The 72,089-nt window shown below is 41.6% G+C and overlaps 1 protein-coding gene across 2 annotated transcripts; it reads left to right on the top strand.

Moving 5' to 3' along the window:
* The first annotated feature begins 17,843 nt into the window (after positions 1–17,843).
* LPL (lipoprotein lipase) lies at positions 17,844–54,148 on the top strand. 2 transcript variants are annotated; one of them, XM_077274203.1, is made up of 11 exons: positions 17,844–17,913; positions 19,046–19,160; positions 30,349–30,527; positions 43,063–43,242; positions 44,190–44,301; positions 45,111–45,353; positions 46,255–46,497; positions 46,709–46,829; positions 47,360–47,542; positions 48,243–48,350; positions 50,698–54,148. In XM_077274203.1, coding segments are annotated over exons 2-11 (1,467 nt in total). In that variant the 5' UTR covers positions 17,844–17,913; positions 19,046–19,063; the 3' UTR covers positions 50,699–54,148. The 2 variants fall into 2 exon arrangements, with proteins under 2 accessions (XP_077130318.1, XP_077130311.1); XM_077274196.1 differs by lacking the exon at positions 17,844–17,913 and having other exon boundaries at positions 18,900–19,160.
* The last annotated feature ends 17,941 nt before the right edge of the window (positions 54,149–72,089 follow it).

Raw genomic sequence — 72,089 nt, 5'->3', positions numbered from 1 at the left:
TCTACTCCTATCGCCAACACTAGAAGTAGCCGGGGATCATTCCTACGTTGATTCTAGATGACACGCGCCAGCCGGAGAATCTAGCTACCCCTAGTAGAGGAAAACAAAGACCTTTCTTGCCTCCAGAGAAGGGGACCCCAAAGCTGGATAGAAGCCCCCCACAAATAATGACGGTGAGGTAAGAGGAAATGACAAACACAGAAATGAACCAGGTTTAGCACAGAGAGGCCCGCTTACTGATAGCAGAATAAAGAAAGGTAACTTATATGGTCAACAAAAACCCTATCAAAATCCACACTGGAAATTCAAGAACCCCCGAACCGTCTAACGGTCCGGGGGGAGAACACCAGCCCCCTAGAGCTTCCAGCAAAGGTCAGGATATAGATTTGGAACAAGCTGGACAAAAATACAAAACCAAAACAAATAGCAAAAAGCAAAAGGCAGACTTAGCTGATATAACTGGAACCAGGATCAGTAGACAAGAGCACAGCAGACTAGCTCTGATAACTACGTTGCCAGGCATTGAACTGAAGGTCCAGGGAGCTTATATAGCAACACCCCTAACTAACGACCCAGGTGCGGATAAAAGGAATGACAGAAAAACCAGAGTCAAAAAACTAGTAACCACTAGAGGGAGCAAAAAGCAAATTCACAACAGTTGTGATTCTGCACTGGAGCATTACAATGAAACCCTGCAAAGTGCCCTGGATGAAATTGCACCTTCTATACATAGGACAACTCGGCACAGATGGTGACAACCATGGCACACGCTGCAAACATGTTTCCTGCAGCAGTGCTCCAGGTGCGCCGAACGTCTGTGGAGAAAATCTAATCTACCCGAAGATTTCATCCATTATAAGTTCATGCTTGAATCATACAACCTGCCCTTCACCTCTCCAAACAAACCTATTTTAACACCCTCATCACCTCACTGTCCAATAACCCTAAACAGCTCTTTGACACTTTCCAGTTCCTTCTCAACCCAAGAGTGCAGGCCCCAACCACAGATCTCCGCGCTGACGATCTGGCCAATTACTTCAAAGAAAAAATTTACCACATTCGACAGGAAATTATCTCCCAATCCCTTCATACCATGCACTGTCCTCCCTCCCCCACTGCATCTAGTTCACTCTCTGACTTTGAACCAGTCACAGAAGAAGAAGTAATCAGGCTTCTTGCATCTTCTCGCCTGACCACTTGCACCAGTGACCCTATTCCGTCACATCTCCTCCAGTCCCTTTCCCCGGCTGTCACCTCTCACCTAACAAAAATATTCAACCTTTCTCTCTCTTCCGGTATTTTTCCCTCCTCATTTAAGCATGCCATCATACATCCATTACTTAAAAAAACATCCCTCGATCAAAACTGTGCCGCTAATTATAGACCTGTCTCTAATCTTCCCTTCATCTCTAAAGTCCTCGAACACCTGGTCCACTCCCGTCTTATCCGCTATCTCTCAGATAACTCTCTTCTCGACCCTCTTCAATCTGGTTTCCGCTCTTTACACTCTACTGAAACTGCCCTAACTAAAGTCTCTAATGACCTACTATCAGCTAAATCTAATGGTCACTACTCCATGCTAATTCTCTTGGATCTCTCCGCAGCATTCGATACTGTGGATCATCAGCTCCTCCTCACTATGCTCTGCTCCATCGGCCTTAAGCACACCGTTCTCTCCTGGTTCTCCTCCTATCTCTCTGACCGTTCCTTCACTGGTTACCCATCCACTCCAGAATAAAGTACAAAACTATTACCCTCATCCACAAAGCACTCCATGACTCAGCACCACCTTACATCTCCTCCCTGGTCTCAGTCTACCATCCTACCCGTGCTCTTCATTCTGCTAATGACCTGAGGTTAGCATCGTCAATAATCAGAACCTCCCACTCCCGTCTCCAAGACTTTTCACTTGCTTCACCAATTCTTTGGAATGCACTACCCAGGTTAATACGATTAATCCCCAATCCCCACAGTTTTAAGCATGGCCTAAAAGCACATTTGTTCAGACTGGCCTACCGCCTCAACGCATTAACCTAACTATCCCTGTGTGGCACATTAAAAAAAAAAAAAAAAAACATAATCAGATTACTCACATCATGTTCTCATACACTTCATGCAGTTAATAGCCCTCTGTGTCTATATTGTTACATATAGGCTGTTAAAGGGTTCATGCAGCTTTACATGAACACCCGATCCTTACACTATGGCTGGTCCAAACAAAGAAAGCAATTATTATCATCCACCTCTTGTGTCTCCCTTTTTCCTATAGATTGTAAGCTTGCGAGCAGGGCCCTCACTCCACTTGGTATCTAATTTGAACTGTGATTTTGTTACGCTGTAATGTCTATTGTCTGTAAATTATCTCCTCTATAATTTGTAAAGCGCTGCGGAATATGTTGGCGCTATATAAATAAAATTATTATTATTATATACAGAGACACACTGTTTATTGCATATGCTGCATATTGCACATATACTTATATATACCTGCTTGCTAGGTCCTGCTTCACTTGTGCTAATTCCAAGACAATCATGGAGTGGTCAGCCATGATGATGAGCATAGATATGACTGCAAGCTGCTTTCTGTTTTGTTTGCATACTGCTGTGCTGTTTTCCCCACAACTTCTGTCCCGACATTGCTGGGAGAGAAACAGCCATGCCGGCTGAGACTATAGAGGATGTACAGCATTATGCACAGCAAATAATGCTGTACATCCTTTGTGTACTTGGAGGGGCTGCAAAAGCAACAGACTCCCTTTGGGGATGAGGGCCCTGGGCAATTGCCCAGTTTTTCTAGTTGTGGATACTAGTGATATGACTTTGGGATTGTCTTTCCTCAGTTTGGCACCCACCTGGGCCGTTAGTCCAGGGGTGTTGCTATATAAACTTCCTGGATCCTTAGTCCAGTGCCTGGCATCGTTGTAATCAGATCCTTTCTGTTTGCTCCTGTCTGCTGGTCCTGGTTCGTGCAAAATTAAGCTAAGTCTTGCTTCTTTGTTTTTTGGTTATTTGCTTTGCTCTTATTTTTGTCCAGCTTGTACTAAATGTGATTCCTGACTTTGCTGTAAGCTCTAGGGGGCTGGTGTTCTCCCCCCGGGCCGTTAGACGGTTCGGGGGTTCTTGAATATCCAGCGTGGATATTTTGATAGGGTTTTTGCTGACCATATAAGTCATCTTACTATATTCTGCTATTAGCTAGTGGGCCTCTCTTTGCTAAATACCTAGCTCATTCTTACGTTTGTCTTTCCCTCTTACCTCACCGTTATTATTTGTTGGGGGCTTGTATCCAACTTTTTGGGGTCTTTTCTCTGGAGGCAAGAAAGGTCTTTCTTTTCCCTTCTAGGGTTAGTTAGTTCTCCGGCTGGCGCGAGACGTCTAGAACCAACGTAGGCACGTTCCCCGGCTGCTGCTATTTGTGGTGCTAGGATTAGATATATGGTCAGCTCAGTTACCACTGCCCTATGAGCTGTTTTTTTGTGTTTGCAGACTTAGTAATTATTTCTGAGACCCTCTGCCATTGGGGTCATAACAGTATGCCAGGCCTAAATTGAATGTTTAATGCATTGCAGAAGTGGGATAATAAGAAAGGAAATTCTGAGTTTTTTTTTTTTTTTTCCTCTCTTCCTCCCCTTTACCTCTGAGTGGCTTGTGCTTGCTGCAGACATGAATGTCCAGACCTTGATTACAAGTGTAGACCAGCTTGCTGCGCGTGTGCAGGGCATACAAGATTTTGTTACCAGTAGTCCAATGTCTGAACCTAAAATACCTATTCCTGAACTGTTTTCTGGAGACCGATTTAAGTTTAGGAATTTCAGGAATAATTGTAAATAGTTTCTATCTCTGAGACCCCGTTCATCTGGAGATTCAGCTCAGCAAGTTAAAATTGTTATCTCTTTTTTACGGGGCGACCCTCAGGATTGGGCTTTCTCGCTAGCGCCAGGAGATCCGGCATTGGCAAATATTGATGCGTTTTTTCTGGCGCTCGGATTGCTTTACGAGGAACCCAATCTTGAAGTTCAGGCAGAAAAAGCCTTGCTGGCTATTTCTCAGGGCCAGGATGAAGCTGAAGTGTATTGCCAAAAATTTCGGAAATGGTCCGTGCTTACTCAGTGGAATGAGTGTGCTCTGGCCGCAAATTTCAGAAATGGCCTTTCTGAAGCCATTAAGAATGTGATGGTGGGTGTCCCCATTCCTACAAGTCTGAATGATTCCATGGCGCTGGCTATTCAAATTGACCGGCGTTTGCGGGAGCGCAAAACCGCTAATCCTCTGGTGGTGTTGTCTGAACAAACACCTGATTTAATGCAATGTGATAGAATTCAGACTAGAAATGAGCGGAAAAATCATAGACGTCAGAATGGGTTGTGTTTTTACTGTGGTGATTCTACACATGTTATGTCAGCATGCTCTAAACGCCTAACAAGGGTTGTTAGTCCTGTCGCCATTGGTAATTTGCAACCTAAATTTATTTTGTCTGTGACTTTAATTTGCTCATTGTCTTCTTACCCTGTTATGGCGTTTGTGGATTCAGGTGCTGCCCTGAGTCTTATGGATCTGTCATTTGCCAAGCACTGTGGTTTTGTTCTTGAACCATTGGTAAATCCTATTCCTCTTAGAGGTATTGATGCTACGCAATTGGCGGAAAATAAACCGCAGTTTTGGACGCAGGTAACCATGTGCATGACTCCTGAACATCGGGAGGTGATTCGTTTTCTTGTTCTGCATAAAATGCATGATTTGGTCATTTTGGGTCTGCCATGGTTACAGACCCACAATCCAGTCTTGGATTGGAAGGCAATGTCTGTGTCAAGTTGGGGCTGTCAGGGAATTCATGCTGATTTCCCGCCGGTGTCTATTGCTTCCTCTACTCCTTCGGAAGTTCCTGAGTATTTGTTTGATTATCAGGATGTATTCAGCGAGTCCAGGTCCAGTGCTCTGCCTCCTCATAGGGACTGTGACTGCGCCATAGATTTGATTCCAGGTAGTAAATTTCCTAAGGGAAGACTATTTAATCTGTCTGTACCTGAGCATGCCGCAATGCGTTCGTATATCAAGGAGTCTCTGGAGAAGGGACATATCCGTCCATCCTCTTCCCCTCTTGGTGCGGGATTCTTTTTTGTGGCCAAGAAGGACGGATCTTTGAGACCTTGTATTGACTATCGGCTTCTGAATAAAATCACTGTTAAATTTCAGTATCCTTTGCCTCTGTTGTCGGACTTGTTTGCCCGGATTAAGGGTGCCAAGTGGTTCACCAAGATAGATCTTCGTGGTGCGTACAACCTTGTGCGCATTAAGCAAGGAGATGAATGGAAGACAGCATTTAATACGCCTGAAGGTCATTTTGAGTACTTGGTGATGCCTTTTGGGCTCTCTAATGCTCCCTCAGTGTTTCAGTCCTTTATGCATGACATTTTCCGGAAGTATCTGGATAAATTTATGATTGTTTATCTGGATGATATTCTGGTTTTCTCTGAAGATTGGGACTCACATGTGGAGCAGGTCAGGATGGTGTTTCAGGTTTTGCGTGAGAATGCTTTGTTTGTTAAGGGCTCAAAGTGTCTCTTTGGAGTACAGAAGGTTCCCTTTTTGGGGTTTATTTTTTCCCCTTCTGCTGTGGAGATGGACCCAGTCAAGGTCCGAGCTATTCATGATTGGACTCAACCCACGTCAGTTAAGAGTCTTCAGAAGTTCTTGGGTTTTGCTAACTTCTACCGTAGTTTTATCGCTAACTTTTCTAGCGTTGTTAAACCTTTGACGGATATGACCAAGAAAGGTTCTGATGTTGCTAACTGGGCTCCTGCAGCCGTGGAGGCATTCCAAGAGTTGAAGCGCCGGTTTACTTCGGCGCCTGTTTTGTGCCAGCCTGATGTCTCACTTCCCTTTCAGGTCAAAGTGGATGCTTCTGAGATTGGGGCAGGGGCCGTTTTGTCGCAGAGAGGCCCTGGTTGCTCGGTAATGAGACCATGTGCTTTCTTCTCTAGGAAGTTTTTGCCTTCTGAGCGGAATTATGATGTTGGCAATCGGGAGTTGCTGGCCATGAAGTGGGCATTTGAGGAGTGGCGTCATTGGCTCGAGGGTGCTAAGCATCGTGTGGTGGTCTTGACTGATCACAAAAATTTGATGTATCTCGAGTCTGCTAAACGCCTGAATCCTAGACAGGCCCGCTGGTCATTTTTTTCTCCCGTTTTGACTTTGTGGTCTCGTATTTACCAGGTTCAAAGAATGTGAAGGCTGATGCTCTTTCAAGGAGCTTTGTGCCTGACTCTCCTGGAGTCGCAGAACCAGTTGGTATTCTTAAAGAGGGAGTTATCTTGTCGGCCATTTCTCCTGATTTGCGACGTGTGTTGCAGAGATTTCAGGCTGGTAGACCTGACTCTTGTCCACCTGACAGACTGTTTGTTCCTGATAAGTGGACCAGCAGAGTCATTTCCGAGGTTCATTCCTCGGTGTTGGCAGGGCATCCGGGAATTTTTGGCACCAGAGATCTGGTGGCTAGGTCCTTTTGGTGGCCTTCCTTGTCACGGGATGTGCGGTCATTTGTGCAGTCTTGTGGGACTTGTGCTCGAGCTAAGCCTTGCTGTTCTCGTGCCAGCGGGTTGCTCTTGCCCTTGCCTGTCCCGAAGAGGCCTTGGACACACATTTCCATGGATTTCATTTCAGATCTCCCGGTGTCTCAGGGCATGTCTGTCATCTGGGTGGTATGTGATCGCTTTTCTAAAATGGTCCATTTGGTGCCTTTGCCTAAGCTGCCTTCCTCTTCCGATCTGGTTCCTGTGTTCTTTCAGAATGTGGTTCGTTTACACGGCATTCCTGAGAATATTGTGTCTGACAGAGGATCCCAGTTTGTTTCCAGGTTCTGGCGATCCTTTTGTGCTAGGATGGGCATTGATTTGTCGTTTTCGTCTGCCTTTCATCCTCAGACTAATGGACAAACGGAGCGAACTAATCAGACTCTGGAGGCTTATTTGAGGTGTTTTGTTTCGGCAGATCAGGATGATTGGGTGACCTTCTTGCCGTTGGCTGAGTTTGCCCTTAATAATCGGGCTAGTTCCGCTACTTTGGTTTCGCCATTTTTCTGCAACTCTGGTTTCCATCCTCGTTTTTCCTGGGGACATGTGGAGCCTTCTGACTGTCCTGGGGTAGATTCTGTGGTGGATAGGTTGCAGCAGATCTGGAATCATGTGGTGGACAACTTAAAGTTGTCACAGGAGAAGGCTCAGCGTTTTGCCAACCGCCGCCGCGGTGTGGGTCCCCGACTTCGTGTTGGGGATTTGGTATGGCTGTCTTCTCGATTTGTTCCTATGAAGGTCTCCTCTCCTAAATTTAAGCCTCGCTTCATCGGTCCTTACAAGATATTGGAAATCCTTAATCCTGTGTCCTTTCGCTTGGATCTTCCGGTGTCGTTTGCCATTCACAACGTGTTCCATAGGTCTTTGTTGCGGCGGTACATTGTACCTGTGGTTCCTTCTGTTGAGCCTCCTGCTCCGGTGTTGGTTGAGGGCGAGTTGGAGTACGTGGTGGAGAAGATCTTGGATTCTCGTCTCTCCAGACGGAGGCTTCAGTATCTGGTCAAGTGGAAGGGCTATGGTCAGGAGGATAATTCCTGGGTGGTTGCTTCTGATGTGCATGCGGCCGATTTAGTTCGTGCCTTTCACACTGCTCATCCTGATCGCCCTGGTGGTCTTGGTGAGGGTTCGGTGACACCTCCTTAAGGGGGGGTACTGTTGTGAATTAGACTTTTTGGCTCCCTCTTGTGGTTACTAGTGATATGACTCTGGGATTGTCTTTCCTCAGTTTGGCACCCACCTGGGCCCTTAGTCCAGGGGTGTTGCTATATAAACTTCCTGGATCCTTAGTCCAGTGCCTGGCATCGTTGTAATCAGATCCTTTCTGTTTGCTCCTGTCTGCTGGTCCTGGTTCGTGCAAAATTAAGCTAAGTCTTGCTTCTTTGTTTTTTGGTTATTTGCTTTGCTCTTATTTTTGTCCAGCTTGTACTAAATGTGATTCCTGACTTTGCTGTAAGCTCTAGGGGGCTGGTGTTCTCCCCCCGGGCCGTTAGACGGTTCGGGGGTTCTTGAATATCCAGCGTGGATATTTTGATAGGGTTTTTGCTGACCATATAAGTCATCTTACTATATTCTGCTATTAGCTAGTGGGCCTCTCTTTGCTAAATACCTAGCTCATTCTTACGTTTGTCTTTCCCTCTTACCTCACCGTTATTATTTGTTGGGGGCTTGTATCCAACTTTTTGGGGTCTTTTCTCTGGAGGCAAGAAAGGTCTTTCTTTTCCCTTCTAGGGTTAGTTAGTTCTCCGGCTGGCGCGAGACGTCTAGAACCAACGTAGGCACGTTCCCCGGCTGCTGCTATTTGTGGTGCTAGGATTAGATATATGGTCAGCTCAGTTACCACTGCCCTATGAGCTGTTTTTTTGTGTTTGCAGACTTAGTAATTATTTCTGAGACCCTCTGCCATTGGGGTCATAACAGTTCTGTTCCTTGGTACTTGTCAGCGAAGACCTCTTCTGTTTCCTTAATTGATCCACGTCACACATTGCCTTCCACAAGGGAAAGATATATCTCCACAGAGATCCAAGCTTCAGAGACTGGTAGCTCTGTAGAAAGTGGATAAGAATACAGGGAGAGAAGAATAGAAAGGACACTATCAACAGACTGAAGATACGAATGAACACTTTTTACATCAGATATCTCTGTTCTCAAAAAGTACAACATAGTGATCATGGAAGATTTTTACTATCCAGATATTTGTTGGGAATTTCTCTCAGGCAAATGTAATGGGTCCATAAAATTCTTATCTTCTCTTGCTGACAACTTTATCTTTCAAAAGGTAAAATAATCCACAATATCTATAAACAGAGAAATGGTGAATGAACACAGCTAATTTAAATGAATTTTAATCTCCTGTTCCTTATGAGTTACAGTGCCTACAAGTAGTATTCAACCCCCTGCAGATTTAGCAGGTTTACACATTTGGAATTAACTTGGCATTGTGACATTTGGACTGTAGATCAGCCTGGAAGTGTGAAATGCACTGCAGCAAAAAAGAATGTTATTTCTTTGTTTATTTTTTTTTTAAATTGTGAAAAGTTTTTTCAGAGGGTCAATTATTATTCAACCCCTCAACCCCCCAGAATTCTGTTTGGTTCCCCTAAAGTATTAAGAAGTAGTTCAGGCACAAAGAACAATGAGCTTCACATGTTTGGATTAATTATCTCTTTTTCCAGCCTTTTCTGACTATTTAAGACTCTCCCCAAACTTGTGAACAGCACTCATACATGGTCAACATGGGGCAGACAAAGGAGCATTCCAAGGCCATCAGAGACAAGATCGTGGAGGGTCACAAGGCTGGCAAGGGGTACAAAACCCTTTCCAAGGAGTTGGGCCTACCTGTCTCCACTGTTGGAAGCATCATCCGGAAGTGGAAGGCTTATGGAACTACTGTTAGCCTTCCATGGCCTGGACAGCCTTTGAAAGTTTCCTCCCGTGCCAAGGCCAGGCTTGTCCGAAGAGTCAAGGTTAACCCAAGGACAACAAGGAAGGAGCTCCGGGAAGATCTCATGGCAGTGGGGACATTGGTTTCAGTCAATACCATAAGTAACGTACTCCACCGCAATGGTCTCCGTTCCAAACGAGCCCGTAAGGTACCTTTACTTTCAAAGCGTCATGTCAAGGCTCGTCTACAGTTTGCTCATGATCACTTGGAGGACTCTGAGACTGACTGGTTCAAGGTTCTCTTATCTGATGAGACCAAGATCGAGATCTTTGGTGCCAACCACACACGTGACGTTTGGAGACTGGATGGCACTGCATACGACCCCAAGAATACCATCCCTACAGTCAAGCATGGTGGTGGCAGCATCATGCTGTGGGGCTGTTTCTTAGCCAAGGGGCCTGGCCATCTGGTCCGCATCCATGGGAAGATGGATAGCACGGCCTACCTGGAGATTTTGGCCAAGAACCTCCGCTCCTCCATCAAGGATCTTAAGATGGGTCGTCATTTCATCTTCCAACAAGACAATGACCCAAAGCACACAGCCAAGAAAACCAAGGCCTGGTTCAAGAGGCAAAAAATCAAGGTGTTGCAGTGGCCCAGTCAGTCTCCTGACCTTAACCCAATTGAAAACTTGTGGAAGGAGCTCAAGATTAAAGTCCACATGAGACACCCAAAGAACCTAGATAACTTGGAGAAGATCTGCATGGAAGAGTGGGCCAAGATAACTCCAGAGACCTGTGCCGGCCTGATCAGGTCTTATAAAAGACGATTATTAGCTGTAATTGCAAACAAAGGTTATTCCACAAAATATTAAGCCTAGGGGTTGAATAATAATTGACCCACACTTTTATGTTTAAAATTTATAAAAATTTGACTGAGCAACAAAACTTTTTGGTTTGTAAGATTTATGCATCTGTTAATAAATCCTGCTCTTGTTTGAAGTTTGAAGGCTCTATCTTATTTGCATCTTATTAAACCTGCTAAATCTGCAGGGGGTTGAATACTACTTGTAGGCACTGTACATCCTAGAGTTCTGAAAAAGTTAGCAGAGGAAATTGCAGAACCAGTAGCCAAAATAATTGAAAAATCCTGGAGAACAACAGAAGTCCCAGAAGATTAGAGAAGGGCAAATGTTGTCCCTATCTTCATAAAAGGAAAGAAAATGGAGCCAGGAAATTACAGATCAGTAAGCCTTACTTTTATACCAGGAAAGATCTTTGAACAAATTATTAAACAGCATGTATGTAAATACCTGGATAAGAATAGAGTAACTAACCAGAGTCAGCATGGGTTTCTAGCAAGCAAGTCATGCCTGACTAATAATAATAATCTTTATTTTTATATAGCGCTAACATATTCTTCAGTGCTTTACAGTTTGCACCCATTATCATCGCTGTCCCCTATGGGGCTCACAATCTAAATTCCCTATCAGTATGTCTTTGGAATGTGGGAGGAAACCGGAGAACCCGGAGGAAATCCACACAAACACGGGGAGAACCTACAAACTCCTTGCAGATGTTATCCTTGGTGGATTTGAATCCAGGAATCCAGCACTGCAAGGCTGCAGTGCTAACCACTGAGCCACCGTGCTGACTAATCTAATTTCCTTCTATGGTGAAATCACTGACTGGGTGGATCAAGGGAAATGCGGTAGATATAGTATTTCTCGACTTCAGCAAAGCATTTGATAAAGCATCTCATACTATCCTGATTGAAAAAATGACCAAGTATGGGATTCATAAGGCTACGGTTAGGTGGATTAATAACTGGCTCAGTGATCGTATTTGAAGAGTGGTAATAAATTGTTGCGCATCTATTTGGAAGAGTGTTTTAAGTGGTGAACCACAAAGCTCTGTCCTGGCCCCAGTGTTGTTCAACATTCTTAAAATGATCTAGATAAGGGAACTGAAAGTAAACTAATCCAATTTGCAGATGATGTATAACTACTTTAGGAGGTATAGTTAACACTAGAGAAGACTGAGAAAGGATTCAGAAAGATCTAGATAACCTTGAACAATGGGCAGCAACTAATAGAATAGTATTTAACAGGGACACATGCAAGATTTTACATGGGCCACCCTGTACAAGCAATTTAGCAATTTACTGTTTATTAAACTTTTTAGCCATTCTTTCAATATTAACACTTTTGTTTCCAGTTTGTTGCCTGGGTAACCAACCACCACTGCTAGATAACAGAACATGCAGGGAACAAGTTCCTATCTATTGAGCTCATAAGTACTGTTTTGAAGCAAGCCATTACACAGATCTGCGACTAAAAAGCTGTTTCATTATTTTCATCTAATTTCCATGTATTTTGGTCTGCTGAAAACGTAAAAAATATTGAAAAAAATCCTGGACGTCAGGATTTGCCACAAAATGCAAAATTCTCTTCAAATTTAGTATATTTTTCTCAATTTTTGGTATTTTTTTAATCTTAGGGTTTTGAAAGTCAAAATTACTATTAATGAATTCACATCAATGCATTGAAGATATACAAGACCCTGACTACAAAAATTCGTCGGACGAATGCTGAAAGCATTTCAAGCTTTAGGTTGCCTGATGAGTTTGAAAGTGCATTTCCTCCATTCCCACCTTGACAACTTTCCTGAAAATTTGGGAGCTGTGAGTGAAGAGCAAGGTGAACGATTCCACCAGGACATTAAAGAGATGGAAAGAAGATACCAGGGAAGATGGAGCATTACAATGATGGCAGACTACTGTTGGACGCTTCAGAGAGACATTCCAGATGCTACTAACAAGCGTAAATGTACCAAGAGAAGCCTCACAGGGAAGAAGAATCGATTTTAGTGTGTGTTAGTGAGCTCATTGCAGTTAAAAAATGATTTTCATGAAACATTTGTAATAAAAAATTAATTTTATGAGTCTATTTTCATTTATTTTGAGGTATTGTCTTATTTAACATAGTTACTTAAATTGTCAGAAAACGTGATGTCCTATGACAAAACGGAGGTCATTTTCGGATTCAGCGCACTTAAAAATATAAATGAAATAACCAAAAGAGGTCTTGAAATTTTTTTTTTTTTGCAGACCTGTGTTATTGCTGGTTACCTCCTAATACCGGCCAGCATCAGCACAGTTCTTACTAGACAGCAGCAGGGGTCTATCTCCTAGCCTCTTAAGTAACAACGCCAATTTTGTACTTAATGACCAAGCCAATTTTTAAAATTCCGACCACTGTCACTTTATGAAGTTATAGGTCTGGAATGCTTCAACGTATCCCACTGATTCTGAGGTTGGTTTTTCATGACATATTGTACTTCATGTTAGTGGTAAAATTTCTTCTATATGACTTGTGCTTATTTATGAAAAAAATGGAAATTTGGCAAAAAAAAATTAAATTTTGCAATTTTCAAACTTTTAATTTTTGTGCCCTTAAATCGGAGAGTCATATCACTTAAAATAGGTAATAAATAACATTTCCCACATGTCTAGTTTACATCAGTACAATTTTGGAAACATTATTTTTTTTTGTTGTTAGGACGTTATAAGGGTCAAAATTTGACCAGCAATTTCTCATTTTTCCAGAAAAATCTCCTATTGTTGCCAAGTGATGGCCAGCAGATCTCGGCGGGTGCACTGCACATGCACCCACCATTTTTTTCCTGAAAGAAGATGCCGACGGCCGGGGTACAGAGCCGGAGGGTCCAGGGACACCGGAGGTATCGGGAGGGGGGGGGGTTGGTATTCTAGATCATATCAGAGGAGAGAGAAACAAATTGGACATCTGACTTTTTTTTCCGGTCGCCGTTATTCGGTGAATAATGGCGATCCCAACACTGGAGACAGAAAAACCGACCCAAATCATTTTCCGACGCTGGGGGACATTATAACCTTATTTCTCAGCGCTGTTAAAAGGTGGTGCTGAGGAATAAGTACCCTTAACTGCCGCCTTTAAAAGGGGAATTGGCAGTCGTTAAGGGGCTAAGCAAAGAAAACTTTAAACAAAGGATAAGTGTAAGGCTATGTGCACACGAAGGAAGGGTCCTCTGCGGGTTCTCCCACAGCAGATTTGATAAATCTGCAGGGCAAAACCGCTGCGGTTATCCCTGCAGATTTATCGCGGTTTGTCTTGCGGTTTCCGCTGCGGGTTTACTCCTGCACTTGTTTTACTATTGATGCTGCATATGCAACATCAATAGTAATGTTAAAAATAATAAAAAAATGGTTATACCCACCCTCTGACGTCCCGATCTCCTCGGCGCTGCACGCAGCGGTCCGGTTCCAAAGATGCTATGCGAGAAGGACCTTCGTGACGTCACGGTCATGTGACCGCGATGTCATCGCAGGTCCTGCATGCATAGCAACCCTGCAACCGGAAGGCCGCGTGCAGCGCTGAGAGGCGGGAGGACTTCAGGGGCCATCAGAAGGTGAGTATATCATTATTTTTTATTTTAATTCTTTTTTTTACACAAATATGGTTCCCAGGGCCAGGAGGAGAGTCTCCTCTCCTCCACCCCGGGTACCATCCGCACATGATCCGCTTACTTCCCGCATGGTGGGCATAGCCCCATGCGGGAAGTAAGCGGATCAATGCATTCCTATGTGTGCAGAATCGCCGTGATTCCGCACAAGGAAGTGACGTGCTGCGGATTGTAAACCGCTGCGTTCCCGCGCGTTTTTTCCGCAGCATGTGCACAGCGTTTTTGGTTTCCCATAGGTTTACATTGAACTGTACACTGTGTCCAAATTATTATGCAAATAATATTTCCTCATATTTCCTCTGAATTGCAGTCATTGTTATTTTCCAGTCATCTACTATTCTAGTATAATTGCAATGTTTTGGAACAAACTGCCTATGAAAACAGTATCTTTTTAAAAAAAATAAACACTCAAAATGCATGTTCCAAATTATTATGCACAGCAGATTTTTCAACCTTTTTTTTTATTTTGAACAAAAAAATGGTCAATTATGAAGTTATAAGCATTATCAGCTTATTACAAAATGAAATCAAACCGTTTTCAAGTGAAAACTTTATTCTAGGTGATGTTACATTTGCACATAGGACCCCTTGTTTCTTAAGAAGCTTCTGAACTCTCTCGTCCATTGAATTTGTCAGTTTTTGTATGGTTTCTACTTCAATTGTTTTGCATGGGGACAGAATACCCTCCCAGAGCTGTTGCTTAGATGTGAACTGCCTCCCGCCATCATAGACACTCCTTTTGATGATGCTCCAGAGGTTCTCAATGGGGTTGAGGTCAGGGGAAGATGGTGGCCACACCATAAGTTTGTCCTCTTTTATGCCCATAGCAGCCCGAGATGCAGATGTGTTGTTTGCAGCATGAGACGGTGCATTATCATGCATGAAAATGATCTTGCTGCGGAAAGCATGGTTTTTCCTCTTGAACCATGGCAGGAAGTGTTGTTTTAGAAACTCCACATAGATTATGGAGTTCATATTTAACCCTTCAGGGATCATAAAGGGGCCGACAATCTCTCTCCCCATGATTCCAGCCCAAAACATTACTCCACCTCCTCCTTGTTAGCGTCTTAGACGTGTTTTCATGGGGTGTCCATCAACCAGCCATCCTCCACTCCATCCATCTGGACCATCGAGCGTTGCACGGCACTCATCGGTGAACAAAACAGTTTGGAAGTCAGTCTTCATGTATCGTTTGGCCCACTGGAGCCATTTCTGCTTGTGTGCAGTGGATAGAGGTGGTTGACAGGAAGGCTTACGCACCTCTGAAGGACCCTGCATTTTGTTGTTCTGGTGACGTTGGAGGCACCAGCAGCTTCAAAAACTTGTCTGCTGCTATGACAAGGCATTTTTGCAGCTGCTCTTTTAACCTGCCTGTTGGAAAGAGTCCTCAATTTTTCCTTATCAGCACGCACACGTGTGTGCTGGGAATCAGCTACATACTTCTTGATTGTGCGATGATCACGATGAAGTGTCTTGGCAATGTTGATTGTAGTCATGCTTTGACCTAAATACTCCACAATTTGTTGCTTCTCAGCAGCCGACACATCCTTTTTCTTTCCCATTTTGGCATAAAATGTAGGCTGCTTAATAATGTGGAACAGCCTTCTTAAGTAGTCTTGCCTTTATTTGGACACATCTGCCAAACTAATTTGCACATGTATCTGCAATTGCTTTCAGTGATATAAAGAGCCCTGACACACATCACCATCAATGAGTTTAAATGACAAACAAAAAAATTCTAACCTTATCACTCCTAAACTCTTTGTGCATAATAATTTGGAACACAGTGTAAACTCATGGGAAACTACTGCGGACCCACAGCTGCAGAAACGCTGCTGATCCGCAGCAAAATCCGCAACGTGTGCACATACCCTTAATATCTCAAAAACACCTGAACATTTTAATAAGCAGTAAATTGCAAAAGTCAGGGAGCACGTTTGCTCCAGGTACTAATACCATTCACTCTCTCCCATAGCTATCTGCATTGCGCTTGAAGCCCCAAACTTGCCTTATACAAACGGCACTACTTATCTACGGTCTACTTCTGCTATTGAACGTTATCTAACTGATGAAGGTCACCACGGACCGAAACGTTTTATTGTTCATACTACAATAAACCTTGCTGCAATATATACTTAAGTTGAGTGCTGGGTTTGCTATCTTGCATCCAGCAGTTTGTGACCTGCCAGATTGCTACAGTGTTTTTACAAGAAAAAAGGTAAAGACGCCGGAAGATGAAAATAAGACCAGGGTCAGGACCTTGCATTAAAAACAGCACTCTAGTGCTGAAAAACATAATGCTCGAGTAGTGCTTTAAGGCTATGTGCACACATTCAGGATTTCTTGCAGAAATTTCCTGAGCAAAACTGGACATTTTCTGCAAGAAATCTGCATGAGTTTTTCTCGTGTTTTTCTTGCGTTTTTACAGCGTTTTTGGTGCGGTTTTTTTGCGGATTTTTCCGGAGGTTCTCAATGCAATAATATAGTGGGAAATCCGCAAAAAAGGTGCAAAGTTAATGAACATGCTGCGTTTTTTACCGCGCACAAAAATTGCGGAATGCATTCTAAATGATGGGATGCATAATGTATGCATTTTTTTCCACGTTTTTTTTGCGTTTTTATAGCGTTTTTATAGCAAAAAAACTCGAAAAATCTGCAACGTGTGCACACAGCCTAAATGTACAATGGGCAGAAAAGAATGCTGCACCTGCTGGAAAGTCAGAGCCTTGAGCATGTACCCTGTGTGATGGCACACATAGTACTGACCTGTCGGCATGCTATGCCTCGCTATAATTCTATAATTGCTCTGTGTCAAATTACAGAAATATTCTTACTTACTAACATGACATATAATTTGCTGGATTGCGTATATAATTAAAGGCATATAGAGGTACAGTGACAGACTACTCATAGTTATATCAAGTCTTAATACAGGACATCTCTGTGTACAATACCTAACTTTGTCCCCAAAATAATGCCAACTAACAGTCACTTTTGAAACCAGAAATGTTCTCAGAGCATTTGTGACTACATGTCCCCCACGCTGCACCTAGATGTATAACAGCTTTTTATTATGCCACCAGGCATTATATGCAAGTAGAAGATGAGCAAAAAACGATACATACAGTGGTGATAGTAGGCGCTCGCTGGCAAGGTCCCCTCTCCCATTCTACCAGTCTGTCACTCACTTTGCCATGTTTATTTGTATATGCTTTGGAATTTATATATTGGAATTAAGGACACTTCAAAATAAATAATATTAATAATAAGAAATGAACATCCTTTTGGGAATTTCAGATAAATCCTGCCCCATTCTTTATACTGCTTTTTATATTATGTAACATAAATTATTATACGCTACAATAAAAAATCCTTCCGTCAGGCTACTCCTGGGAGTGCGAAATAAATTGGACAACTTCCATAATTTCTCAATAAAGCAACGTTAACTATAACCAACAGATCAGAGATGGCTAGCATGAGTCGCTGTTATAATGTTGTAATATGTCCCACAACCCCAAAGAATATGGAACTGAAGAAATTCATGTTTTATAACTATTACACAAGGGCTGAAATTCTGAGGCTGGAATGAAAGTTTTTTATTCTGCATTTAGATCTTTCAGTAGAATCCTAAAATGATGATCGCTGTAATGAAAATCTATGGAGCAGGGTGTTAAAATAGGCAGGCAGGGTCAGGAGGCAGATACAGTATTTTATTATCTCTTCCAACCTCTTTCGTGGACTTTTTGATATTTCACAGTGTTTGCTTTATATTTTTTCTCACCCATTTTCCTACTATTATCAGTAGCTCTGGTCTTGTTGTAGATTGAGCTTTAAGTCGCAGAGTACGACCTTGTCTGGAACATTCCACTGAGGCTTTTTATATGATTTCAGGTTACTCTCAGTCATTTTCACGCAGGTTGAGTTATCTGAAGTCAATATGGATTACAAGAGACAAATGAAGGTGAGGAAATGCTAAAATAGTGTTGCCGCATATAGAACTTGGTCAAAAATTGTGAGAAACTTAAACTTATATACAAATGGTAAAAAGACAAATGCAGAAGAGAATAGTTTGAAATCTTTTATTATTTCTTTCTTTTTATCTTTCTTTCTATCTTTTTATTTATCTTTCTATCTTTCTATTTATCTTTCATTCTATTTAACTTTCTTTCCCTCTACCTCTCTTTTTTCTTTCTTCCTTTTTATCTTTCTATTTATCTTTCTTTTCTTATTCTTGTTATTATTATTATTAGTAGTATTAACAATGATGATACCACAATACATTTATAGTGCTAGTAATAAGCAAGCCGAAACCATATAAAATGAAAAATTTTAATAAATACATAGATTTATATTACTATCCATCCATAGCAACTCTATCTATAATAATTTTGGCTATGTGTATAAGTATATATTCATATATGTATGTTTATATATATGCATATATATATACATATACAGACACACATGCCTCTCCCTCTCTCTCTGTATAGATGTATAGATATAAGTATGCATATAGATAGATAGATAGACAGATAGATATATATGTACATATACATTGCCTATGTGTATATGTATATATATATACATAAATATATATATATATACATGTACATATAAATACATGTAAACACATACACACACAAACCTCACTCTGTATATGTAAGTATATATATATATATATATATATATATATATATATATATATATATATATATATATATATATAGTAGCACACGGATATTTCAGATAAGGAGTGTACTCAGATGTTTCTATACACAAGTACATAGTATACTGTTTTATGCTACATGCCTCTTGATTTCTGTTGGTCCACCCTCCAGCAATAGTACATGTCACTATTATTTAGACATACTTGAGAACCTCCTTCTGATGGGTTTGGTTATGATTTGCATATCTCTCATAACATAAGGCGACTCCAGGCTGCCAATAGCAGTTTCTGACTCCTCCTGCCAGTGAAAAGCCTTTTTCCATGCAATGCACTGTAGTTATTGAAACATCATTCAAAGTTGAATAAAAGGCTGCATAGAATTAGGCATCAAGAAAGAATACTGGTATTCTATATTTATTTTTTTTAGGCAAAGGTTTAAAAAACAATGAGAAGTGGAGAAGCCCTTGCACTGCTTGTATGGATGCACTGCCTGTTGACTTGCCACAAAGTCTTCGCCACTACTGAGTCGCCTCCTACGACAAGTAAGTCTGAATACTTCTACTAGTCACTTTTTTGCCTCATGCATAGAATACAAATGAAAGTCTATCCAGATACAATGTAAAGTCTGGAAAGGTATAGCTAAGGTTACGAACGTTGCCAATACATTTTACCCTAACATTCATTCTGTGTGTTTGGGAATATATGAAGTTTGTTCCTGAGCGCTGCTGGACAGCTGGATGCACTTAATTCTCCTCTGGATTGGCAGTACAAATGACTGCATAGCTTTCCTAATCATATTTTCAGAAAGTAAGGAATGTGCCAGAATTCTTGGCACACGGATGCCAACATATGGCGCTTACAGGGAGAAGGCAATGCTGAGTGCATCTTACATTACTGTGAAAGTGCTGCAGTCTTCATGCACGCTCATTCATTAATGACCTAAGGAAAGTTTATTGTGATGTGTATTACCACGCGTAGCTATCCTGCCCATCTGAACTGGGTTTGCAGGAATTCATTCACATGCAGCAAAACAACCCCACTTACATGTATGACATGGATTTTACAGCCACACTAATCAGTCATGTGAGAAAACACTCTAAATCTGCTTTTATTACTTGTATACAAAGTTGTGGTAATTTAGAAGATTTCACTATTTTACCTTTTGGTAAACTGTACCTGGGGCTACATTAGTCGAGGCTTTTTAATTGTCAGTGATGTGCGTAACTTACTGGCAAACCAAGGGTTATAAGTACTTATTATTAGACAAGGGCTGTATCAACATGTAATAACTGTGGGGAAAAAGATTAGAAAACCAAATGCCATTATTATTAGTGATAGTATAATTAATAATAATAATAATAATTATTATTATTATTATTATTAATAATAATACAATAAATTTTTAGTGCTAGTATGAGCAATAAAAAATATGAACATGAAAACGTATTATTAAATAAATCAAATAGTAGAATAGAGAAAGAAAGAAAGAAAGAAAGAAAGAAAGAAAGAAAGAAAGAAAGAAAGAAAGAAAGAAAGAAAGAGAGGAAGGAAGGAATGGACAACTTTTTCCATTATTTATTATACTTGCTTATATAGCACCATTATTACCACAGCACCTTACAGACATCATCATCATCACTGTCCCCATTGGGGCTCACAATCTAAATTCATGATCAGTATAGTTTATGTTATGTTCCATCGAAATCAGAGAACAAATTTAAATGGAATATTTCTACTTTATATTTATCCTTTTTGTGAGTTTAGTGTTTTTGCGATGCACAATTTTGCTTCGTTACGCACAGACTAATCCTACTAATTCCCATGATAATCCTCCTTATGGTTTGAATTTAGGAAACACAACAGGAGTTAAGGAGGGCTGGTAATATGAATGACAAGCGGGGGAAGAAAAAAAAAAAGAGAGAAAGAATGTGACCGATGGTTACCTTCCTCATGCTCAGTCTTCTCATTCTTTTCACCCAATACAAGGTCATTGAGACTCCACCCTGCCACACACCCCCTCCAGTGACCTGCTGATTGGTGCATGGAGGCCGGCATGAGTGGGCTAGCCCACAAGCGCCTATCCTGGCTGCTCCTGGCAGCTATTGTCATGGGAGCAACTGTTCCCTGTTCCACAGCTCTGTGTGCTGTTCATGCTTCTTGCAAACCTTATTTGTTTCTAGGCGTGATTCATTCGTCACTTGTTGCCTATTACCAGAATGCAGATAAAGTGTCTTCTATACAATAGCCATAGTGACGTTAAGATTACAGCCACATCATCAGACCCTGTTCACATCTGCTTCAGAGGGTCTCTTCCAGATTTGCATGCAGCACTATTCTTCTCATCAAAACAACAGACGCCATGATGGAACTAAAAAGGTCCCTTATATATAAGTTAATGGCGTCCATGATGGTATCCATCATAAAAAAAAGTCATGTTTCCAAAGTGCTGCAGGATTAATGGTGCTATATAAGTGAGTAAAATAAATGAATAGAGAAAACAATATAAAAAATTTGCGCTGGTATATCCTGTGTGTATCGAAAAAGGTCACTATGAGTAAAAGATTTCACCAGATGAGCATGTAAATGTCGCATTGGGCATTAATACAGCCTCCTGCTGCGTCTGCAGTACTTAAAAAATAAATAATAAAAGTACTAAATGCACAGAGTCAATTCATATAAAAGTAATCAGTACCTTGGAGGATGTAGATGGAAGGTCTCCAAAATATTTGCCAAAATGCTGTGTCAGGCGAAGAAAATCTTCAGAGGCACAAAACCGGAGGGCTGCCCCGGCCGGTGGCAGCGTCTCCGTATGTGCACTGCAGTGGAGCCCTGAGGAAGGAAACCGTTGTTTCCGAAACGCATTGGCTTTTTGGTCCTTACCGTGATCCGTACCCAATCTCTCAGTCACGTGGGCGGTCACCTGATCCATTACGTCACACAGGTCCTAGACGCATCGCTCTCACCACTCGCACCTTGCAGCGTCTTCGACCTAGGACGTGGTATCTCCGCCTCTCACTGGAGTGCACATACGGAGACGCTGCCACCGGCCGGGGCAGCCCTCCGGTTTTGTGCCTCTGGAGATTTTCTTCGCCTGACACAGCATTTTGGCAAATATTTTCGAGACCTTCCATCTACATCCTCCAAGGTACTGATTACTTTTATATGAATTGACTCTGTGCATTTAGTACTTTTATTATCTATGTTTTAAGTACTGCAGACGCAGCAGGAGGCTGTATTAATGCCCAATACGACATTTTACATGCTCATCTGGTGAAATCTTTTACTGATAGTGACCTATTTCGATACACACAGGATATACCAGCGCAAATTTTTTATATTGTTTTCCTTATACATTTTTTCAATCTTGTGGTGATTGTTATATTCGCTGCAGGTTACACACATCCTGTATCACCAGCGCCGCTTTCATCTATTTTTTAAAATAAATAAATAGGTCAAGATACGAATGTGAACAAAGTCATTCATTAAAGAATTTAAAAAAAAACAGATAAAATAAACTATTTTTCCTACTGCAAACAAAATGCTGCAAAAAGTTTGCATGCAAATGTAATTAAACTACCGGGGATAAATAAACCTGAGCATGAAATGTAGTAATAATATAAGTGATGAATTGAATTTACAACCAATCAAGGCAGTTATTATTTGTTAAGAATTTCAGAAAGGCAAATATTTATACAGACTGAAGAGGTCTCGATGATAATTTACATTCTCTGGGGAGTCATTAGAATAAACTGATACAAATTAGGGATGCTGCGGAAAGTTAATCTCAGTTTTATGAGGATCCATGATTGAACCTGTGATTATAAGTGGAAATATGACTGAATTTAGAACAGGAACCCACTGATTAAAAGGCTGATGTATACAGCAAAACCATGTGCCTTACAACACACGTGGGCTGTCATAAAGAACTGTAAAACCACTCTCCTTCCCGGGGGGAGAATATCTGTGTTATATACTAAAGAGGTGTCTTCTGAGAGATTCCACATTATTATTCAGGAATCAGAGACATATTTATAAGAATATCTTGTACGTCAATGTCTAGAAGCTAGGAACATGAAGTATTAAAGGGAATCTGTCAGTAGGATCAACCCTCCTAAGTCATCTAGACGGGCATGTAGGTCATAGGAAGCTGAATAAAATGATATCTTGATATCTGCGATCCGATGTCTTATTCCAGAGAAATCCACCTTTTTCTTATATGTAAATGAGCTGTTAAGATCTATGGGCCGGACATAGATCCCACCTAGAATCTGCCTCCATTGTTTATTTTAAAAGAAAGGTGACATTACCAGTGTGACATATGTAGATCAGAAGAGTAGACTGTCAGTCATTACATGTTTCAAACTGATAACGCCCCCTTTCTTTTAAAATAAGCTCTGGAGGCAGATTCTTGGGGAGATCTGTGTCCGACCCATAGCCCTGAACAGCTCATCTACATATTAAAAAAAACGTGGTTTTCTCTGGAATAAAACATCAGTTCCCAGAAATAAAAGTATCAGGTTATTCAGCTTCCTATGACCAACATGCCTGTGTAGACGGCTTAGGAGGGTGGATCCTACTTAACCACCCAATTGTTATGTCTCCTGACATAATCTGTCATGGTACAGATAGGAGGCGCCCATACAGATTAGATGGTCTACTGCCAAAATCTCCACATTTGGGATCCTTTATAAAAGTAAGCTATTAAAGAGATAAAGGTGTCATTTACATGAGAAATCATTGGTAGTACAACCATACCTTTAACTCTTTAACAGCATAGGACATGCTTATAAAGGATTCCATACACATTAGATGATCTGGAGTTTTTGGCGTGATCGGCAGCCCATCTAATGATAGTAATGTGTATGATCAACTTACAACTGTCACAGACAGCAGATGTTGATTTAATAGGGTGCATCATTTCATAAGAGAGATCTAGGAATTGTGAAGGTTAGATCACTATCTCACTTCTTTTTCTGAGGTTATTTGACATCTTTCATAACAGGAATTAGGTTTTGCCAGCTGCAAATTTATCAACGCAAATATTAGCATTTACATCACATGCTCAAGTGCATAAAGTCAGTGTGCTCAGTTCAAAACTTAAGTTCAAAAATTAATTACAGTATTGTTTTATTTTTATTTTTTTATTGTTTTAAGTACATTAAAAGTTTATGGTGAAATTAAAAAAATCACTACATACAAATTGTTTTGATTTGTGAGACTTTTTTTTTTTAAAGGAAATGTGTCACCAGATTTTTGCCACTTAATCTGAGAGCCACATGACGGAAATGGGTGATATATCACAATCACTGTTTTATCTGCAGGAAATTATCACTAGATGACTACTAAATCTGATGTCCGGTAGTCCAACCACACCCCCACCACTGGTTGGCAGCTTTCTGCCTATGCACATTGTAGAAAGAAAGCTGCCAATCACTGCTGTGGGTGCGGAGTTATACAGAGCTCAACATTCCGAGAACTGTTAGATCTGCAGCAGATAAAACTGTGATTTTATCAAAACTGCAGTAAGAAGCCCAGTAAGTGATACACAGCTGCAATTATGGTCTGTGCACCTGCATTATGCTGCTCTCAGGTAAGGTATACAAATCCTAGTGACAGATTCTGGGTATGACATTTTTATCATATATACTTATAAAGAATTTTAAGAACAATTGGAAAAACTTGTGTAAAAAATAACAATCATCCCCAAAGAGTAGAGACAAATAATTGCTATGCGCTTCCCTAGTAAATTATAATGTTTGGGTATGCAGAATACTTTCACGTATGAAAGTTAGATCTGACAATACTGCTAACATTACTCTTCATTCATTTCTTCATATTGCCCGTAAAGCCTCACGATAGAGGAACATGTCCACACCCTATAAATGTTATGGTCTGTGGCTTTCTGGTTAGTAAAGAATGCTTTCATTTAGTAGAAGTGGAGTGCGAGGGTGAGAGGTTAAGCAGTCTACTAATGATCTTGCATTTAGAGGCCGTATATTCTGACTTGAGAAGTAGAGGACAGTTTGATGATGACTCAGTGTTACAGCCACATCTCCATGTTGGACTGCAGAAGTCAGCTGCTACTGTAGATCATAGGCTGACTCCTTTGTAAGATGACATGTTGGTAGGGTGCCACATGGAGCAGAAGCTCTTTCCGTGTTCTCTCGGTATTGACATGCTGATATTTGGCAGTTATTAGTGTCAGTGATGTTGTATTAACAGGATGATACCAGTACAATGCAGAACATACAGCGATTCTTGGAAAGTAAACCTCAGGAGGAATAGCTCTGCCAAGTTAAGTGCTAAGAGCCAGTTTATCTCCAAAAGTCACTCGTGCTCTGCAACTATGCACGAAGAAGTGGAAAGGAAAGCTGAGGACCAAAACTGGGGGTAACAAAAAACATCAAAACTGGGTTTACGGTATCTCCCGTGAGTTTAGGGCTGGAGGAACACAGCAGATTGTTGCCTACTTTTAGTGAACACGGTCAAGTACTCTGTTGTAGCACCATGGAGGTCTCTGTTGTAGCAACGCTTTGGTTATTTGTCCTTTCTTTCTTATCCCAAAGGAGAGAGAAGTTTCCACAGCGTCAAATGTGACGTATCACATCATGTTCCACTGTAGTTACCACCGGCGGCAATGTCTTAAGGATCCAATGCTCTATTTCTGGAATAGTAATGTTATATATCTTTAACCTGCAACCATCGAAACTGACTTCCAGTGTCTGGTTATGTGACGCCGTCTGCGCCTCCTAAACCAAAGCATTGCCTGTAAACTTATAACAGGGAGCTGGATACGTTGCACATATTGTATTATATAGATTAGCCGGAAGCTGGTATAACTAAGAAAAGACTAGGTGTGCTGCTCTATCTATCTATCTATCTATCTATCTATCTATCTATCTATCTATCTATCTATCTATCGATCTCATATCTATCTATTATCTATCTATCTATCTATCTATCTATCTATCTATCTCATATCTATCTATTATCTATCTATCTATCTATCTATCTATCTATCTATCTATCTATCTATCCCATATCTATCAATATATTATCTATCTATTATCTATCTCATATCAATCTATCTATTATCTATTTATCTCATATCTATCTCTCATCTATCTACTGTATCTATCTATCTATCTATCTATCTATCTATCTATCTATCTATCTATCTATCTATCCCATATCTATCAATATATTATCTATCTACAGGTCCTTCTCAAAAAATTAGCATATAGTGTTAAATTTCATTATTTACCATAATGTAATGATTACAATTAAACTTTCATATATTATAGATTCATTATCCACCAACTGAAATTTGTCAGGTCTTTTATTGTTTTAATACTGATGATTTTGGCCTACAACTCCTGATAACCCAAAAAACCTGTCTCAATAAATTAGCATATCAAGAAAAGGTTCTCTAAACGACCTATTACCCTAATCTTCTGAATCAACTAATTAACTCTAAACACATGCAAAAGATACCTGAGGCTTTTAAAAACTCCCTGCCTGGTTCATTACTCAAAACCCCCATCATGGGTAAGACTAGCGACCTGACAGATGTCAAGAAGGCCATCATTGACACCCTCAAGCAAGAGGGTAAGACCCAGAAAGAAATTTCACAACAAATAGGCTGTTCCCAGAGTGCTGTATCAAGGCACCTCAATGGTAAGTCTGTTGGAAGGAAACAATGTGGCAGAAAACGCTGTACAACGAGAAGAGGTGACCGGACCCTGAGGAAGATTGTGGAGAAGGACCGATTCCAGACCTTGGGGAACCTGAGGAAGCAGTGGACTGAGTCTGGTGTGGAAACATCCAGAGCCACCGTGCACAGGCGTGTGCAGGAAATGGGCTACAGGTGCCGCATTCCCCAGGTAAAGCCACTTTTGAACCATAAACAGCGGCAGAAGCGCCTGACCTGGGCTACAGAGAAGCAGCACTGGACTGTTGCTAAGTGGTCCCAAGTACTTTTTTCTGATGAAAGCAAATTTTGCATGTCATTCGGAAATCAAGGTGCCAGAGTCTGGAGGAAGACTGGGGAGAAGGAAATGCCAAAATGCCTGAAGTCCAGTGTCAAGTACCCACAGTCAGTGATGGTGTGGGGTGCCATGTCAGCTGCTGGTGTTGGTCCACTGTGTTTCATCAAGGGCAGGGTCAATGCAGCTAGCTATCAGGAGATTTTGGAGCACTTCATGCTTCCATCGGCTGAAATGCTTTATGGAGATGAAGATTTCATTTTTCAGCACGACCTGGCACCTGCTCACAGTGCCAAAACCACTGGTAAATGGTTTACTGACCATGGTATTACTGTGCTCAATTGGCCAGCCAACTCTCCTGACCTGAACCCCATAGAGAATCTGTGGGATATTGTGAAGAGAAAGTTGAGAGACGCAAGACCCAACACTCTGGATGAGCTTAAGGCCGCTATTGAAGCATCCTGGGCCTCCATAACATCTCAGCAGTGTCACAGGCTGATTGCCTCCATGCCACGCCGCATTGAAGCAGTCATTTCTGCCAAAGGATTCCCGACCAAGTATTGAGTGCATAACTGAACATTATTATTTGATGGTTTTTTTGTTTGTTATTAAAAAACACTTTTATTTGATTGGCCGGGTGAAATATGCTAATTTAATGAGACAGGTTTTTTGGGTTATCAGGAGTTGTATGCCAAAATCATCAGTATTAAAACAATAAAAGACCTGACAAATTTCAGTTGGTGGATAATGAATCTATAATATATGAAAGTTTAATTGTAATCATTACATTATGGTAAATAATGAAATTTAACACTATATGCTAATTTTTTGAGAAGGACCTGTATTATCTCTCATATCAATCTATCTATTATCTATCTATCTCATATCTATCTCTCATCTATCTATCTCTCATCTATCTATCTATCATCTGTGTATCTATCTGTGTATCTATCTATCCAATATCCATCTATCATATATCTATCTATCAATCTATCTATCCACCTATCTACAGTATCTATCTATTCTATTATCTATCTATCTATCTATCTATCTATCTATCTATCTATCTATCTATCTATCTATCTATCTATCTATCTATCAGAAACAAATCAGGCAGCACTTGAATAGTGAAACAAATGGACTTTATTATTATGGTGTGGCAATGTTTCGGTTGTGGCCAGCCATTAGGCTCAAGTGTTATTCTAGCCTGTGATCTCCTTATCTAATTACAAGTTAACCTTCGGTGGTTGTTGTCTGACAGTGATCTTGTGGCTGGGATATGCATGACCGCGCCAGCCAGATCAGCCTGATAGAGGTTATACCTGAAGGTGCATGTTCTCATTACACTCACTGGCTGTGTGCTGTTGAGTCAGCTCCTGGAAGTTCACAAGGGTCATTAGATAAGAGTAGCAACTTCCACAAACTGAAGCAACTTTACTGATGGTTTATAGATACTCGGGAACCTGAAATCACATCTATAGGAAATGTAGTAATAACTGACCACGTGTGGTTTATTTCACTGTAATATCTAGTGTTATTCCACTACGAGATGTAGAGGACGGTAAAAGTAGCAACCAGGTTCTGGTGCCCACGTGGATGGGAAAGCTACTCGTCCACATAAAAAGACTCCAGTATTGTGGCACAGGCTAGACGAGGGGCCACACAAAAAGACTCCAGTATTGTGGCACAGAGTAGGTGGGGGGCCACATAAAAAGACTCCAGTATTGTGGCACAGGCTAGGTGGGGGGGCACAGAAAAAGACTCCAGTATTGTCGCACAGGGTAGGTGGGGGGCCACACAAAAAGACTCCAGTATTGTGGCACAGGGTAGGTTGGGGGCCACACAAAAAGACACCAGTATTGTGGCACAGAGTAGGTGGGGGGCCACATAAAAAGACTCCAGTATTGTGGCACAGGGTAGGTGGGGGGCCACACAAAAAGACACCAGTATTGTGGCACAGAGTAGGTGGGGGGCCACATGAAAAGACACCAGTATTGTGGCACAGAGTAGGTGGGGGGCCACATAAAAAGACTCCAGTATTGTGCCACAGGTTAGGTGGGGGGCCACATGAAAAGACTCCAGTATTGTGGCACAGAGTAGGTGGGGGGCCACATGAAAAGACTCCAGTACTGTGGCACAGGGTAGGTGGGGGGCCTCTTCTAACCCAGTAGCTACAAGTTATTCTCCGGGGAGCATATTAACATCCATGGGAAACAAAGAAGCTCTGTCTTAGAAGGTTTTGACTTTTTTCAAGCAAAACGAAGTACAGTAATGACACAGGATGTCTTGCAAGTTACATATAGTAGTGAGACCACAAATCCATATACTGTCAGTGTAGGAAGGTCTAGAACATATACATGTTCAGAAAGGACTACAATATTGCCAATGTTTTACATTGTCATGAAAAGGCACGTGGAGAATAATGACTGCCGGCTTTTCACTTTTACTACTATATTACTACACAGGAGACTGAGGGTACATATTGCTTCACTTAGTAAAAAATTAACAGATTCGCTAGAATATTACTGCAATTTGTTCTTATGAAACAGGAACTGCAGCCTTTCATTCTGAAATGTGCTAGTGTGTAAGGTTAGATTAAACACATAGTATAATACAGTTTGCTTTGCATTCTAATAATCTGCACGTTAATGTATTGTGCTAAGTGGCGAAGTTCACGCAGGGCAAAATTGTTCCCGATTTTAGTGCAGAATGCAGCGCATATGCTAAATTAGCAGCAAAATCCGTGTTTTAACACAGCAAGATTTTTCCTGTTGTAATCTGTATGAATTAAAATGGATCTGTCACAATACAAATGGTATACGTTATCTAATAAATCTCTAAGACCTGATGAGTATGGTAAACTTACTTTGAAAATCCATGTCCGAATAGCTGTAATCCTCAAATTAAAATCAGTCCAGTCTACTTATCTTATTATTAGCTAGGGGAACTTTTGCAAAGGGTTCCACAGCCTTAATGTAGAGAAAGAGACCCTGATTCCAGTGATGTATCACTTACTTTACAGGGTGCAACAGTTGTGATACAATCAGAGTTTTTAGATGTAGCAGGTAGCAGAGCTCATAGAAATGACCTCGCCCATACCCCTGATTAGCAGCTTTCTGTGTATATTGCATATTGGCAAGAAGCCGCCAATCAATCCTGGGGGTGTGGTAGGACCAGGATGCATGCGGAAAATAGTCAGGCAGTGATAATCTTCTGCTGACAAAACATTTGTTGTATTGAAGCAACAGCACACAGCCTAATAATTAAATAAAATGAAATAATAATCATTGCTGAAATTAGTGTCTCAGCCCCAACATCATGCTGCCCTCAAACTATATAAAAACTTGCTGAAAGATTCCCTTTAAGTAGAATGATCTTTCCCGCTACCTGGTACTACTTTTACTGCACTCATATCTGCTAAGCATTTTGTGTAAATTGGAGAAATAGTCAAACTTCACTCACATACATAGAAAATTGAAGAAATGCTGAAAGACCAAACATACAGATGTTGATACTGATTTCTGGAATTTCCTTTGTACACCAACGTTGCTGTCTGTAATACAGATGTAACACTTTCCATAGCAGAGCATTAGGCCATTACTTTTATAGATAAGCCTATAATAAGTACCACATGTAGAGCTAAGAATAGCTGTGTGTACAGGTACCATTAAACATGTACGTATGGGGTATACAGATAGACTGGATGCTGATATATCACACAATCACACATCTGCTTATTTCACAGCAGTCAATTCTGTCTGGAAGAAAACGGATTTCAAAGACATTGAAAGCAAATTTTCCCTTCGGACCCCAGAGGAACCGGATGAGGACACTTGTCATGTCGTACCTGGTGAAGAGCAAACTGTTGGAAACTGCCACTTCAACCATACAAGCAAAACCTTTGTAGTAATCCATGGCTGGACGGTAAGTGGACGGAGAATGGGTACAGCATTGTAATGGTTCATTTCCATGTCAGTTCCTGCAGCACTTCTTTAGGAAATGATTGAGCAGCTGCCAAGCTCTATATTGATTCTTTAGCTGAAGTCTATTGTTGTCACAAATCCACTGGCATATATCACCGAACAAGTGGATTTAGTATAGAAACCCAAGACATATCTTTTCCTGTCTGAGCCTTCTGTGTTTGCAGCGTTAGATAGTTTAGCTACATGACCTTATATTTTCATCTTATTTAATTACTATAGTTGTAATACAAAGACGATGATCACAATGTAAATTCATCAAAATCCTCATTATCCTAACTAAATATCATGGTGACTTGCTGATAGAAATAACTGGAATTTCCAGAACTAGGGACGCAGTGGCCATTTTCTGCATAGTAACACCATAAACTGAAGGGAATCTGTCAGCACAAAATTACTGTTCAAACAAAGCACAGGAGCTCAGTTTACCTTAGGCATAGCTGAGCAGTTTGGCGCACCTTCCCACCTACGGTACTTATTTTACATCTATCTCCATTATTCTCTGATTTCTGTCAAGTCTGAGCTGTCAGTCAAGGAAGAGGGGGTAGAAGTACGTGGGAAGGTGCACTGAACTGTTTGGCCACCTGAAAGGTGCACCGTGCGCCTATGTTTGGTTTGAACAGTCATTTTGTGCTGATAGATTCCCTTTAAAACACCAAATCATTGATCAATCTCTGCCATGATCTATGATCTTGTCTGGGCTGCTATTGTACAAATGAAGACTTGTCTCCGGAGGTATGAATGGATTTGTAACTATAGCACCCAACACCATTCCAATAAAGGAGATCAACTGTTTGACAAGAATCTGCCATTGCTCTCCGCTTGAGAGATACCTGTTGATGGTTGTCAGAAAATTGTCTAAATCAGCCTTTTCTGCAGTGCTAAATCTCAAGTATATGGCCCAGCTTTTATTCTGAGCCGTATCCATTGGTTCCTTCCACTCTCATGACAGCTTAAAGGTTAACTACTATGAATGCTTTTTTAAGCATCAAGGTCTCTGACATATATGTCGAGTTATTGCAATGACTTTATGGCTGCAGCAGTTAATTATATAACTTTCATTAGATAATATAGAAAATAAAATGCAAGGAAACTAGTCTATTTAACCCCTTAACCCCCAAGGGTGGTTTGCACATTAATGACCGGGCCAATTTTTACAATTCTGACCACTGTCCCTTTATGAGGTTATAACTCTGGAACGCTTCAACGGATCCTGATGATTCTGACACTGTTTTCTCGTGACATATTGTACTTCATGATAGTGTTAAAATTTCTTTGATATGATCTGTGTTTATTTGTGAAAAAAATGGAAATTTGGTGAAAATTTCGCAATTTTCCAACTTTGAATTTTTATGCCCTTAAATCACAGAGATATGTCACACAAAATACTTAATAAGTAACATTTCCCACATGTCTACTTTACATCAGCACAATTTTGGAACCAAATTTTTTTTTTGTTAGGGAGTTATAAGGGTTAAAAGTTGACCAGCAATTTCTCATTTTTACAACACCATTTTTTTTTTAGGGACCACATCTCATTTGAAGTCATTTTGAGGAGTCTATGTGATAGAAAATAACCAAGTGTGACACCATTCTAGAAACTGCACCCCTCAAGGTGCTCAAAACCACATTCAAGAAGTTTATTAACCCTTCAGGTGTTTCACAGGAATTTTTGGAATGTTTAAAAAAACCCGAACATTTAACTTTTTTCACAAAAAATTTACTTCAGCTCCAATTTATTTTATTTTTCCAAGGGTAACAGGAGAAATTGGACCCCAAAAGTTGTTGTACAATTTGTCCTGCTACCCTTGTCCACCATTTTGGAAAGTAGACCCCCTAAGGAACTTATCTAGATGTGTGGTGCGCACTTAGACCCACCAAGTGCTTCACAGAAGTTTATAATGTAAAGCCGTAAAAATAAAAAATCATATTTTTTCACAAAAATGATCTTTTCGCCCTCAATTTTTTATTTTCCCAAGAGTAAGAGAAGAAATAGGACCCCAAAAGTTGTTGTGCAATTTGTCCTGAGTACGCTGATACCCTATATGTGGGGGTAAACCACTGTTTGGGCGCATGGCAGAGCTCGGAGCACCGTTTGACTTTTCAATGCAAAATTGACTGCAATTGAGATGGGACACCATGTCACGTTTGGAGAGCCCCTGATGTGCCTAAACATTGAAACCCCCCACAAGTGACACCATTTTGGAAAGTAGACCCCCTAAGGAACTCATCTAGATGTGTTCTGAGAGCTTTGAACCTCCAAGTGTTTCACTATAGTTTATAACGCAGAGCCTTGAAAATAATTTTTTTTTTCACAAAAATTATTTTTTAGCCCCCAGTTTTGTATTTTCCCAAGGGTAACAGGAGAAATTGGACCCCAAAAGTTGTTGTCAAATTTTTCCTGAGTACACTGATACCCCATATGTGGGGGGAACCACCGTTTGGGCGCATGGCAGAGCTCGGAAGGGAAGGAGTGCCGTTTGGAATGCAGACTTAGATGGAATGGTCTGCAGACGTCACATTGCGTTTGCAGAGCCCCTAATGTACCTAAACAGTAGAAACCCCCCACAACTGACCCCATATTGGAAACTAGACCCCCCACGAAACTTATCTAGATGTGTTCTGAGAGCTTTGAACCTCCAAGTGTTTCACTACAGTTTATAACGCAGAGCCGTGAAAATAATTTTTTTTTTTCACAAAAATTATTTTTTAGCCCCCAGTTTTGTATTTTTCCAATGGTAACAGGAGAAATTGGACCCCAAAAGTTGTTGTCAAATTTTTCCTGAGTACACTGATACCCCATATGTGGGGGGAACCACCGTTTGGGTGCATGGCAGAGCTCGGAAGGGAAGGAGTGCCGTTTGGAATGCAGAATTAGATGGAATGGTCTGCAGACGTCACATTGCATTTGCAGAGCTCCTAATGTACCAAAACAGTAGAAACCCCCACAACTGACCCCATATTGGAAACTAGACCCCCCACGAATCTTATCTAGATGTGTTGTGAGAACTTTGAACCCCCAAGTGTTTCACTACAGTTTATAACGCAGAGCCGTGAAAATAAAAAATAATATTTTCCCACAAAAATGTTTTTTTTTAGCTCCCCAAATTTTTATTTTCCCAAGGGTAACAAGAGAAATTGGACCCCAAAATTTGTTGTCCAATTTGTCCTGAGTACGCTGATAACTCATATGTTAGGGTAAACCCCTGTTTGGGCGTATGGGAGAGCTCGGAAGGGAAGGAGCACTGTTTTACTTTTTCAACGCAGAATTGGCTGGAATTGAGTTCGGATGCCATGTCATGTTTGGAGAGCCCTTGATGTGCCTAAACAGTGGAAGCCTCCAATTCTAACTGAAACCCTAACCCAAATACACCCCTAACCCTAATCCCAACTCTAACCACACCCCTAACCTGAACATACTCCTAACCCTAACCCCAACCACACCCCTAACCCCAACCACACCCCTAACTCAAGCACACCCCTAACCCCAACACACCCCTAACCCTAATCCCAACCCTAACCACACCCCTAACTCCAACACACCCCTAACCCTAATCCCAACCATAACCCTAAACACACCCCTAACCCTGACACACCCCTAACCCTAATCCCAACAGTAAATGTAATCCAAACCCTAACCCTAACTTTAGCCCCAACCCTAACCCTAACTTTAGCCCCAACACCAACTGTAGCCCTAACCCAAACCTTAGCCCTAGCCCCAACCCTAACCCTAGCTCTAACCCTAGCCCTGGCCCTACTAACCCTAGCCCCAACCCTAACCCTAGCCCCAACCCTAGCCCCAACCCTAACCCTAGCACCAACCCTAGCCCCAACCCTAACCCTAGCCCTAACCCTAGCCCTGGCCCTACTAACCCTAGCCCCAACCCTAACCCTAGCCCCAACCCTAGCCCCAACTCTAACCCTAGCCCTAACCCTAGCCCCAACCCTAACCCTAGCACCAACCCTAGCCCCAACCCTAACCCTAGCCCCAACCCTAACCCTAGCCCCAACCCTAACCCTAACGGGAAAATGGAAATAAATACATTTTTTTATTTTATTATTTTTCCCTAACTAAGGGGGTGATGAAGGGGGTTTTGATTTATCATTTATAACGGGTTTTTTAGTGGATTTTTGTGATTGGCAGCTGTCACACGCTAAAAGACGCTTTTTATTGCAAAAATAGTTTTTGTGTCTCCACATTTTGAGAGCGTTAATTTTTCCATATTTTGGTCCACAGAGTCATTTGAGGTCTTATTTTTTGCGGGACGAGTTGACTTTTTTAATTGGTACCATTTTCGGGCATGTGACATTTTTTGATCGCTTTTTATTCTGATTTTTATGAGGCAGAATGACCAAAAACCAGCTATTCATGAATTTCTTTTGGGGGAGGCGCTTATACCGTTCAATGTTTGGTAAAATTGATAAAGCAGTTTTATTCTTCGGGCTTGTACGATTACAGCGATACCTCATTTATATCATTTTTTTATGTTTTGGTGCTTTTATACGATAAAAACTATTTTATACAGTAGAAAAAATAATTATTTTTGCATCGCTTTATTCTGAGAACTATAACTTTTTTATTTTTTCGCTGATGATGCTGTATGGCTGGTCGTTTTTTGTGGGACAAGATGACATTTATTTATATCCGTATTTTTGATCGCATGTTATTCCACTTTTTGATCAGCGATATGATAATAAAGCGTTGTTTTTTGCCTCTTTTGTTTTTCCAGTGTTCACTGAAGGGGTTAACTATAGTTTTATAGGTGGGGTAGCTACGGACGCGGCGATACCAAATATATGTACTTTTATTGTTTGTTTGTTTTTTAGATAAAGAAATGTATTTATGGGAACAATATATATATATTTTTCTTTATTTAGGATTTTTTTTTTTTACGTATGTAAATATTTTTTTTTACTTTATAACATTGGGGGGCATCATGTTATAGGGTCAGATCGCTGATCTGACACTTTGCAGAGCACTGTGCGGCCATATTGGATCCGGGGCCTGCAGGGAGGAGGAGGTAGGAGAACCTCGGAGCAACGCAATCACATATCGTTGCTCCGAGGGTCTCAGGGAAGCAAGCAGGGAGCCCTCTCCCTGCGCGATGCTTCCCTGTGCCGCCGGAACACTGCAGTCATCTTTGATCGCAGTGTGCCGAGGGTTAATGTGCCGGGAGCGATCCATGACCGCTCCTGGCACATAGTGCCGGATGTCAGCTGCGATAGTCAGCTGACACCCGGCGGCGATCGGCCGCGCTCCCCCAGTGAGCGCGGCCGATCGCATATGGCATACTATCCCGTCACTGGGAATTAAGTCCCAGGTCACCTTGACGGGATAGTACGTCATATGGGATTAAGGGTTTAATTGCTTCAGAGTAACCTTACATAATACTTCGGAAATACTTTAATAGAGAGATAGACAGACAGATAAATAGACAGATAGATAGATAATATATAGATAGATGATTGATAGATAGATATATAGATACAGTATATAATAAAAGGTAGATAGATAGATAGATAGATAGATAGATAGATAGATAGATAGATATGAGATAGATAGATGTAGATAGATAGATAGATATTAGATAGATATAGATAGATATGAGATAGATAGATAATATATAGATGATAGACAGATAGATGGATAAATAATAGATAGATACATAATAAATCATAGATAGATTATAGGACAATCTTTATAATCCATTACAGATTGCTCAAACATACGGTATTAATGTGCAGACTTATGTAACACCACATCTCTATACCATATGTCAGCATGCAGGTTTCCTTCTCCTCTCACCCTGACAGATTCATAAGGCTTTGATTTGTGAATGTATTTTATTCTAGCCCATACCAGGGCTGGTTACAAAATGATGAGTAATTTGGACCCGATTCATCTAGACTGGCGCAGTTTACACCGGTATTGATGAGTGAGTGAGATGTGCCTGGTTCAGTAATAAGCGCATGCCTCTTAATGAATCCAGCTTGTCTTAATAGTGGCATGGGCCTTGCTACAAATGTTACTACAGTAGGAGCCTGGAATAAGATTTGTGGTATATGTTAGGCCCCATCTTGTCATGAACTAGACAAGAGGGTATCGCCGAACTATGTCCCCTCCAACTCCACCAATCTTTGGCCAAAATTGGCATGAAAACGCCAACAGTTGCAAAATGTTTGAGTACCTCCATGTTGAGTAAAAATGTCATGACTTTTCAAAGCATTTCATGCATAATGGCTTAGATGAATCCGGACCTATGAGTTTTCTTTTATACTTTCAAATCCACTGTTGACTTTGGCCCCAAAAAATACTGTATCAAGACTACCCTGTGTGACGAAAGCCTAAGAGAAAGATGGTATGTCATTACCTACATAAAAACAGAACGCTACAGTAGATGCCCAGGATTCCAATAACAACAAACTACCCAGCAGCTTTCGTTTTATTTAAGATATAACTTGTGATCCCTGGTTGCTTTGGGTAACTAATTCTGAATTTACTTGTCAGATTATAGATTATTTTGATGCCTTTATCAGAGAGGTTTATAGCTAGAAATATTACAGCAGCACAAGCAGTTATTTTTTACTCCTGATAAGGTGACACAGTTTACGGCATGCCACTAGAATTTCCATTCACTTTTTCTGGTGTAGTACGGTAGTTTTCTTTGAAAGTATTTTTATTCTTAAGCTCTAAGTCTCTAAGCTCTAAATAAACATCAAACATTAAGATTAACAAATACCTATGAGTTGTCTGAAGTTTATAACGGTCTCCAAAGAGATTTCTCCACATTGTCAAAGCCAGAGGTGCCAGTAATTGAACTGTGAAATAAATGTCTGGGAATAACAACCATCTGGAAATCTTCGTAGAGAATTTGGCTGCCAGCCTTATGGTTCTCAAAAACATTTCTAGTTATATAACAGATCTGCTCTGTGGAAGTGTGTGCGGAATTCTACACTGATACTGTTACACATCAGATCTGCTCTGTAGACGTGTGCGGTATTCTACACTGATAGTGTTACACATCACATCTGCTCTGTAGAAGTGTGTGCGGTATTCTACACTGATACTGTTACACATCAGATCTGCTCTGTAGAAGTGTGTGCGGTATTCTACAGTGATACTGTTACACATCACATCTGCTCTGTAGAAGTGTGTCCGGTATTCTACACTGATACTGTTACACATCAGATCTGCTCTGTAGAAGTGTGTGCGGTATTCTACAGTGATACTGTTACACATCAGATCTGCTCTGTAGAAGTGTGTGCGGTATTCTTCAGTGATACTGTTACACATCAGATCTGCTCTGTAGAAGTGTGTGCGGTATTCTTCACTGATTCTGTTGCACATCAGATCTGCTCTGTAGACGTGTGCGGTATTCTACACTGATACTGTTACACATCAGATCTGCTCTGTAGACGTGTGCGGTATTCTTCACTGATTCTGTTGCACATCAGATCTGCTCTGTAGACGTGTGCGGTATTCTACACTGATACTGTTACACATCAGATCTGCTCTGTAGACGTGTGCGGTATTCTTCACTGATTCTGTTGCACATCAGATCTGCTCTGTAGAAGTGTGTGCGGAATTCTTCACTGATACTGTTACACATCAGATCTGCTCTGTAGAAGTGTGTGTGGTATTCTACACTGATACTGTTACACGTCAGATCTGCTCTTTAGAAGTGTGTGCGGTATTCTTCACTGATTCTGTTACACATCAGATCTGCTCTGTAGAAGTGTGTGCGGAATTCTTCACTGATACTGTTACACATCAGATCTGCTCTGTAGAAGTGTGTGCGGAATTCCTCACTGATACTGTTACACATCAGATTTGCTCTGTAGAAGTGTGTGCGGTATTCTACACTGATACTGTTACACATCACATCTGCTCTGTAGAAGTGTGTGCAATATCCTTCACTGATTCTGTTACACATCAGATCTGCTCTGTAGAAGTGTGTGCGGTATCCTTCACTGATACTGTTACACATCAGATCTGCTCTGTAGAAGTGTGTTCTCGGTATTCTTCAGTGATACTGTTACACATCAGATCTGCTCTGTAGAAGTGTGTGCGGTATTCTTCAGTGATACTGTTACACATCAGATCTGCTCTGTAGAAGTGTGTGCGGTATTCTTCACTGATTCTGTTACACATCAGATCTGCTCTGTAGAAGTGTGTGGGGTATTCTTCAGTGATACTGTTACACATCAGATCTGTGGTGTCACATTATGAGAATGAAGTGATTAACCAGAGCCAACAAAAGTTTGTAACTAAGTAATGTCAGACCAATTTAATTTCCTTCTATGACAATCACTGACTGCGTGGATCAGGGAAGCACAGTAGATATAGCATATCTTGCCTTCAGCAAAGCATTTGACAAAGTATCTCATAGCTTCCGTATTGAAAACATTACCAACTGTGGAATAGACAAAGCAACTGTTAAGTGGATTCATAACTGGCTCAGTGATCGGTTGCAAAAAGTGGTCATAAATTGTTGCACACCCAGTTGGAGGAATGTCTCAAATGGCATACCACAGGGCTCTGGGCTGGGCCCTGTGTTGTTAAACATCTTTATCGATGATTTAGATGAAGGAATTAAAGATAAACTGATTAGTTTGCTGATTACACAAAGCTATGCGTGATAGCTAATACTAGAGAAGAGAGAGAGAGGAATGAAAAAGATCTAAACAAACTGGAGCAGTGGGCAGTAACTAACAGAATGGTTTTTAACAGGGAGAAATGCAAAGTCCTACATCTGGGAAATAAAAATGAAAAAAGCATATACAGAATGGGAGGCATAGGGCTAAGCAACAGCACATGTGAAAAAGACTTGGGTATAAGGCTATGTTCACACGATCCTTTTTTCGCTGCGGAATTTTCAGGTCCTGATTTGGGAAAACCGCAGTGCAAAACCTGCGGTGGTTTTCACTGCGGTTTTCAGTCCTTTTTCTACTGCGGATTCCACTGCGGGTTTCCAGCTGCATTTTCCTATTGGTGCAGGTGGAAACCCGCAGCGGAATCCGCAGAAAGAATTGACATGGTACTTCTTTTTTTCCGCAGAAAATCAGCGCGGATTTTCCAGCGGAAAAAAGGAACGTGGGAACAGCGGTTTTCTTTTTCCATAGGGTAACATTGTACTGTACCCTGCATGGAAAAAGGATGCGGATCCGCAGCTGCAAATCTGCTGCGGATCCGCAGCGAAAACCACATCGTGTGAACATGCCCAAATAATAGATCACAGATTGCACATGAGTCAACAGTGTGATGCAGCAGCAAAAAAAGGCAAACACAATTCTGGGTTACATTAACAGAAGCATAGAGTCTAGATCATGTGAAATAATTATCCCCCTCTATTCCATCTTGGTCAGACCTCATCTGGAATTCTGGGTCCAGTTCTGGCATCACATTTAAAAAAATGCATCAACAAACTTGAGCAAGTTCAGAGAAGAGCTACCAGGATGGCGAGTGGACTGCAAAGTATGTCCTACGAGGAATGGTTAAAGGATCTGGGAATGTATAGCTTGCAAAAGAGAAGACTGAGGGGAGACTTAATAGCTGTCTACAAATGTCTGATGGGATGTCCCCGTGTAGAGCAGTGTTCCCCAAGTTCGGTCCTCAAGAGCCACCAACAGGTCGTGTTTTCCGGATTTCCTTAGTATGGCCCAGGTGATGGAATTATTGCCTGTCTAGATGATGGATTTCTCACCTGGGCAATACTAAGGCAATCCTGAAAACATGACCCATTGGTGGCTCTTGAGGACCGAACTTGGCGAACACTGGTGTAGAGGGATCAGTTTTATTCTCATTTGCACAAGGAAAGACTAGAAGTAATGGGATGAAACTGAAAAGGAGAAGATACAGATTAGATATTAGAAAAAACTTTTCAACAGTGAAGGTGATCAGTGAGTGGAACAGGCTGCCACGAGAGGTGGTGAGTTCTCCTTCAATAAAAGTCTTCAAACAGAGGCTGGACAGATATCTGTCTGAGATGGTTTAGTGAATCCTGTATTGAGCAGGGGGTTGGGCACGATGACACTGGAGGTCCCTTCCAACTGAAACATTCTATGATTCTATGCTTTGTAAGAGCATGTGGGTGGTATTCTTCATTGATACTGTTACACATATATCACGCCCAGTACATAAAGACACTACTGTTTCAGCAATATAGATGCATATTCAACTGGAATATGAAGAACAAAGGCTATGTTCACACGTTAAGTATTTTCCGCAGAAATTTCTTCACTATTTCTGCATCTCTGTATTTATATATTTTTTTATGCATTCTTGTTCCCCATTCATTATGTAATGTGCACATGTTCAGTATTTTCAGCAGAAAAATCTGCTGCAGATTTGTTGCAAATACTGATGTGTTGGCAGGAAAAATGCAGCATAAAGCATGTACATTTGTATGTGTTTTTAATGAGCGCTTTAGGCTATGTGCACACGATGCAGATTTAGTGCAGAATTGCTGCAGAACTGCAGCAGATTTTTCTGCTGCAGAAACGCTGCAGAACTGCACTGTGATTTACAGTACAATGTAAATCAATGTGGAAAAAAAAAAGCTGTGCACATGGTGCAGAAAAATCTGCACAGAAACACTGCAGATTTCAAAGAAGTGCATGTCGCTTCTTTTGTGCAGTTCTGCAGCGTTTCTGCACCCCTCCATGATAAAAATCTGCACTGGTAAAATCTGCACAGAAACTGCTTCAAATCTGCACCTGCGTTTTCTGCCAGGAGATGCAGATTTAGTGCAGAAAATTCTGCACCACATTTCCTACGTGTGCACATAGCCTTAATGTGTTTGATGCGTTTTCTCCATTCATTAGAATAGGTGAGAAATGCTGAAATAATTGACATGCTGTAGATATGAAATTGGCTTCCAATCTGCAGGGAAAAAATAATCAAGATATGCATGATACTTAAGGAATCTCGTTCAGATTGCTGGTACTATGGAAATCCTGAAATTCTAGTGACAAAGCTGCGTGGAAAAAACAGTCCTCGTTAGGCTTTGCTATCTTATCACAGGCTACCAGCTTAATGAATGCACTATAGTATAATAAAACACTAAACTAATTTACATAGATATCAGATTAAGAGTCATAAATGATTGAGGACACTTAGAACTTATCATGTACTGCAGAAAATACCATTCTGGGTGATTCATTGACACATACCATGTGCCAAATATTGTAAAAATTGCATTGTGTAACTTATAAAGAAAACCTCCTTGTAAATCAAAGCCAGAGCTGTGATTAGTTCATCACTCAACCTCCCTCAACCCATCAATTAGCATTACATGGTACCATGTAATGCATAGGCGAGACAGGTCCACCAGAGCAGAACTCTGTTTCGTTTCCTTAAAGGGGTTGTCCGGTCAAAACCGATAAGTCTGCAGTCACTCTGTGTGACTGTAGACTTATGAATGCCCCCAGCGCATGCACTGTGCTCTGCTGGGATTCGCTGGATTCAGATCCAAGAACAGAGGTATGTGTTATACATACCCCCGACCATTGAGTGTGGTCTACATACTCTTGTATTGAGCAGATGCCACGCCCTGACCAGTGACAAGTGTATGGAGAGCGAGGCCGTGCCCACTGGTCGGGGGTTTGTATAACTCATACGTACCCTCCCTCTGTTCTGGGGTCTGAATTTCGAGAATCCCCGCGAGAGCACAGTGCGTGAGCCGGGACAGTCATCAGTCTGCAGTCACACAGAGTGACTGCAGACTTATCGGTTTTGACTGGACAACCCCTTTAAAGGTAATCTGTCACCAGGTTTTTGCCACCTAATCTGAGAACAGGATAGTGCAGAGACTGAGACCCTGATTTCAGGAATATGTCACTTACTGGGCTGTAGTTTTGATAAAAAGTTTCAGCAGCAGGAATTGATCACTGGAAGAATAGTAAAACTGCTGCCAAATAGTCATCCATAAGAAACATAATGCCAGGCAGACATGAATTTGCCAAATTATCTGCTAAGTATCTTAATTTTTTCTTATTATCCAGAGCAGTAATGCAATTCAAATTTCATATATTTCATATTTGCATGCTATAGTGCTACTTTATTAGTTTGTTATGTATAGAGGTGGCTACTTTTAGTTTTCACTTGTACAGACTAGCCTTCTGTTTGGAAGTGACAGTCAGTCTTTTGTTATAGGTAGTCCTCCTTATTCAAGAGATTTTTCAACTCCATCCCCAGCCCAATAAGTGACACATTGCTAGAATCAGGGTCTCTGCCACTTCATCATGCTGCTTTTAAATGACATAGTGACAGATTCCCTTTAAGAGAAGTCTCAAGCACTTCACGATGCTCTTATGTTCTAATAGGGTTCTAAAAGGACATACATGGTGTTCAATGCCTCTAAATTTTATACTTATATACATTAATTTAGAAAATTTGTACTTATAACTCTGATTGTGTGCTGCCTTTATTGTGTACACTATGTACGCGACTATAATGTTTGATGTTCTGTCTCGTGTAGGTAACTGGCATGTATGAAAGTTGGGTTCCTAAGTTGGTAGATGCATTATATAGGAGAGAGCCACACTCAAATGTGATTGTTGTAGACTGGCTGCAACGAGCACAACAGCACTATCCAGTGTCGGCTGGTTATACGCAACTGGTGGGCCAGGATGTAGCAAGTTTCATAGACTGGATGGAGGTAAGTTAAGATAAATGTATACAATTTAACTTGATTTATGTTTTTTAGAATGGGGAAAAAAATGTTGACAGTCAAATAGAAGCTTAGGACCAAGAACAATATAGCAGTTGTGTTATGTGGGTCATAACCTAACCCAGTAATAATGTCCCCAGCAAGCCACCTTAAAGCAAGTAATGCCCTTAGTGTCATGTCTTTTGAAATTATTAATGACCCCTCCAATGGTGAGAATGCCACCTTTGTGCCAACTCCAGTAAAAATAGGTTTTTGCTCACCTAATATGATAGACTCTCTTATACCCAGTACACAGGGCAGGTTGGCATTAGCAGCGTAATGCAGTGTCATCATCGTGCCGCTTGGCTATGCCTCCCTGCTCCAGCCATATTTGGCAGCAATTTTCTGTTTTCTCATCCCAGCCATGCAAGTAATAACATTTTTATTTTTTCTTCGAAGTGTCTATGTGAACTCTATATGACTGCAGTCTTGTGCGCCTCCCACTGACAGTATTCTCCGGTGTCAGCGATGAGAGCAGGCAGTCATGTGACAGCAAATATAGCATACATCTGGCCACATTCCGACTAGACATCGCTCATTTCACTTGTTTAGAGTGAGACCATGCACGTCTAGTCGATATGTAGCCTGAAGTATGTGTATCGCATACTTGCGGCCACGTCATGCTTCGTTCTCACCACTGACACAGGAGAATCCTGACAGCAAAACACTTTGAGGATTCCGAGGTCTGCAGTCACATAATGGTGTGAGTATACGGTGGATTTCATGAAGGCGTTAAATATTTTTATTTTTACATTGAAAGTTAATATAGTCAAAATTATCGCTTTAGTTAAAATGTAATTGTAATCGTAATTGAACCTTACGAAAAAATCATAATGGCTTTAAAATTCTGTACCATTTTTAAAGATATATAATTTATATATTTTTTTTTCCAATAGGAAACATTTAATTATCCATTGGATAACATTCATATTTTGGGATACAGTCTTGGTGCTCACGCAGCAGGTGTTGCTGGGAGTCTGACAACTAACAAAGTTAACAGGATAACAGGTGAGAGTGGTTAGGACATTTTGACCATTTGTGCATTCTAAATTTATGTGTAGCCCTAGTGAGTGCTATATTGTAAATTACAAGAGAAGCAGCCAGTTTAGACAGCAGATGTATGCCTAGGGCATCTTCCATTCCAATTGATATGTCTAGAATAATTTGAATATCTTTTAAGATGTGAGGCTATAGCGTTTTGACTCTAGTTGGCTCTTCATGTTGAGCGTAGGAAGCACACATCTCCTTTTCATTGATAAACGGTAGACCAGCTTTGCTCAGAGAGTTGTGGTTTCCACCTCGACTTCACTATGCCAAATGGTCCAATGGCTGTCTCCACACCATGCTCCGCACCACCACTCTGTTCGTAATCGTGTCCTACCACCTTAGATTGACGTCTCCTATGGATGGTTTTGGAAAATGATCTTTTAATAAATAATTACAATTTTATTTATATGTGGAACATACTCCACAGCACTTTACAATTAAGCGGGGACGTGTACTAATAACGACATTACAAAGTAACCCAGCTCACCAGGTACAGGAGGAGAGAGGGTCTGCTCACAAGCCTACAATCTATAGGGAAATAGCACTGCTCGGAGACACCCATGGGACCACTCAGCACAGATTTGCATGCAGAGCAGGACTTTTATAAAACTATTTTTTAAAGTTATGCAACACTATTAAGGTGATATAAATTGGTTGTCAAGACGTAAAATACATTACATTGCATGTAAACTGGTGGCATCAGGAATAAGGAAAAAACCTTTTGATGGGTTCCCGTTTAGTTCCAGAGTTCATCATATTTTTCCATGCAGGTTTGGATCCAGCTGGTCCCAGCTTTGAATATGCAGGAACATCGGTAACGCTGTCTCCCGATGATGCAGAGTTTGTGGATGTTGTACATACCTACAGTGTAGGAACTCCTGACCGCAGCATTGGCATTCAAAGACCAGTCGGACATATTGACATTTATCCTAATGGTGGAAGCTTTCAGCCAGGATGCAGCATTGGAGACACCATACGGCTTATTGCAGAAGGTGGAATACGTGGAATTATAGGTAATATATCAATAATTATTCTTTTTTGCTTCAACAGCTTTCCTACATTTTTCAAAAATGATCTCAGATTAGAGTTGTGATGAACTAACAATATTTGGTCCATGCTAATTTGATAGCATTTAATGTCCTAAAAGTATATATATTTGAAGGTGCTGGTTCAGCACATGAGCTTACTTCTTATTCTACCTAATAAATGTAAAGTTATACCCCTTGGTTAAGCCACAACTGTCATATTTAAAGGATTTTTAAAATCATAATTCTTTTTTTGTCTTTTGGTATTCGCTCGTGGTTTTTTTTTTGCGAAAAATTCACAGAAAAAGGTGGTTCATGAATTTTACGCAAAATGGAAAAAATTATTTTTTTCTGTCTTTATTTTTGAGACTCTTTATCTCAAAAAGTCGCACATTTCTTACCTAAAATCACTCCATAGGGTGACCTGAGTACGTTTGGGACAAATTTTGCAAATGATGAATCAGTCAAAAACATTTAGAAACTCCACAATGTCAAACTAAAAAAACAACATCACATATAAAATAGACTTAAAAAAAGGCACCAATAGATGAATTTGGTTCCAAATCAAAGGCACAAAACAGGTTCAAATGCAACAATGAATTGGACTTGTGTTCACATTTATGACCATTTTTTTCTTTCTCATATTACTGCAAAAATTAAGCATATTTGCTAAAATTTAAAATACCACCTTATCATATTGTGTACAGAGCTCCTATGCAAACCTATATGTCTCTATGGTAACAGACCTTATGCATATCTGTGCAGTCTGGTTACCTTAGTAGCATTGCTAATATAGGCATTGTTATAGACATACCCTTTAACTTTTATAAGAAGTTTTAAATATTTTTGGTATGTAATGGTAGAATAAACATCTATCTAATTTTCCTAGACATGGACCAGATTGTGAAATGCTCCCATGAACGCTCCATTCACCTCTTCATTGACTCTCTACTTAACGAAGAGAAGCCAAGCATGGCCTATCGCTGCAATTCTAAGGAGGCCTTTGATCGAGGGCTATGTCTAAGCTGCAGGAAGAACCGATGCAATACATTGGGTTACAAAGTCAACAAGGTCCGAGGAAAAAGAAGTGTTAAGATGTACTTGAAAACAAATGCTCAGATGCCATTTAAAGGTAACAATATGAAGATTACACAATTAGAATTTATTCTAAAGAACCTACAGAAGGAATATTTCTGTGCAGTCTATCAATTATCACACTCGTTCTAAGAAAAGCTTATCCAGAACAATGGTTTCTATGTGTATAGTATGTAAATAGTTTCATAATTATGCAATCCGTGGCAACATTAACAAGGTTCTATTCCATCTTTTCTGTTAATTTGCAGTATTCCACTATCAAGTAAAAGTGCATTTCTTTGCAAAGAAAAACTTCACTGTAACCAACCAGCCTTTCTTGGTTTCACTGTATGGAACAAAGGGACAAAGTGAAAACCGACCTCTCACTCTGTAAGTATTGGCCATAATGACATTTGTTTTTCTTTATTTCATTGTTTGTTTTTTTTTAGTAATTTTTTGCCTCTTTACGTTTTAACAGCTATAATGAGAATAATGGGCTGTAATCTGAGTACTAAGCTGAGTTCTTCTCATTCAGCTCACTAATGTTACAGCATAAGGCCGGGGTCACACTTGCAACTCAACGCAAGAAACTTGCGCGAGTCTCTCGCCTCAGTACCAGACACTGCCGCCAGCACTCGGGACTGGAGTGTACGGCTGCATGTATTTCTATGAAGCTGAATGCTCCGGTCCAAACTGCCGGCCGCAGTGCCGGGTCTTGAGGCGAGAGACTCGCGCGAGTTTCTCGCATTGCAGTTGCAAGTGTGACCCCGGCCTTAAACCGGCATTTCTTGTAGAATTTAGAAAACTCCTTCAGAGAAAAAAAATTATACTTGAATATAAGTAGGTACTGCGAAAAAAAAATTAATAAACATGATTGCATGCATAATGGGAATCTTAACCAAAGTATTTATCTTTCCTAGAGCGGAAATGTCCACCAACAAGACCTATTCCTACTTGATCTACACTGAACTTGATGTAGGCGAGCTGCTAATGCTGAAGATTAATTGGGAGAACCAGTCATATTTACCCTGGGCAAATTGGTTCAATAACTATGCATTTGATGTCCAGAAAATCAGGATAAAATCAGGAGAGCTGCAGAAGAAGTAAGCACACAATATCTCTACTAAAACACATCTAAAATCAATTAACATATTAAAATTGATACTAATGTTTAGTCGCTGTGGCATATCGTAGGTTGATAGTGCCCAGATTAAGAGACCATTAGACATTAAATTAGGTTATGTTAAAAACAAAGTTATACATTGTTATATGTTTTAGGTTTTTTTTCATAACATTTTTATTTATGTAACTATATAATTACCCTGGCACTAAACCTAAGCCTATTGCTAATACCAGCCCTATCTGTCCCTTTGTCCCACATTCCCACTAAATTTTGGTAGCAATTATAACAACTTATTTATAAGAGTGAACATAAACCAATGAATAAAACAGTATAAAAGCAGAATTAGATTTTTTTCCTGTCAGATTAGCCTAACACTGTAAGCAACCTACAACATGTATATACATTACATTAAACCCATAATGTAACAGTATATTGATGACAACTATACACTGTTAAATCCCATGGGCAGTGGTACATTCACTCTTCAGGCAATAGGTCAAAATATGAGGGGTCCAAATATGATAAGTGATTCTAAAATGAAAATTCTTGATTAAAGTATATCAAGACTATGGTAGTTGAAATATCTACCTACCATTGCCTTTAATGCAGAAGACAGAAATATAATACGTAATAAAAACATTCGCATTCAACAGAAATTACCATGTGTTATACATTTTCAGGCTAATATTTTGCCCTCAAAATGGAGAACGTGCAACTATCACTCGAGGAAAAGGAACTGTGGTGTTTGTGAGATGTAATGAGCACTCCAATAAGAAGAAAGGAGACTGGTAAGAGACAATTTACTTTTCATAAGTATAAATCATTTTTTCTTCCTTGCATTTCAATAACACTGCAAAGTCCTATATCTAGCTATTACAGTTGATAGAAAAGAACAATGGCCTCATCTACTAAAACTGCCTAACCAAAATACAGACGTTGTTGTCCAAAATAACAAATCAGTGTTGCTTTAATTTTTCAAAGAAATTTAAAACATGAAATTGGCCTGTGAGCAAGACTTTTGGAAGACAATTTTGGTAAATGAGGCCTAAAATTAGTCTCCATTTATAAAGTTGTTCCATGTTCACTCACTCCTTTCAATGTCTACTAGGTTGATGGAGATAACCAGACATTTTACTAAGTGCCCCATTTAAAATCTTCCAAAACTGTGCTCAGAAGAACCCTTGATCTAATTATCGTGGGTATCCCAGTGGTGAGGTCCACAATGATCATACATTTATCACCTTTACTGTGGATAGGTGATAAATGTTTTATTGGGATAACACCCTTAAAAGGAACCTGTTGACCCATGTCAAAAATGTTATAAACTTGCAGTTGATTTTCAGGTTAATAGCAATCTAAAGCTGTGTGGCCGCCACACTAAAATACCAGATAAGGGAAGGAAATGAACTTTAATCTTCCTGACAACCTTCAGCTTTCAGTCATAAGGGCGCGGCTTCAGTCACAGCACAGTATACAGAGAGCGGCGTCTATAACTACGCCCCAGCAATGACTGACAGCTGGCTTTACATGGATGCAGTGCTGAGCGAGCTGTCAATCAGAGCCATGATATGGTTACAGGCACTAATCACTGAGCACTGAGCAGTGACTGATGCCATGCCGATCGTGCCTCTTTGACTGAAAGGCGGATAAAGTTAATTTTCTCCCAGCATCATGGCTTTCAGTGCAGTCACATGGCTTTAGAATGCTACTAACCTGTGAGTAACGCCTTATCTGCAGGTTAATAGCATTTTTTTACATGACAGGTTCCTTTTAATGATTTTCCTCCTTTAGGACAATCCTTGTCATTATTCCATATGGGGTATGTGGCTATCCTAGGTGGAGTTCTATATAGCTCTATGATACAGAGCAAAGGCACTGACAAATCTCTATTACATGGAAAGCCATTCAAGATGCATGGTCAACTGAATCTTACAATAGCATGATTGCTGCTAAGGCTTTTGGAGTAAAAGTCTTATCTGAGATGAGACCATGAGACCCCTTAAGGTGTCCATACATATTAGACAGAAATTGGCTGACATGCAGCAAATTGGTCCTATGTTTAAATTCTCCAACATGGCCCCCAAATACACTTTACACAGTTGTTGGCAGAACAATTGTTTGGCGATTGTTCGACTGGCAGTGATCTCGCCTGACTGTTCCATACACAGGAGCTCTGACAGTGATCTCGCCCGACTGTCCCATACACAGGAGCTCTGACAGTGATCTCGCCCGACTGTCCCATACACAGGAGCTCTGACAGTGATCTCGCCCGACTGTCCCATACACAGGAGCTCTGACAGTGATCTCGCCCGACTGTCCCATACACAGGAGCTCTGACAGTGATCTCGCCCGACTGTCCCATACACATGAGCTCTGACAGTGATCTCGCCCGACTGTCCCATACACAGGAGCTCTGACAGTGATCTCGCTCAACTGTCCCATACACAGGAGCTCTGACAGTGATCTCGCTCAACTGTCCCATACATAGGAGCTCTGACAGTGATCTCGCCTAACTGTCCCATACACAGGACCTCTGACAGTGATCTCGTCTGACTGTCCCATACACAGGAGCTCTGACAGTGATCTCGCATGACTTTCCCATACACAGGAGCTCTGACAGTGATCTCGCCTGACTGTCCCATACACAGGAGCTCTGACAGTGATCTCGCCCGACTGTCCCATACACAGGAGCTCTGACAGTGATCTCGCATGACTTTCCCATACACAGGAGCTCTGACAGTGATCTCGCCTGACTGTCCCATACACAGGAGCTCTGACAGTGATCTCGCCCGACTGTCCCATACACAGGAGCTCTGACAGTGATCTCGCATGACTTTCCCATACACAGGAGCTCTGACAGTGATCTCGCCCGACTGTCCCATTCACAGGAGCTCTGACAGTGATCTCGCCCGACTGTCCAATACACAGGAGCTCTGCCAGGTGCTCCTGTGTTCTCTATGAGAGAGAGCCACTGCCAGACATCTCTGATGGTATATCTCAAAGAGAAAAAAAGATTGTTACTTATATTTTATCAATATGAATCAGCATCAATAAGAATTGTATTTTTGTATTCCTACAATGAATTAATTCACAGTCAAATCATCCATTCATCTTATAATGTTTTTTGTATTTTAGATGTGAAGCAGAATTTGCACTTTAACCCACACGTCCAACGATGCTGTGACGTGGCATTTGATACTACTCAAACCCTTTATGTCCAAGTACAATGAAGTTCAAATAAAGGACATTTCATATCAGGCAATGCTACATAGACACACATTATCTGTTTCTTCATAGGGCAATAACTGGATTGAGGATTGAACATGTCAATCCATGGTCATACCACCCATTCCATGTCCTCTGTGTATTGTGAATATTTAGTTCTTTACAGACGAAAGTATTACTGTTCAGTGTATGCTTCCTTCATATGTTTAGTGCACTAGAGTACAGGCTACCCACTTGAAATGACTTGAAAGCCATATCTGTATTAATGGGGATCTGTAAAGTGATGCCCACTCGAGCACTGTACCAAGTATACATTCTGGGCTAAACAATTAGCATCTCTTACCTCTATATCGGCATCACCAGAGAAAAAGGCTTAGGTGCCATACAGAGATATGTTTGTTTATGTATCAAGTTAATTTTTTTAAATGCCCATGCTGTAAAATAAATGATCTTCAAAATAGAATTGGTTTCTTGAAATACTACTGCATGCTTAAAGAGTAACCGTCATTTTATTTTCTCATAAATCAATAGTACACATAAAAATAAAAAACTTTGTAACATCTTATTAGACAAATCTGTTGTTTTCTCCTATAGGACTAATCTTTCATTCTCAATTCATGGGACAAAAAGATCTGTAAAATCAACATTTATTGGAGACAGGTTTTCCCATTACTGAGATGACAGTTAGTGCTTTTAAAATTCTAGGAAGAGAGAGAAGGAAGTAGAGAGAGGGAGGAGCAAGAAACAACAGATATGGTTCTCCATAGAATTTTATGAGCACTAACTGTCATTTCCTATATCAGTCATGGGAAAGTCTTTATTCCCTGAAGTCAGATTTTATCCGTGAATTGAGAATATTGAGAATGAAAAATCAGTCCCAGAGGAGAAAGAAGCAGATTTCTCTGATAAGATCTATTACAAAATGTATTACTATCATGTGCAGTATTGACTTACGGGAGAAAAAAAATAAATGGAGGTTACTCTTTAACATAGACTGTGTTTTTGTATAGACATCAGATTGATTGGATTGGTTATTCTTGTCTACTAAATTGTCATTACCTTAGTCACTATATTCATCATTAATGTATAGAAAAAGGAGCTTAGAACATTTTATCACAACATGGTCAAAGTTGTTACATATTTGTCGCTATGAACGATAATCACAATATATATTAAAACATTCCTAAGTGAAATTAATTAATTGATATAGCACTTATACAAGTCATTAACATCTGTATTTTTATCATATTAACCAACACCCTCAATACAATGTATTAAATATATATATATATATATATATATATATATATATATATATATATATATATATATATATATATAATAAATCCAGACTGCAAGAGATTACAATTATTTTTATTATGCTTTCTTGTGAGATACCTTCCTGCATCCACGAGTTATCAGCAGTGGTATTGATGAAAGCGCATATAGTTAGGTTTGCTTGGAGAACCTCCTCGCTGCATTTCACAAATATCTCTGTTTTTTTTTGGAAACCCAACCAATAGATGTGGAATGTCACAGGAGGCCCAGGACCTTATTTTTCTGTAATTATGATTTCTAGAGTAATTATTGAAATGTTAATTATTTGTCCCTTTCAGATAATTCATTCTTAGTATATACCTCTGATTCTGAGATACATTATATTTGTTCTAAATTCTTGTCTAAAGCTAAATTAAGCTGGTTGCAGGTTAAAAGAAAGCAGTGAATTGTTATGGCTCTGGATTCTTACGTCTTGAGGTCTACAGTAAGTTATTGGGGGAGATGTCTAACAGCAACATGGAATCTTAGGAGTATAGCTATAGGGAGTGAAAAAGTTTCAATCACACCTTGGTCCTGATGCCTGTCGGGACCTATTGACTGCTCTGCCACACACATAAGGCTAGGGTCACACCACTGTATTTTCTCTCATCCGGGAAACTCGGTCCGATTATGCTATGAACAGTCTGATCAGATTGTGAGCTCAGCGTGATCTGATTTTCTCGGATGTGGAGAAGATGAAAAAAAATGTCCTCATCTTCTCCATTCTGTCAGTCCATGATAATCAGACCACACTTGGATATTCAATTTTTTTTGATGGACCTAATGACTTGCAAGGTCGAGTGCGATTTGATATAAGGATGCAAAATTGTATGTGCTGCGATTTTTAATAGGACAGACTCAATCCTAGAAAAAAAATCAAGTAATTCGGAAAACACAGCACTTCTGGAATTCTGGTGGTGTACAAGTAGGATAACCAAATATGTCAGCTGTGATGTAGAAATACTTGGCACTCACATAGGCGTGTTCAAGAACTTATTTATTGAATGAAGAAATTCCAGAAAAATTAGACGTTTCGGTCAATATCTGACCTTCATCAGTCATCTGGATAGAGTAGATCTGTGTGGAAGACCGCTGTGTGAGAGTCTGCAATGTCCACTGCTAAGACAGGAAGCGCTGGTCTTCATTCACTAAATAAGTTCTTGAACACACCTATATGAGTATTTCTACATCACACTAGAAAATAATCAGACATGTGCACGGCCTTATAGAACAACATTGGACTGAGTGTGATCAAGATGTTTTGTTGGATCGCACTCGGCCCGAAAATACGGTCGTCTACATGAGTCCTTAGATTGGTACTAAACATCTTCAAAGACACAGGCTCCATTATAGAAGCTTCACATTTTCCACACTTCTGGGTAAATAGTTTTCTTTTCATTGACAACCAGCTTAATTTAGCATGTATCTATTTAAATGAATGGAGGAATAAATGGAAAGTTGTCAGTACAAAATTTTGAAGAAAAAATATTAATGTCTTATTGTTACCAATTAGAATAGTAAATGCAAAATTATCTGAAACTCCACTTTGTGATTATATTCTTGCAATTTATGTACATAGAATTTTCAGTAGCCAACAAAGACTAAAAACATGCATATAGTTTCCTAACAACCCAATAATTAAGTTATTGACATATGATAACAAGACATGGATTATATATATATAATATATAATATATATAAATATATAGAGAATGTAAAAAATAAAATGGAGAGAGATTCTTTATAAAACTATAGATCTAACTAATCCTTTACCTTTTTCTAAAAAGAGTGAAAAAAAAGAAATAAAGCCATGGGCTACGGCATACACGGCACTACTTGAGAATTTAAAGACTGTTACGTAACGAACATATTACAGACTATTTATTCACTGTGTATGTATGAATGTAAATTATATTTTGTATATAGGACGTTTTTTATTCTCAGTGTAAATATACTGTAGTTTTCTTTTGAATATTTGGATCATTTACTTTTACAACATGTAACTATCATTGTATGTTTCTAAAAATAAAGATTATATTAGTGCTAAAAATCTATGTATCTTTCGGATATTTAAGATCAATGTTCTAATTGCTGAAGTAGAAGTTATTTGAAAAGTTTTTCTTTTATTACAATGGGTTACGTTGAGGTATTCCAGTTTGGCAGCTTACACCTTGGAGTTTAAGCAGACCTCTATAGAATGCATGGTGCACAAGCTCCTCTGTACATTCTTAGGCAATAAAATAGGGTTGCACAATCTATGGCCCGTGGGTCATTTGTGGCCCGAGATGCCATTCTATGCTTCTCCCAACCACATGATCACAGACATACTTATTTAGTGTCTGTCTACTTACAGTTATTTTCCATGTCAGTAATAATAGTAGTGTCACATAGCAGTAATGGTACAATGTGTGTACTTGTTTGGGATCTCCGTATTTTGGCATAATGGAGATCTTCTGCCTGGGGCACTCCAGAAAACATCTGATAAGGTAAAGAGTTGGCTGTGCATGAGTGCTGCTATTGAAATGGAGAAACTCAATTTTTTCATCATCTTGCATAAAGAGAGACACATGCATGCATCAGTGTGACTTGGGGAGAAAAAACCTTATTGTCTTAATAATAGGTAAAGCTCCTGAAAATAGTATATCACATACGGACGGTTATGAAGAATACTTTTCTATATGCAATTCTTTAATATCCCTTTTGATATGCCATAATTCAATACCCATTTCAGATTTATTGCAGATCTTTGAATTGATTCAATCTTACGATGTGTCTCTCTGATTACAAAAGGTTGTGCATCCCTGAAGTACAATGACATAATCAATAAACACATTTTCCCTATAGGAAGTAGCAGCAGGGCCGGCTCCAGGTTTTTGTGGGCCCCAGGCGAAAGAGTCTCAGTGGGCCCCTTTAGCACATTCCACAATTCATGATGCACAGATACGGCAGAAAAATATAGGTATAGCACAATGCCAAAGATTTCACTTACTTCTTACATTACATGAGTAGTGTTGAGCATTCCGATACCGCAAGTATCGGGTATCGGCCGATATTTGCTGTATCGGAATTCCGATACCGAGATCCGATATTTTTGTGGTATCGGGTATCGGTATCGAAACAACACTAATGTGTAAAATAAAGAATTAAAATAAAAAATATTGCTATACTCACCTCTCCGACGCAGCCTGGACCTCACCGAGGGAACCGGCAGCGTTGTTTGCTTAAAATTTGCGCGTTTACTTCCTTACGTGAAGTCCCGGCTTGTGATTGGTCGCGTGCCGCCCATGTGGCCGCGACGCGACCAATCACAGCAAGCCGTGACGTAATTTTAGGTCCTTCAGGATTTTAAAATTACGTTCTGGCTTGTGATTGGTCGCGTCACGGTCACATGGGCGACGCGACCAATCACATATAAAATCACAATCATTTTAAAATGCGCGCTTGTCCTGCCTCCCGTGACGTCACGGCTTGTGATTGGTCGCGTCGCCCATGTGACCGTGACGCGACCAATCACAAGCCAGAACGTAATTTTAAAATCCTGAAGGACCTAAAATTACGTCACGGCTTGCTGTGATTGGTCGCGTCGCGGCCACATGGGCGGCACGCGACCAATCACAAGCCGGGACTTCACGTAAGGAAGTAAACGCGCAAATTTTAAGCAAACAACGCTGCCGGTTCCCTCGGTGAGGTCCAGGCTGCGTCGGAGAGGTGAGTATAGCAATATTTTTTATTTTAATTCTTTATTTTACACATTAATATGGATCCCAGGGCCTGAAGGAGAGTTTCCTCTCCTTCAGACCCTGGGAACCATCAGGGATACCGTCCGATACTTGAGTCCCATTGACGTATTGGTATCGGGTATCGGTATCGGATTGGATCCGATACTTTGCCGGTATCGGCCGATACTTTCCGATACCGATACTTTCAAGTATCGGACGGTATCGCTCAACACTATACATGAGTGATATCAATAGCTCAGAAACTGGACAGTAGAATGCTCCATACAATATTATGGGCACCACATAGTGGTCCGTACAGAATAATGAGCCACATATATTGCTTCTTACAGAATAATGAGCCCCATATATTGTGCCATACAGAATAATGGACCACATATAATGCTCCGTACAGAATAATGAACCCCATATATATAATTAACCCCATACGATGCTCCGTATATAATGGGCCCCATATACTGTTCCATATGTAATTGGCCCCATAACATGCTCCACATGTAATTGGCCCCATAAGATGCTCCATATGTAATTAGCCCCATAAGATGCTCCATATGTAATTGACCCCATAAGATGCTCTATATGTAATTGACTCCATAAGATGCTCCATACATAATGGGCCCTATATACTGCTTCATTTGTAATTGGCCCCATAAGATGCTCCATAAATAATTTGCCCCATAAAATGCTTCATATATAATGGGCTCCATATACTGCTCCATATATAATTGTCCCCATAAGATGCTCCATATATAATTGTCCCCATAAGATGTTCCATATGTAATTGGCCCCATATACTGCTCCATATGTAATTGGCCCCATAAGATGCCCCATATGTAATTGGCCCCATATACTGCTCCATATGTAATTGGCCCCATAAGATGCCCCATATGTAATTGGCCCCATAAGATGCTCCATATCTAATTGGCCCCATATAATGCTCTATATGTAATTGACCCGATAAGATGCTCCATATGTAATTGGCCCCATATATTGCTCCAAACATTAAAAAAAATGAAATACTCACCTCTCCTCGCTGGCGGCTGCTTTGCTCTGGACTCTTCAGCGTCGTCGTCTTCCAGCTCTCTGCGCTGTGACTGTTCAGGCAGAGGGTGCACACTAGTGATGTAATTGCGCCCTCTGACCTGAACGTCAAAGTCTGAGGACAGAAGATGCCACAGCGGTGGAACAGGGAGAGATGAGTATTGCAAGTACTGGGGCCCGGAGCAAGTGGGGGGCGCACTCGCAGGTACCGGCACTGGCACAGACACCCGGGCCCCATAGTGCACCAGTGTCCTCGAGGGTGAGTGAGTCCCCAGCCTGCTCAGGGCCCAGGAGCTTTTCCGGGTGTGCTGGGTGCTGACGCCAGCCCTGGGTGGCAGACAAAGCAGATACTAAGTGTCCCAGCAACTGCGAGTACTGAGGGTCTGCACTTGGACATTTTGGAACATTAATGCATTAATATGCTCCACACAATTCATCAGGTTTCAGCCTTACACAGAATAATAATAATATGAGGAATGAAACATGTTATATATACTGTATATGCTGCTAGTTCAAAAATCTTACTTACACATCCCTTTATAAAGAGAAATTTGGCATAATACCTCTGTTAGCATACACCATATACTGCACATATACGCAGCACCCCAGTAGATGGGCAGAACGCCTCTGTACAAAATTTATGTCTAACAGTGAAACCACTGGCCCCCTGTATTACATCCTTCCCACTCTGCTGTCCAGGAAGGAGGCACTGATGCCTCCTATCCACAACCTGCAGTTGCACAGACACAACAGTCAGCAACCATGTCCAGTTCATTGTCACAGGCAGCGTTCATTTGTCCCTTGTCAACATATATGTCAGTTCACAAAATGTTAGATAGGTCATACATATTCATTAGCACTTTACATTGTCAAAGAACAAAGACCATTGCTGACTGTTCCAGGCTTCTAAATGAGACTTGTGTCTCTTTATTAAACTGTCGCTTCCCTTACATTTTCTAAATTTGGTTCCTTGCAAAAAATTGGTGGTGGGGTATTGCCCAGTTTCTGTACATTTTAATCACGTCTAAGAGCCTGGGTTAATAGGCTCCACGGACCTATTCAGGCTGCAGCCTTACACATATTGGAACATGGTCATTGCCACGCTAAGGGCCTTTACCTGAGTTCTGTAGCACTGCCTGTCACCTGAGTAATACACTCCAAAGAACTCGACACTCTTTGGGACATATCCTGTAATTACTCCATTGTTACTCAAAACCATGCAAAGGATACATTCTGCCTGGTTGGGTAGTTTCCAGAAGAACTGCGTAGGTTTGTGCAGATTGGTCAATGCCACTCATGCCTCTTTCCCTTGAGGAGGCTGCTTCCAAGTAAAATGAGGCTTGTACATGTTCCTGACATGGGTTTCAGGCCTGACACACTGACCACAATACAGGCCCTCGCTTGCATACACTGTATCCAGAATTTAATTATAATGCTTTTGGTGTCTGGTAGAATCCAATTTACTAACATTGATCATACAGCTCCCCCAACTTCTGTATTATAGTCACCTTACAGCGGCTTCACCCACTATGACAGTGGCTCCATTAGGATCCGATGGCCAAAATTAACTGTGGAGATCACAAAACCCAGGTTTCACAGCACTTGCTGGCCCTTTGAAAATTTGAAGTGAGGGCCGCATAATGACATGGCGGTGGACATGATGGTGGCGGGTGAAGCCAAAAATTCAAATGGGCATATTCTAACTGGCATTATAAAGGGATGGGAAATATATATTCCACTATCTTGCTAACTATTTGGAATGAGGGAGAGACCATGTATGATACATGGCCACCTGAGGGCCCTTCACAAACTCAGGTTTCAAGGCACCTGTTGACCCTCTGAAAATGTGAAGCGAGGGCTGCATAATGACATGGCGGTGGACAGGGCGGAGGTTATGGGCGAAGCTCTAAATTCAAATGGGCATGTTTTAACTGGCATTGTAAAGGGATAAGGAATATGTATTCCAATATTTTACTAACTATTTGGAATGAGGGAGAGACCTCCCAAATGTAGAAGTTAGATCTTTCCCAAATGTATAATACAGGTCACCTGAGGGCCCTTCCCAAACTCAGGTTTCACTGCCGCAGCTGGCCCCCTGAAAATGTGAAGAGAGGGCCGCATAATGACATTGCGGTGGACATAGTGGTGGCGGCGGGCGAAGCCCGAAATTCAAATGGGCATGTTTTAACTGGCATTGTAAAGGGATAGAGAATATCTATTCCACTATCTTGCTAATTATTTGGAATGGGGGAGGGACCTCCTAAATGTAGGTGTGAGAGCTCTCCTGTTGTGAATTCTGCTCTTGGGTTCCCTCCGGTGGTTGTTGGTGGTAATACAGTTGTCCCTGGGTTGCAATCCTGGGTAGGTGTCCCTACTGATTGCAGTGCTGACTGGGGTATTTAAGGTTGCAGGATTCATTAGCCCTTGCCAGTTGTCCATTGTACTTGGAAGGTTTGGATCTCAGTCTGGTTCCTCCTGCCCAGCTGCCAATTCAGCAAAGATAAGTTTCTGGTTTTTGTTTCTGCAGCACACATGCGGTGTGCTTTACAGATCAGTGCTATTCATTGTTTTTTCTTGTCCAGCTTGACTGTGCCAGGATTTTTCCAGTCAAGTTGGATTCTCAGGAGATGCAGAGATACGTTCCAGGTCTTTAGTTAGATGGTGGAATTTTTGTATTAACTGCTGTGGATATTTTCAGGGTTTTATTACTGACCACTTAGCATTCTGTCCTATCCTTTCCTATTTAGCTAGAGTGGCCTCTTTTGCTAAACTCTATTTTCTGCCTGCATGTGTCTTTCCTCTAATACTCACAGTCAATATTTGTGGGGGGCTGTCTATCCTTTGGGGGTCTGCTCTGAGGCAAGATAGGATTCCCATTTCCATCTATAGGGTTATTTAGTCCTCCGGCTATGTCGAGGTGTCTAGGATTGTTAGGTACATCCCACGGCTACTTCTAGTTGCGGTGTCAGTTTAGGGATTGCGGTCAGTATAGGTTCCACCAACTCCTGAGAAGGTCTCATGCGGCTCCAAGGTCACCGGATCATAACAGTACAACTGGCCAACAATGAGTTAAATGCATCTCAGAAGAAGGGAAGAAAAGTATTGAGCCATTTTTTTTTCTGTAGCCTGCTTTGTCTTCTCTTCCCTCTTTTTCTCTGGGTGGCTGAGGAGTCTGGTGCTAGCATGGATATTCAGGGATTAGTTTCTCGTGTAGACCAGCTTGCTGCTAGGGTACAGGATGTTTCTGATTATATTGTTCAGACTCCGGGTTTAGAACCTAAGATTCCTATTCCTGATTTGTTTTTTGGTGACAGGTCCAAATTTCTGAGTTTTAAAAATAACTGTAAACTGTTTTTTGCTCTGAGACCTCGATCCTCTGGTGATTCCATTCAGCAGGTTAAAATTGTCATCTCCCTGCTGCGTGGCGATCCTCAGGATTGGGCATTTTCCCTGGAATCTGGGAATCCAGCCTTGCTTAATGTAGACACCTTCTTTCAGGCTTTAGGATTATTATATGATGAACCAAACTCTGTGGATCAAGCAGAGAAGACCTTGTTGGCCCTGTCTCAGAGTCAAGAAGCGGCAGAATTGTATTGTCAGAAATTTAGAAAATGGTCTGTGTTGACTAAATGGAATGATGATGCTTTGGCGGCAATTTTCAGAAAGGGTCTTTCTGAATCCGTTAAAGATGTTATGGTGGGGTTTCCCACGCATTCCGGTCTGAGTGATTCTATGTCTCTGGCCATTCAGATTGATCGGCGTTTGCGAGGGCGCAGAACTGTGCGCGCGGTGGCGTTGTCCTCAGAGCAGATGCCTGAGCCAATGCAATGTGATAGGATTCTGTCTAGAACGGAACGACAAGGATTCAGACGTCAGAATAGGTTGTGTTTTTATTGTGGCGATGCTTCTCATGTCATTTCAGTTTACCCTAAGCGTACAAAGAGGATCGCTAGTTCATTTACCATCAGTACTGTACAACCTAAATTTCTGTTATCTGTGTCCTTGATTTGCTCATTGTCTTCATTTTTTGTCATGGCGTTTGTGGATTCAGGCGCCGCCTTGAACTTAATGGACTTTGAGTTTGCCAGGCATTGTGGTTTTCCCTTGCAGCCTTCGCAGAATCCTATTCCTTTAAGGGGGATTGATGCTACACCTTTGGCTAAAAATAAACCTCAGTTTTGGACACAGGTGACCATGCACATGGCGCCAGCCCATCAGGAAGATTGTCGATTTCTGGTGTTGCATAATTTGCATGATGTTATCGTGCTGGGTTTTCCGTGGTTGCAGGTACATAATCCTGTGTTGGATTGGAAGTCTATGTCTGTGACTAGTTGGGGTTGTCAGGGGGTTCACAGTGACGTTCCTTTGATGTCAATCTCTTCTTCTGCCTCTTCTGAAATTCCAGAGTTTTTGTCTGATTTTCAGGATGTATTCGATGAGCCCAAGTCCAGTTCCCTTCCACCGCATAGGGACTGTGATTGTGCTATTGACTTGATTCCAGGCTGTAAGTTTCCTAAGGGCTGACTTTTCAACCTGTCTGTGCCTGAACATACCACTATGCGGAGTTATGTTAAGGAGTCTTTGGAGAAGGGGCATATTCGGCCATCTTCTTCACCGTTGGGAGCGGGTTTTTTTTTGTTGCTAAGAAGGATGGCTCCTTGAGACCCTATCTGAGTAAAAAACAACCACCTAGCTAACTATCCAAAATCTAGCTGCTTACAGTGCCATTGTCAGGAGTAGAGATGACCCACCTCCCTAGTTTTCGGGTTCGGTTCAGTTTGTCAAACAGGGACGTGTCCGATGAACTGTTCGTTGAACGTTCAACGAACACCGTCGAACCCCATTGAAACCAATGGCAGGCAAACACAAACACATACAAACACATGGAAAAAACATAGAAAACACCTTAAAAGGTGTCCAAAAGCTGACAAACTGCTCAGAAGACACAACAATCACATGGAAAAGTCACAACTACATATAGTCATGCGAAAAGAAAAGAGGTGGAGGAGTAAAAGGAGGAGGAGACACAGATATAGGCATGTCATGCCCTTCTAAAATCAAGAAAGGCTGGAGTAAAAATCTAAACTCACTCTACCAACACCCAGACGTCTTGACGAAAAAAAGAAATATCTTTAGGTAGAATGGCGGCAGGTCCATTCAGAACACTTTCCTTAGAAGACGTAGTGGTACCCCCATTGGGAGTTGTTCCAAAAAATGAACCCAATACATTCAGACTAATGCACCATTTGTCATATCCAAGGGGCAGGTCAGTAAACGACAACATCGACGCGGAACCAAGTACAGTACTATGTACTGTACCTCCTTTGACGAGGCAATCAGGTGGGTCAAGAAGTTGGTAAGGGGCACCCTTATGGCCAAAACAGACATTGAGGGGGCATTCCGGTTACTATCTGTGCCTCCGAATAGTGTCCTCCCATTGGGCTGCTTCTGTGAAGGAGCATACTACATAGATCGCTGTTTGCCCATGGGGTGCTCCATATCCTGCTCACTATTTGAGGCGTTTAGTTGCTTCCTCGAATGTGTCATCATGGACGTTTGTAAGGCGGCACATATTATCCATTACCTCGACGACTTCTTATGCCTGAGCCCAAAAGATTTGCTACAGTGTGAAAACACGTGGTAGTCCACCTGTGAGAAGGAGAGAGCTGGAGGGAGAGTGGACACCCCAGAGCCGAGGGGTTAGATTGAGAAAGAAAGAAGGCGGTGTAGCTTGCTTCATGGGTGGGGTACTATGCTGAGTAGCACAAAATGCTATTAGGTACAAAACGATTTCCTGGGCTAGATGCAGTTAAAAATTAGTAATTAGATCAACAGGTGGTGTAGCTTGCTTCATGGGTGGGGTATGCTGCTGAGTAGCACTAAATTCTACAAGGCCCAAAAGGATTTCTTGGGCTAGATGCCGTTACAAAATAGTAGTTAGGTAAACAGGCGGTGTAGCTTCCTACATGGGTGGGGTATGCTGCTGAGTAGCACTAAATTCTACTAGGCCCAAAAGGATTTCCCCGGCTAGATGCCGTTACAAAATAGTAGTTAGGTAAACAGGCAGTGTAGCTTGCTTCATGGGTGGGGTACTGTGCTGAGTAGCACAAAATGCTATTAGGTACAAAACGATTTCCTGTGCTAGATGCAGTTAAAAATTAGTAATTAGATCAACAGGCGGTGTAGCTTGCTTTATGGGTCGGGTACGCTGCTGAGTAGCACCAAATTCTACTAGGCCCAAAAGGATTTCCTGGGCCAGATGCCGTTAAAAAATAGTACTTAGGTAAACAGGCGGTGTAGCTTGCTTCATGGGTGGGGTACTGTGCTGAGTAGCACAAAATGCTAATAGGTACAAAACGATTTCCTGGGCTAGATGCCGTTACAAAATAGTAGTTAGGTAAACAGGCGGTGTAGTTTGCTTCATGGGTGGGGTACGCTGCTGAGTAGCACCAAATTCTACTAGGCCCAAAAGGATTTCCTGGGCCAGATGCCGTTAAAAATAGTACTTAGGTAAACAGGCGGTGTAGCTTGCTTCATGGGTGGGGTACGCTGCTGAGTAGCACTAAATTCTACTAGGCCCAAAAGGATTTCCCGGGCTAGATGCCGTTACAAAATAGTAGCTAGGTAAACAGGCAGTGTAGCTTGCTTCATGGGTGGGGTACGCTGCTGAGTAGCACTAAATTCTACTAGGCCCAAAAGGATTTCCTGGGCCAGATGCCGTTAAAGATAGTACTTAAGTAAACAGGCGGTGGGTGGCTGGGCTACTCTGCTGACTAGCAGACACTGAAGCTTTGGAGCAGACCTCTGAATCCCAGGCCATAGTATGAGTAAACAACTCTGCAGACGACCCCACCCACCTGGAATTGACTATGGCAACGTCATGTAAAACTCAGCAAGGGGACTAAATAAAAGAGTCTCCATTTTTTCAAAAAATTCGGCCACAGACACCATTTAAGTGGCATCAATTTCGCCAGAGTTTTTTAAAACGGTTGGTGAGGTGATTTTCAAAAATCATCAAGCTTTTAGTCTCCCCAAGATGACACAGGGGTAGAAAAGTCCTTGCGGATCCAGGATTTGTTCATCTTGATGAACGTTAGTCTGTCTACATTGTCACTGAACAGCCGCGTGCGCTTATCTGTCAGCACACCACCAGCAGCGCTGAACACACGTTCAGAGAGAACGCTGGCTGCGGGGCACGACAAGATCTCCTAGGTGTGAATGGCAAGCTCAGGCCATTTTTCAAGATTGGAAGCCCAAAATGAGCAAGGGTCCAGTTCCACAGTCATGGCATCGATGTTAACTTGGAGATACTCTTGTACCATCCTCTCTAGGCGTTGGCTGTGCGTCAGACTTCTTGTCTCCTGTGTAGTGTTGAGCGATACCTTCTGATATGCAAAGGTATCGGTATCGGATTGGATCGGCCGATATCCAAAAAATATCGGATATCGCCGATACCGATACCCGATACCAATGCATATCAATGGGACACAAAATATCGGAATGGTTCCCAGGGTCTGAAGGAGAGGAAACTCTCCTTCAGGCCCTGGGATCCATATTCATGTATAAAATAAAGAATAAACATAAAAAATATTGATATACTCACCCCTCAGACGGCCCCGGCTCTCACCGGTCCAAGCGTCTGCCTCCGTTCCTAAGAATGCAGGGAGTGAAGGACCTTCGATGACGTCGCGGCTTGTGATTGGTCGCGTGACCGCTCATGTGACCGCTCACGCGACCAATCACAAGCCGCGACGTCATCGAAGGTCCTTCACTCCCTGCATTCTTAGGAACGGAGGCACCGCTAAGAGCCAGGGTCCGCCGGAGGGGTGAGTATATCAATATTTTTTATTTTTATTATTTATTTTTTACATGAATATGGATCCCAGGGCCTGAAGGAGAGTCTCCTCTGCTCCAGACCCTGGGAACCATACGCACCGCACACTTCCGATTCCGATTTCCGATATCGCAAAAATATCGGAACTCGGTATTGGAATTCCGATACAGCAAATATCGTCCGATACCCGATATTTGCAGTATCAGAATGCTCAACACTACTCAACACTACTCCTGTGGCCTTGCAAAGGATGGTCTAAAAAAATCTTGAAACGATTGGAAAAAATTGCTGTTACCACCAGATACGATGTTACTGTTATGGTTAGAGTGATGACTAGGGTTGAGCGAAACGGGTCGATCATTTTCAAAAGTCGCCGACTTTTGGCTAAGTCGGCGTCTCATGAAACCCGATCCGACCCCTGTGCTTGTCGGCCATGCGGTACGCGACTTTCGCGCCAAAGTCGCGTTTCAATGACGCGAAAAGCGCCATTTCTCAGCCAATGAAGGTGAACGCAGAGTGTGGGCAGCGTGATGACATAGATCCTGGTCCCCACCATCTTAGAGAAGGGCATTGCAGTGATTGGCTTGCTGTCTGCGGCGTCACAGGGGCTATAAAGGGGCGTTCCCGCCGACCGCCATCTTACTGCTGCTGATCTGAGCTTAGGGAGAGGTTGCTGCCGCTTCGTCAGAAGCAGGGAGAGCGTTAGGCAGGGTCCACTAACCACCAAACCGCTTGTGCTGTAGCGATTTCCACTGTCCAACACCACCTTCGGTGTGCAGGAACAGTGGAAGCTATTTATTTTTTTTTTTCCTCAGCGCTGTAGCTCATTGGGCTGCCCTAGAAGGCTCCGTGATAGCTGTATTGCTGTGTGTACGCCACTGTGGAAACCAACTGCTTTTTTCAAAGCACATATCCTCTTGTTCCTTTCTGCACAGCTATCTTTTTTGTTTGTCCACACTTTTTATTTAATTTGTGCATCAGTCCACTCCTATTGCTGCCTGCCATACCTGGCTGAGATTACTGCAGGGAGATAGTAATTGTAGGACAGTCCCTGTTTTTTTTTTGTTTTGTTTTTTTGTGGGAGATTAAGATTGGCATTTCTGCTACAGTGCCATCCCTGTGTGTGCCATCTCTCACTGAGTGGGCCATAGAAAGCCTATTTATTTTTTCCGTGATTTGTGTTCTAAATTCTACCTCAACACAAAAACACTACATCAATCAGTGGTAGAAAAATATTGGCCTCAGTCAGGGCTTGTGTGCCACTGCTGTGTGTGCTATCTCTCATTCAGTGGGCTATAGAAAGCCTATTTATTTATTTATTTTTTTTCTTATTATTTGGTTTCTAAAGTCTCCCTGAAAAAAAAAAATAAATAAAAAAACAGTGGGAGAGTAATATTGCCCTTTCAGCTTGTGTGCCAGTCTTGACTCCTGGGTGTGCCACCTCTCTCTCATTCAGTGGGCCATAGAAAGCCTATTTATTTTTTTGTTTTTTTTAATATTATTTGGTTTCTAAAGTCTCCCTGAAAAAAAAAAAAACATAAAAAAACAGTGGGAGAGTAATATTGCCCTTTCAGCTTGTGTGCCAGTCTTGACTCCTGGGTGTGCCACCTCTCTCATTCAGTGGGCCATAGAAAGCCTATTTATTTATTTTTTTAAATATTATTGGGTTTCTAAAGTCTCCCTTAAAAAACAAAAAATACATAAAAAAACAGTGGGAGAGTAATATTGCCCTTTCAGCTTGTGTGCCAGTCTTGACTCCTGGGTGTGCCACCTCTCTCATTCAGTGGGCCATAGAAAGTATTTTTTTTTTTTTCCTTGATTTGTGTTCTAAAATCTACCTCAACACAAAAACACTACATCAATCAGTGGTAGAAAAATATTGGCCTCAGTCAGGGCTTGTGTGCCACTGCTGTGTGTGCTATCTCTCATTCAGTGGGCTATAGAAAGCCTATTTATTTATTTATTTTTTTTCTTATTATTTGGTTTCTAAAGTCTCCCTGAAAAAAAAAAAAAAATAAAAAAACAGTGGGAGAGTAATATTGCCCTTTCAGCTTGTGTGCCAGTCTTGACTCCTGGGTGTGCCACCTCTCTCTCATTCAGTGGGCCATAGAAAGCCTATTTATTTTTTTGGTTTTTTTAATATTATTTGGTTTCTAAAGTCTCCCTGAAAAAAAAAAAAACATAAAAAAACAGTGGGAGAGTAATATTGCCCTTTCAGCTTGTGTGCCAGTCTTGACTCCTGGGTGTGCCACCTCTCTCATTCAGTGGGCCATAGAAAGCCTATTTATTTATTTTTTTAAATATTATTGGGTTTCTAAAGTCTCCCTTAAAAAACAAAAAATACATAAAAAAACAGTGGGAGAGTAATATTGCCCTTTCAGCTTGTGTGCCAGTCTTGACTCCTGGGTGTGCCACCTCTCTCTCTCATTCAGTGGGCCATAGAAAGGCTATTTATTTTTTTGTTTTTTTTAATATTATTTGGTTTCTAAAGTCTCCCTGAAAATAAAAAAAAAAAAACTTAAAAAAACAGTGGGAGAGTAATATTGCCCTTTCAGCTTGTGTGCCAGTCTTGACTCCTGGGTGTGCCACCTCTCTCTCATTCAGTGGGCCATAGAAAGCCTATTTATTTTTTTGGTTTTTTTAATATTATTTGGTTTCTAAAGTCTCCCTGAAAAAAAAAAACATAAAAAAACAGTGGGAGAGTAATATTGCCCTTTCAGCTTGTGTGCCAGTCTTGACTCCTGGGTGTGCCACCTCTCTCATTCAGTGGGCCATAGAAAGCCTATTTATTTTTTTGGTTTTTTTAATATTATTGGGTTTCTAAAGTCTCCCTTAAAAAACAAAAAATACATAAAAAAACAGTGGGAGAGTAATATTGCCCTTTCAGCTTGTGTGCCAGTCTTGACTCCTGGGTGTGCCACCTCTCTCTCTCATTCAGTGGGCCATAGAAAGGCTATTTATTTTTTTGGTTTTTTTAATATTATTTGGTTTCTAAAGTCTCCCTGAAAATAAAAAAAAAAAAAACTTAAAAAAACAGTGGGAGAGTAATATTGCCCTTTCAGCTTGTGTGCCAGTCTTGACTCCTGGGTGTGCCACCTCTCTCTCTCATTCAGTGGGCCATAGAAAGGCTATTTATTTTTTTGGTTTTTTTAATATTATTTGGTTTCTAAAGTCTCCCTGAAAAAAAAAAATAAATAAATTAGGTGGGAGATTAATATTGACATTAGTGCTTGAGTGACAGTCCTGCGTGTGTGTCATCTCTGTGATTTTGTGCCACAGAAAACAGAGTGTGTAACATTGTGCCTGATTTTCCTTGTGGTCTCACCAACCTGTTAAGGGATATTGAAATCATACTGAAGTTATAGCTCACCAAGTAAGTTGTTTGACAGCAACAAATAAAGTTACTTTGGTTAAGATTTTAAAACAATGAGGAAGTCTGGTGCAAGAGGTCGTCGTGGGCGTTCATTGTCAGCTGGTAATGATGGTAGTGGTAGTGGAGCATCAGGTGGTCGTGGGGATAAAAATATTCCACCTAAGTCTGGAGCTGTGGAGCCAGTTTCGTCGTCAGGCTACACAAGGCCTCGAACGCTCTCTTTTCTGGGAGTAGGAAAACCGCTTTTAAAGGCGGAGCAGCAACAGCAAGTTTTGGCTTACATTGCAGACTCAGCCTCTAGCTCTTTTGCCTCCTCTTCCGAAACTGGTAAATGTAAAAGCAGCGCGTCGCTTGTGGATGTTCACGGTCAGGGACAAGTCGCTTCCTTGTCCTCCTCAGCAAAAACTACAACAAGAGAGAAGGATGCAGCAGGCGACACAACGGGTCACTCCATGGAGCTCTTTACACATACCGTCCCTGGCTTAGAAAGTGAAACATTTAACAGGCCATGCCCATTACAAGTATATTCTGACATGGAGTGCACTGATGCACAGCCACAGCCAGAGTACTATGCTGCTCCTTTGACTCAGACCACCACATTGCCCTCTCAGGGTACAGATCCACAATCAGACCCTGATGAGACTATGTTGCCCCGCCACGAACGCTATACCACTGACCGACACAGTGACACAGACGAAGTTGCACACGAGCTCGAAGAGGAGGTAATAGATGACCCAGTTATTGACCCCGATTGGCAGCCATTGGGGGAACAGGGTGCAGGCGGCAGTAGTTCAGAAGCGGAGGTGGAGGAGGGGCCGCAGCAGGCATCAACATCGCAACAGGTTCCATCTGCCGGGCCCGTATCTGGCCCAAAATGCGTGTCAAAGCCAAAACCTGTTGGAGGACAGCGTGGCCATCCGGTTAAAGCTCAGTCTGCAATCCCTGAAAAGGGATCCGAGTCTAGGAAGAGTGCAGTCTGGCATTTTTTTAAACAACATCCAACTGATCAGCGCAAAGTCATCTGTCAAAAATGTTCAACTAGCTGAAGCAGAGGTCAGAATCTGAAAAGTCTAAATACTAGTTGCATGCATAGACACTTAACCACCATGCATTTTCAAGCCTGGACTAACTACCAAACGTCCCTTAAGGTTGTAGCACCCTCGGCCAATGAAGCTAGTCAGCAACGCAACATCCCTTCCGTCACTGTAAGGCCACCATTTTCCGCACCACCGGCAGTATCTGTGCAGGTTTCTTTGCCAGCCAAAAGCAGTCAGGGTCAGGGAACCACCAGTTTTGTAGGAGGAAATATTGCATCTAGGGCACCGGCGGAAACAATACCGTCTCCAACCGTCTCTCAGTCTGCCATGTACACCGGCACACCCGAAAGTTCCACGATCTCCAGCTCTCCAGTCCAGCTCACCCTACATGAGACTCTGGTTAGAAAAAGGAAGTACTTATCCTCGCATCCGCGTACACAGGGTTTTAACGCCCACATAGCTAGACTAATCTCGTTAGAGATGATGCCCTACCGGTTAGTTGAAAGCGAAGCTTTCAAAGCCCTGATGGAGTACGCTGAACCACGATACGAGCTACCCAGTCGACACTTTTTTTCCAGAAAAGCCATCCCAGCCCTGCACCAGCATGTTAAACAGCGCATCGTCCATGCACTCAGGCAATCTGTGAGTACAAAGGTGCACCTGACTACAGATGCATGGACCAGTAGGCATGGCCAGGGACGTTATGTGTCCATCACGGCACACTGGGTGAATGTGGTGGATGCAGGGTCCACAGGCGACATCAATTTAGGGACAGTTGTGCCTAGCCCACGGTCTAGGAAACAGTTGGCTGTAGGCGTTCGCACCCCCTCCTCCTCCTCCTCCTCGTCCTCCTGCAGAAGCTACAGCTCTTCCGCAGAACGCAGTCTGCCAACCACTCCATCGGCAGATGACACTGTTGCACACCAGTTGTCCCATTATGGGCCAGCTACTGCCAAGCGTCAGCAGGCTGTATTGGCTATGAAGTGTTTGGGCGACAACAGACACACCGCGGAAGTTCTATTCGAGTTCTTGCAACAAGAAACGCAGTCGTGGCTGGGCACATTAGATCTTGAGGCAGGCAAGGTAGTGAGTGATAACGGAAGGAATTTCATGGCTGCCATCTCCCTTTCCCAACTGAAACACATTCCTTGCCTGGCTCACACCTTAAACCTGGTGGTGCAGTGCTTATTGAAAACTTATCCTGGGTTCTCCGACCTGCTCCTCAAAGTGCGTGCACTTTGCTCACATATCCGACGTTCGCCTGTACACGCCAGCCGTATGCAGACCTATCAGCGGTCTTTGAACCTTCCCCAGCATCGCCTAATCATAGACGTTGCAACAAGGTGGAACTCAACACTGCACATGCTTCAGAGACTGTGCGAACAGAGGCGTGCTGTTATTTATTTGTGGGAGGATACACGGGCAGGCAGTAGGATGGCAGACATGGAGTTGTCAGGTGTGCAGTGGTCTAAGATACAAGACATGTGTCAAGTCCTTCAGTGTTTTGAGGAATGCACACGGCTGGTTAGTGCAGACAACGCCGTAATAAGCATGAGCATCCCCCTAATGCGTCTGCTGATGCAAAGTTTGACGCACATAAAGGAGCAGGCGTCTGCACCAGAGGAAGAGGAAAGCCTTGATGACAGTCAGCCATTGTCTGGTCAGGGCAGTGTACAGGACGAGGTAGCGGGCGAAGAGGAGGTGGAGGACGAGGAGGATGATGGGGATGAGTATATTTTTAATGCCGAACCTTTCCAGGGGGCACAGGAAATTGGTTGCGTGTCACGGCCGGGTTCTGGTTTTTTGAGGGACACAAGTGACGTAGATTTGCCTGCAACTGCCCCTCAACCAATCACAACCGGAGATTTGACAACTGGAACTTTGGCCCACATGGCGGATTATGCCTTACGTATCCTAAAAAGGGACACACGCATTACGAAAATGATGAACGATGACGATTACTGGTTGGCCTGCCTCCTTGATCCACGCTATAAAGGCAAATTGCAAAATATTATGCCACATGAGAACTTGGAACTAATATTAGCAACCAAACAATCAACTCTTGTTGACCGTTTGCTTCAGGCATTCCCAACACACAGCGCACGTGATCGTTCTCACACGAGCTCCAGGGGGCAGCAGACTAGGAGTGTTAGGGGTGCACACATCAGAAGTGGCGTTGGACAGAGGGGTTTTCTGACCAGGTTGTGGAGTGATTTTGCTATGACCGCAGACAGGACAGGTACTGCTGCATCAATTGAAAGTGACAGGAGACAACATTTGTCCAGTATGGTTACTAACTATTTTTCATCCCTTATCGATGTTCTCCCTCAACCGTCATTCCCATTTGATTACTGGGCCTCCAAATTAGACACCTGGCCAGAATTGGCAGAATATGCATTGCAGGAGCTTGCTTGCCCGGCAGCAAGTGTCCTATCAGAAAGAGTATTCAGTGCTGCAGGTTCAATATTAACCGAAAAAAGGACTCGTCTGGCTACCCAAAATGTTGACGATCTAACATTCATTAAAATGAACCACAACTGGATTTCGAAATCTTTTGCCCCACCTTGCCCGGCCGACACCTAGCTTTCCTATGAAAAGCTCTTGCCTGTGAATTACTTTTCTAATGTCTAATTTGCTGCAGCTGATTGTACAGCATACGACATGTTTACACCTCCCTAAATGGCAAAACTCCCCACACGGGGCCGTGGTATCGCGACTTGGCGCAAGCACCCGTGAGACTGCTGTTTGTCTGAAGAGGTGGGTGTGCTCGCTTTTGGTTGACGGCATTGCTACTGGGTCCCTCATAGTACAATGTAGTGTCTCTGGCGGTGGTGGTGCGCACCCAACGTCAGACACACCGTTGTAACATGAGGGGCCCTGGGGCGGTCCCGCCGGCCTCAAGAGAGTTCCCCCCTACCCCAGCTCAAAATGTGCTCTACCACGTGCAAAATTATGTCGCACAG

Source organism: Ranitomeya variabilis, chromosome 1 (assembly GCF_051348905.1).
Source record: "Ranitomeya variabilis isolate aRanVar5 chromosome 1, aRanVar5.hap1, whole genome shotgun sequence".
Classification (NCBI taxonomy): Eukaryota; Metazoa; Chordata; class Amphibia; order Anura; family Dendrobatidae; genus Ranitomeya; species Ranitomeya variabilis.
This window is presented reverse-complemented; position numbering and strand designations above follow the sequence as displayed.

What these genes read in the sequence shown, in the direction of transcription:
- LPL (XM_077274203.1), top strand. Translation starts at nt 19,064, where the DNA reads ATGAGAAGTGGAGAAGCCCTTGCACTGCTTGTATGGATGCACTGCCTG. An exon ending in TGCTCAGATGCCATTTAAAG is followed by an intron (nt 46,498 to 46,708) that starts GTAACAATATGA and finishes GTTAATTTGCAG; the next exon opens with TATTCCACTATCAAGTAAAA. An exon ending in TCAGGAGAGCTGCAGAAGAA is followed by an intron (nt 47,543 to 48,242) that starts GTAAGCACACAA and finishes ATACATTTTCAG; the next exon opens with GCTAATATTTTGCCCTCAAA.